This window comes from Rhea pennata, chromosome 19, assembly GCF_028389875.1.
Source record: "Rhea pennata isolate bPtePen1 chromosome 19, bPtePen1.pri, whole genome shotgun sequence".
NCBI classification, from domain to species: Eukaryota; Metazoa; Chordata; class Aves; order Rheiformes; family Rheidae; genus Rhea; species Rhea pennata.
This window is the reverse complement of record NC_084681.1, coordinates 12,549,073-12,615,952: the sequence shown is the minus strand read 5'-3', so window position 1 is coordinate 12,615,952 and position 66,880 is coordinate 12,549,073. Positions and strand designations below refer to the sequence as shown.

General features: G+C 47.2%; 1 protein-coding gene across 1 annotated transcript; it reads left to right on the top strand.

The window, feature by feature from the left end:
* Positions 1-7,352: 7,352 nt before the first annotated feature.
* LOC134148996 (heparan sulfate glucosamine 3-O-sulfotransferase 3B1-like) lies at positions 7,353-35,656 on the top strand. Its single transcript, XM_062591742.1, has 2 exons — positions 7,353-7,882; positions 35,011-35,656. Exons 1-2 carry the CDS (start codon positions 7,353-7,355, stop codon positions 35,627-35,629), a joined length of 1,149 nt encoding a protein of 382 aa, XP_062447726.1. The 3' UTR covers positions 35,630-35,656.
* Positions 35,657-66,880: the final 31,224 nt, after the last annotated feature.

The following is a 66,880-nucleotide window of genomic DNA, read 5'->3' as shown; positions in this document are numbered from 1 at the left end:
ATGGGCTTGGCCTTTCGTGTCCTTGCTGGGTGACATCCTCTAATCATCTCGACTCGAGCGTGTGCTGGGTTCTGTGCTTTCTTCCCTGTTTTAACAAGTGTGCTTTGCAAAGCTGGCCACCCTCCAGGCTCCTCGCAGCAATGCTCCACTCAGTACCACGCTGACCTCTTGTCACGAGCTGCACCTTTCCAGTGCTGTGTGAATAATAAATCAAGAGAGGGGATCCAGCCACCCTACCGAGGCAGCTCAATTAGTTTATTGATGAATCAGCAAGCAAGACATTTATATGCTACTAATATGAATCAGGCGCTCAGAAACAGAGGCTGTTCAAAAGCACAGAGCAAATCCGATCTTGCATTTCTATTTGTGCCCATTTCTTGCCAACACTAGTTTCTTCACAGTGTAGTCCCTGATCCTTCGTTGCTTGCATTAGTGTTGGACGGCACACACGCCTGCTGTGACTGCTGCACATATCACGTTAAACAAATTGCAAGAGCCAGCGAACAAGGGTGCATGCGTTGCTGGAGCCATGCGCTCAAGGGAGGCATGAGTAAGGGGAAGGCTGGTGCCGTGGTGTGCAGAGGTGCAGCTTAGTATCCTGCGGTGCATTAGGAAGAGCATTGCCAGCAAGTCGAGGGAGGTGATCCTTCCCTTCTACTCTGCCTTAGTGAGGCCACATCTGGAGTAGTGTGTCCAGGCCTAGGCTTCCCAGTACAAGAGAGACATGGAGCTACTGGAGAGAGTCCAGCAGAGGGGCCACTAAGATGTTTAAAGGAACTGGAGCATCTGCCCTGTGAGGAAAGGCTGAGAAAGCTGGGACTCTTCATCCTGGAGAAGAGAACACTGCGGGGGAGGGGGGGATCTCATCAATATGTATAAATATCTGAAGGCAGGATGTAAAGAGGATGGGACTAGGCTGTTTTCAGTGGTGCATCATGATAGGAGAGGCAATGGGCACAAACTGAGGCCCAGGAAGTTCCATCTGAACATAAGGAAAAACTCTACTGTGAGGGTGACTGAGCACTGGAACAAGTTGCCCGAAGAGGTTGTGGAGTCTCCTTCCCTGGAGATATTCAGAAGACGTCTGGACATGATCCTGGGCAACATGCTCTAGGTGACCCTACTTGAGCAGAGGGAGTGGATTAAGATGATCTCTAGACATCCCTTCCAACCTCAGCCATTCTGTGATTCTGTGAGCCGGAGGCAGCTGGGTCAGCCTGGATCAGAGTCACAACTGGCTCCCAAAGCACCTGCCAAAACTTGCCTCCCGTGCATCCTCGCCCTGCTCCAGGGATGGCGCAGACAAAGCTGTCTCAGCCCTCATCCTGGTCTACCTTTGCTAGGAAGCTGTTCCTGATAACTTACAAGTTTGTCATTCCTGAGAAAAAATACAGGAGTCCAACCGTTGAAGATACAATTACAGTAAAACCTATCTCGGGGCTATTTTTCTTTAAAAGCCAATCCAAATTTTACAAGCTCCAGCTGACATACATTAAGGGCTTAAACCAAACTCTCTGTGACATTTTGTTGATGTTACCCTGACTGGTGCTGGTTGACATAAGGAACAATAAGAATTATTCTGTCTTAAGGCTTTTCCCTATACCTTGCAGGTGTAACACTGTACAAGGGAGCAGCCTGTCATGGAAGCAGCAGGTTTTATGTTCTGAATTGCACAAAACAGTAAGTAAAGAGGTGAGTAAATCTACACCGAGAGCCAGTCTGTGTCATCTCTTGAACATTGCTACCCGTAATTGTGATTCATGCATTCCCTAGAAGTCTTCTCTTTAATTTTGTTGACAAGTACCAGCCTCTGCCTACTAGCAGATCTTTACCAACATGCAGAGGGAAACTAGGAAGTGATTCCTCCTGCAATTGGATTTCATGACTGCTTGGATTACAAGACCATTTATAGCATATACATAGCCTAACACAATCATCTCCTTTATTACACAGCAGAGAAATGCTTTGAAATATTTTGCAGTTTGACTCCATAGCTGAAGCACATAAGATCTGCTTTGCATGATCTCAGTATTTGTGTTGCAAATACCTGGTCCTGCAAAAAGATTTGCAGGGGTACCTGCAAATACTGAGAAGGGGGGATGCCAGGCGGCTATGATACTGATAAGGTGTTAGGTGACCCAGGCACAATTCTAGCTCTGCTGTTACTCTGTAGGGTACCTCTGGAGAAGTCATACACTTCCCTATGTCTTGTTTCCCCTCTTCTATCTGTGAGTTCTATTTCATTTGTAAAGTCTTTGTGTTAGGGATTATTTTACAAGATGAACACACAATATCCAGTGTGATCAGTACAATTAGCTCTCACAGCACTTTTCATTAAGTGAGGTAAAGCCAATATATGAAGGAGTCAGCATCATGCTATCTCCTCTGACATCCAAGAAAATCAAGGCACTCACAAAAAGATTTGCTCTTTTTTCTGCAGCAACTGGGTTGCAGAAGTTTAAAAAGGGAAACAGATGTTCCAGCAAATCCTAGCCTATTAGCTCTACCTTTAAAGCAACAGTACTCTGAAGTGAAATCAGGCTAATTTACTACAATGTTTTCTGCATCTAATAATAATAGCGTGGCAGGAAAGCTGCACATGTGCATTAAAGCTGCCAAGCTATGTGTGTGTCTGGTGAATGTAGGGTAAGGCCCTTCCCTGGAGTGTGTAGAATTCCCGCAGGCTCCTCCAGGAATGCCTGCATGAGCTGGTCCTCCAAAGGAGGTTCCCAAAGCTCAGTGTCACGCGAAGAGTCTCCTCGTGCTAGTTGTTTCTCAATCTAATGCTCTAACTCTACGTCCAAGAGCTGTTGTATTGTGTTTGATCTCTAACTAATGCTGCCACGTATGTGGCAGATCTCACAAGGCATTTGTGCGATGACAGGATTTTTCTTAAATGCAGCACTAGGAAAGATGCGGCTTGTCAGAAAGCCAACGCAAGTCAAAGGAGTATGTACCTCCAAATATTATGGGCAGGAGGAAATGGAAAATATGGAAATGACCTAGATACCCCAATGTCATCATGTACCAGTACTCCGTCCCCAGTCCGGGCAACAGGTCCTACAGCAGTGTGAAGAAGCAGGAGCTGGAAAACCCAGCTTGAATGAGGACAATGAAGACCTTGCTTCTCTTTCCATCCTTAAGCCTCCAGAGGAGGGAAGCTGGCACAGGCAGTGATCGCAGGGGACAAGGGCTGTGCAGCTGTGGCAACTCTCCCGGGCATGCCTGTAGGGTAGGCAGGTTGGGCTGCTGTTGTCCTAATCTAACTGAGACACTAAGAGAACCAAGGGAAATGTGGATTGACAGCTATAATCCGGAACTGCATTATCTTGTCTTACAGTTCTCTTTTGTGTCTGTAGAGCAAATAGACCTCTGAACCCTTGTCTTTAGTCTCACAATTAAACTTACTATTTTGTCATTAGATCTTGTTTAGGGATAAAGCTGAGTCTGATTAACATTCTTGAGTGAAAGCCCCCAGGGGATGGCCAATGTACAGGGTGCTTCAGCGAGAGGTCTCTGGAGCTGGGGGTACTCCCCACATAAATCCGGGGCTGGGCTGTGGGCCGCTCATCCAGATTAGTGGAGAGAAGTCTCCATTAGTAAAAATTAACCTGAGTCTCTAGTAATGAGTAATGTCCCGGGAGCCCAGCCATGGTCTATAAGCTGAAATCCACTCAAATTTCCCTTTTTGGTGGTTCTACATCATTAGATGATGCTGGACCCCAATTCTGAGACACAACCCAAATAGTAGTGTGGGAGAAACTCCAGTTAGGCAGAATTTACAATTGAGTGAAGTCTATTTAAATATAATGTGTTGTACCTTGATAACGTTCCACTGTCACTTTGGATAGATCTGCTGGTGGGGCCAAGACTCCTAGCAATGATAAAAGCATTAGCACCGCTGCCTCACATCTAGACAGCACCTTTCATCCCAAAGCACTGTCCAATCATTTATAGAGATCGTATCACCCATCCTTGAAATATACCCAACGAGATGGAAATGGAGTAACAAGAACATCTCAGAGGGTTTGGGAGTTTAGGCATCTTATTTTGACAAGTGCACTAGATAGGATAATCTGCAATGATTTTGCAGTCTCTGAAAATAACAGGTGAATTTGCAAAACTGAGTAATTTTGCATGAACATGGGTCTGTACTTGGTGTCATATTAGCCCATGGGGGATTGTCAGTGGGTAGCAAACAAAACTGAACAGAATAGCCTAGAAAATTTCTGACTTCCTACTCAAGCCCATCTGGAGAAAGGGTGTGCTTCACCCATCCATAGATGGGTTCACGGGCTCAAGCCATATCTAAAATTAAAGCTGGGAAATGGGAGAGCTCTAAATACCCTGGTGCTGGAAAAGGCAGCAGCCTATTGGTCTGGGAATCTCCTCTTGTGCAGGACAGGGTGGGAAGCAAAGAGTGAAGTGAGCCTAACTTACAGTTCTGACTTACCAGTGGTAGACCCTCCTCTAGCTTTCTAGAAAAAACAAACTACAACCTTTTACCTTTTTCTGAAGAGGAAGGCTCCTGAGTAGCAGGAGAAGCCCAGGAAGGAGTGAGATCCAAGACACATCCCAGACCTCAGTATTTGCCTTCAAGTAGCTTCTGTTTAGATTCTGATTTGGGTGGGCTCTCCTGGGGTACCTGGGCTAAGCATCACTCACTGCCATGCTGTCTTAACGCTTGGTATCTCAGACACCTGGACCTGCAATGAGACTTCATCTCTAGATCTGAGGTACCACTGAGGTATGACACCTGCCTTCTGGTGGGACCTTTTTGAGCAAGAGACAGTCTGAGAGACAGTGTCCAGTTTAATCTGTCTTAGGCTCCAGCTCCTCACACCCAGCACATTTGATCAGCGAATGGCAGAGCAGGCAGACCAGCCTTAAGCGGTCCAGCAGGAGATGAAGGCCACTGCTCTTGGACTGAGTGTCATGGTGGAAATGCAAATCTCTCAGGATCATGTACAAATCCCAGTGAGGCTCTGGAGAGCAGAGCAGGCACCACACGTCTGATGAGACACAGAGCAGCTTTAGCATCCAAAGTCATTTTTGGACCTGAGTCAAAGAGCCTCACTACAGGCAGCAGAGCGAGCTGCAGGGTCTGAACCTGAGCACTACTGGCATGAGGCCTGTAGCACCAGATCATCCTTCTGGGGAAGGAAAGCAGTTGGTTTGGAGACCTCCAGAATACTCACTAAAACTGAGCGTTGAGGCACTCTTTATAAGCTAGGGAGAAAGGGTGGCACAGAGAAGTGGGGAGGGTCTCCATTCATCTCAAAATCCATGCTTTATCCCACCTGATAATCTACCATTACCAAAGAGCCTTGGCACTTTTTATAGGAGAGTTCTGCGAAAAGCTGGGAAGTGCAGCATTTTAGGGAAGATGTTGCAAATAGCACCTGACTCTCTAGCATGTAGGAAAAAACCTCACAGGATTCAAAACCTGAAACCTGAAACTATCTGAATTTGGCTAGAAATAAAATGTGAATTTGGCTAGAAATAAGGTGCCAGGCTAACTGAAATACATCAGTGAGGGATGCGATGGATCTTACAGAGCTGGAAGGCTTCACATCAGGATTGTAGCTATATTTACAGAAGAGATGTTGTGTGTCCAACAGAAGAGAAGGTCTCGACACAAAAATGATTGCACGTCAATAGTTTAGTGTTACAAGGTCAAATTAGATTATCATAATGATCCTTCCCAGCCTTAAGGTCTATGAATCTGTGAATATTTTTACTGGCAACAATCGTCTGTGTTTGCTGTATTACAGCAAATGAATATTGTAGTGCTTTTTCTTGTTATGTGTATTTGAAAAATACCTGCCACCGTGGGACTTGTTACAGTAATGGTTAAAGTTTCTATGGTTTAATATAATGTGAAATGCCTATTTATGATGCATTTTTTTTTAAGAAAGGCATTGTTTCCTGCTGATGTGTTCAGCAGGGACTCATTCTCGATCTATGGCTTACCCCATTTTGGGACCCCCTCGGTGCTTTCCCGCAGGTTCCTGGGATGGCGGGGAGCCCAGGCCGCAGGGCAGACGGGGACGTGGGCTTGCGCGGCAGCTCAGCGTTGTCCCCTTGCTGAGCTCCGGCCCCACGGAGTGGATGCTGTTCCGAGCTTGGAGGGGGACAGGTAGGCCAGGCTGGCACGCTCCCTCCAGGACAGAGCTTTGCACTAGCACCACGCACACCGGCTGGCCACACACACACGCACGCACAGGGCTGTGTGCGCCCTCAGTGCACATCTGCACGGCCGCTCCGACGGCGGGCGGCGCTGGGGGGCTGCACCGAGTTGGGCCGTGCTGCAGCGGGCCGGGCCGTGCTGCACCGCGTGCGGAGCTGCCGAGTGGGGCCCGCCGCGGCTCCCCCGGCTCGAACCGGCCCCCGGGGGCCGCGGAGCATCGTGCCCCGGCACGCTGCCGCCCCCGACAGGGCGCGGGCAGCCCTCGCCGCTCCCCCGGCTGCTCTTGCTGGCGGGGCGGCAGGCAGGAACCTGCTCCCGCCACGGCCCCGCTCTGTACTAGCCCCGGGGAGCCGCTGCCGCGGGGTGTCGTGCGTGGGAACCGGCAACCGCTGTTTGCCCTAAAAACGCTTCTCCCTCCCCGCCCCGGCTGAGCCGCAGCCCGGGCGCCGCACGGCTGCTACGGGGCGCCGGGAGCGGCTGGACGGGGCCCGCGGCGACGCGCTCGGGCCCGGCCACGGCGGGGGAGCGGCCGGCGGCAGCGGGACGGGGAAGGGAGCGGCGGAGCGGCGGCCGCCGCCGCCCGTCTGCGCGCACCGGGCCGGGAGCAGCGCGCGGCCCCGACGGCGCCCGGGGTGGGGGGGGCGGCGCGGTGCGGTGCAGCGGCGCCGCCCGGGAGGGGCGCGCGGCCCCCGCGCAGGGCCGGGCGGGGCGGGGCGGCGCCGACGGGGCCCCCGGGCGCCGCGCCGGCTCCGCGGCCAATGAGTGCCGCGGGCCGCGGCCGCCGCCCCGCCCCCGCGGGCCGCCCGCGCCGCCCGTTGGCTGCTGCGCCGGCAGCGCGCGGGCGGGGCGGGGCGGGGCGGGCCCGGCCGGGGGGGCCGCGCCGGCCCCGCTCCCCGCCCCTGCCTTTGCCTGCGCTGCCCGCGGCGGCGGCGGCGAGAGCGGCGCTGGGGCGGGCGGCGGCCGCGGCGCCGAGGGGGCGGGCGGGCGGGCGTGCCGGGAGCGCAGCGCGGCCGCTCGCCATGGGGCCGCGCTGAGGCTGCGCCCCGTCCGCCTGCCGCCGCTGCCCCATGCAGCATCCCCGCGTGCAGCGGGGCGGCCGTGCCGTGCCGTGCCGTGCCGGGCGGGCAGCTCCAGCCATGCAGCGCGGCGCGCCCGCGGGCACATGGGGCAGCGCCTGAACCGCTGCCTCGATGTGCCCGGCGCGCTCCCGCCGCCGCCGCCGCTGCTGCCGCTGAGGCGGAGGCTGCTGCTGCTCTTCATCATGCTCTTCCTCTGGCTCTACATGTTCTACTCGTGCGCCGGCTCCTGCGCCGCCCTGCCCGGGCTGGCGCCCCGCGGCTCCCCCGCGCCGCCCCGCGGCTCCCCCGCGCCGCTCCGCGCCGCCGCCCCGCGCCTGCCCGCGCTGCTGCTGCGCGCCCCTCCGGGGAGCCCGGCGGCCGCCGCCGCGCCCGAGCCGGCCGAGGAGAGCAGCCTGGAGGAGCAGCGGGCAGCGCCCGACGCCGCCAGCCCCATCTCCAGCTTCTTCAACGGCTCCGGCACCAAGCGGCTGCCGCAGGCCATCATCATCGGCGTGAAGAAGGGGGGGACGCGGGCGCTGCTGGAGTTCCTGCGGGTGCACCCCGACGTCCGCGCCGTGGGCGCCGAGCCCCACTTCTTCGACCGCAACTACGAGCGGGGCCTCGCCTGGTACAGGTACCGCTCCCTGCCCCCCTGCTCGTCCCGGAGCCGCGACGCGGACACCCGACGGCCGCGGCGACCGCGGGGAAGGCGGGCGGCTCCGTCCCGTGCGCCCCGGCGGGGCAGCCGTCGGCGGGACGGGGCCGTCGGGCTCTGCCCCGGCCCGGGGCCGGGTGTCGCCGCCGCGGAGCGCTTCGCTTTGGGGAGGGAAGGGGGGAGCGGGCGGCCCCTGCTCGACGGGGATGAGACGGCTCCGCGCTGCCCCGCGGTCGCCGCTTTCGAGCAGGTCGAAGGAGCTCCCGAGGCTAAATTTAAATGATCTGAACGAGCCGCTAGAGAAAACAAAACAAAACAAAACAAAATAGAATAAAACCCACCAGCGAAAATCTTACTTCTCCCTGCGCCGGATTCGCTGTCCCCGTTAATGCAGGCGGCAGCTAGCCGTTTGTAGACTTTAAATTAGGTAAACTGCATTTAATCTTTAAATTGACAGTTAAATATTAATTTTCTGAGCACTCTTATTTTGTTCTGCTCCCGGAGCTTCTGCAGGTTTTTAACATAGACGTTCCTTTAACTTTCACTAGCCGGCGTGTCGTTATGGCATGGCTGGCATGCTTTAAGTATCAGTTGGATACTGAACCAGTGCCGTAGAGTACAGTGCTCTCAGCAAAGGCAGATTTTGATTTCCCACCAGTACCCCAAGCACAGTAGTAACATTAGAGATCGGGACTGGCGTGCGGCATGTCTGCGTTAAGGATCAAAAACTTGGTCCTCCTGCAGGCACGGGGATGGGTAGGTAACTCAGCGGGGAGCAGCCCGGGGCTCCCCGGCCCCCGCCACCTCGTTTGCCCACGGCTGGGGTTGAAGGGGACCCAGGGTGGGCAGAAGATGTCCGGTCGGTGGTCCTTCGCCCTGCGCGCGCAGCCACCCTGCCGCTGACTTTGGGTTGCATCTGGTGCTTGGGTCGCTCAGGTTCCGTTATCACAAATCTTCTTAATACGTCTTTGTGCTGAATGTTTGCAGGAATATAAGGCAGGTCTGAAAGTTGAAACTTGGAAGCGAGGTGGTAGCTGCGAAGTTCTGGATTTTAGTGGCTTTGCAGTCTGAAAAACTCCCACCCTCCAAGTGCTGTTAGGATTAAGTCTTTTTATTTGTTTTATTCATTTTTTTATGCTGCTATCCCACAGCAGTTAGTGAAGTGAAGGCAGGATAAGATCTGGCTAGAAGGAGTCTCTTTGAAAGCACTTTCGTTTTATGCAATTGTAGCATTTCAGTGAAGTGTGCAGCCTGTCGTCCCAGGGTGACCAGGACAAAATCTTTATCAGTGCAGTTTGTTTTTTTTAAAAAATATGCATCTAGCATTTTGAAAGGAGAACTGGAGTATTACAAAGCAGAAGACCTGTCAAGATTTATTAGAAAAATGGTGTTGTATGTGTTGAACTCTGTTTTTAATTAGGTACCTAAATTAGACCATAAAATGGTTGATTAATCTTTTACAAGTAAGAGGTAGAAGGGGCGAAGGAGAGAATAATGCTTATGATTACATTAATCTGTTATCCCAGATGCAGTGGGGAAAAATCAATATTTAAAGGAAACATATTATTTTAAAATTTGGAGACGCTGGCTCCCAGGTTGCCCATAAGTTTTGAAACAGTTTCACCTTAGGAACTGCTGAATTTTTAGAAGCACGGGCCCTATCCCTGTTACACGGGGTTACATATTAAAGAGTATCCAGGCAAGTTTTTTTTTTTTTTTTTTTTTTTTTGGCTTAAATGTGACTCCTCTTCATTGGGGAAACTCTCAAGCATCACATTTAAGTGATGCTAAAAGTCTCGAAGTCACTCGGATACGAAGTTGCCTGGAGGTTTGGAGCATATTGTCTATCCGCAGGATTGGGACCCAAATCGATTTTGGGGCAGGGAGGAGAGTTAGGAGGGAAGAAGAATAAATAATGCAGAATATATTAGGGGGAGAGTACTTGCTGAAATCAGCAGGCAAGTTGTTGGGTCATTTTGCAGCATTTTTAACCAGTTTAATCAGTTTGAATTAGATGCAGCAATTTCGGTGGTAGAAATCAGATACTATATGGCTCGAAACTCCCACCGACTTCAATGAATCTTGGCTCCGCGGCGCTTCTCGGGACCAGGCTATTTCCACAAGCCCCAATGAGGTTTTTATTTATTATCGTAACGTCAATAAGGATAAGCGTTTGTATTTTCTTGTTAATGGCCCAATAAAATCAGATTAAAAATGCTGTAAAATATCTGCTGTGCCAGTAGCCGGGCGTTTAGCTGGGCGACGCTCGTCTTTTGTTTTTTCAGGCGCTTTTGCGCAAATTGACCAGCTGAACTTTGGAATCGGGGCAGTTAACTTGTGCCCTCAGCACCCAGTCGTTACACTTTAAATCCGGTTGCCTGCCTTTTAAAGGGGGACGATGCAAGTTTTGACCCTTGCCTCATTTGAGGGATGTTTTATTTGGCTGGCTTCTGACCAAATCTGGCCATATCTGTTAAAGAGTTTCTGTTTGGTTGCTGTTATTATTTTTTTTTAAATTGTCCCTGCCTTACAACGATGTATTTAATGTTTCTGCCCGTTCCCGAGATGCAAATGGCATCAGAAGTTTGCTCCTTTAGCTTGACGAAAGTGTCTATTCAGTAGTATTTGTAATTAATCATATTTATATAGCGACTGGTCTGTGCCTGAAGTTTTCACATATGGCTAAATGAAAAAAAAAACTTTTGAAGGAGGCTGTGCAAACTTTTTTTTTTTCTTGCTTCATTTTCTGCTTGGTGGCAGAGTTGGAGCGAAACGAAAGGTGTTTCTCTTTTGCGCGGCCGGCAAAACAATATCCAATGGTGCCGACCCCTTTTCCTAAACAGCGTTGGGAAAAGGGGAAAAATCAAATGGATTTTTGGTAGCGAGATAGTTGGAGAGCTAATGGAAATAACTCCAGTAAAAATGTTTTCCCCCCCCCCCACCCCAATAATGAGTGCAGCATGTTATCTGCTTCAAGGGAAAATATTTACCATGACAGAAGAGAAATGAGATCCAGGCGCTACTGCAAACTAATTATAAGTAGTGCGTGGAATTTTTGGATAATAAATAAGTTGCCCCTCTGCAGCGGGCGGCCTTGCAGTCTGATACTGAGGCTTTTTTTTTTGCTTTTTTTTTTTGCTGTACAAGATGAGGCAGCGATGGTGGGAAAAACGACTTCTTGCAAGCCCCAGTTGCTTTGGCTATTACTTCTTATTTCTTGCAGCAATGACCCATTTTTAAATGAAACTAGGAACCTGGAAACCTTTTGTCTTGCAATGAATGTGAGGAAAGGAAAAAAAAGGATGAATAATTACAGTTAGGGTTTTGCTTTTTCTTCTTTTTTTATTTATTTGTTTTTAATCTCGTTTCAGGCCCGGTGGGCGGCAGTGCCCGGGCCCTCCTGCCGCGGGCTGCGCCTGCCCCATCCCGCTGAACATCAGTGATTTATATTGCCAGTTTGTAGCCCTCTGCTAGGAAAGCCCGGGCCGTGGAGATGCCTGCTGCAATCTCCACAGCAGAGCTATCCCGAGCTCCTTAGTCTGTGGAAACCCAGGCGGGATAGCTTTTTCCCTTTTTTTTTTCCTTTTTTTTTTCCTTTTATTTATTTTTTTTTTTTTGGTGGGGGTAATGTTTAAAGGCTTCATCCTTTCCTCTAGTGCCACGCTGCATGCCTTCCTCCTCCTCGCTGGTATCCGTGGGCTGGCCGGCTCAGCGCGATCGGGCCCGGCAGTCTGGCAGCGTGCAATAAATCCCTTCAAATTTACGTTCCCTGGGCTCTCCCACTGCCCTTGATGAGGCTTGGGACCTTCACGTGCAAAGTGCCACCTCATGGGAATTCCCAAACCTGGAGAAACTTCCTCAGCTCCCGTCTCGTTTGTTCTTTTGTTTGTTTGTTTTTTGGTTTGTTTTTTTGGTTGTTTTTTTTTTTTAACCCTGGGAACCTCTTTTTTTGCCCTAAGGAGCATGGGAGGGGGTGAGTGGAGCTGCTCCACGCTCACAGCCACTTGACTGGGGGCCGGGCAAGGATACAACTGTTGCCATTAAAAGGAAAACTGCAAATCGTGTGCCGGACAGGGTTTGGCCTGCACGGTCGGCTGGTCTGCTCGACGGCTTGCAAAACCGAGTGGGACATCTCCTTTGGGTTTCGCAAGGTTCGCTGGGCTGGGGAGGTTCAGGAACCTCCCAGCCGGACTTTGCACGCAAAGGGCCGTATCTGCGTGTGGACCGGTGCCTTCCGCAGGTTCCCGTGGGTTGCATTTAACTGCAACGAGCACGTCCCGAAATACGGGTCTGCTCTCCAGCACGGCTTGGCCAATGGCAATGTTTCTTTCCTCAATTAAAAAAAAAAAATCAACAAAAAATCGACCCACGCTTTGCATTGCGCTGTCCTTGAGCAAGCGGGGGCTTTCAGCGGTCACCCCGGATGTGGGCGTGCTTGCGCCCGCTGGAGCGGGCTCGGCGCTGCCCGCCCGGGCGGCATCGCCTCCGTCGCCCTGCAAAGCTCCGAAGCTGGCAGCCCGCGGAAAGGCGGTTTGGGCTGCCGTCATCCGTCAGCAAGGCCCTTGTGTTTGCGTGGGCTCATGCCTTCGGATCTGAGGAGGGTTGAGCTGTTCAAACAGATGGCAAAGATTATTTGTGTCGCTGGGGTTTCGGCGCGCCGCTCCGGTGGCGGCACGCTGCCCGATACGGCACGCGGGACGAGTCCTTCCCAGCGTGGCGCTGGGGGCGGGGGGCGACGCCGTCTGCCGTGCTCGGGTTTCACGGCCTCACCTGTTGAGCCGCTGAGCCTTTCCGAGTTGACCAGGCATTGGGGGGGAACCTGGGCGGTGGCTCTGCCTCGCTAATGGGATTAGCGCGATGCTCTGCAGCGGGCAGGGGAACGCGGAATCCTTCTTGGCATAAAACCCATGGGAAGAAAAACCCACGGGCTCGACTCTGGGTTTGGGGATTTTTTTTCTTCCTTTTTCCCCCCCCTTTTTTTTCTTTTCTTTTAAAGTGGGCAAGGGCAGTGCTCTGTAACACGCTGTGCTCTGGATACCTCAAGGCTCTCTCTGGGAACGCCGTGCTTTCAAGCAGATCCAGCAAGCCCCAGAGGCAGTCTCTATTAAAATTCTACGTAAACGGACACATTCTTGAGCTGTCTTTCTGATCTGGCCCAATACTGAATACGTTTTGCTGTCAGACCTTGCTGGAGCTTGAATTTGGTGCTGTTAATCCATCCCATGTAGGAAGGAGGCCAACGATCTTTCAGCATGCATGTTGACCTCTCGTGGTGGTGTGAATATAGATGATTAGTGGGTTAAGGGGATAATTAATAGGCAGGAACCATGAAGGACAGTTAACATAGGGGCTCAAAGCACAACGAATAGCCAGGAGCGTTGTTTCAGCAGTATAATTAGGGGGTCAGGGGGCTATCTGCTGCTACCTGTCCTCACCACATAGTGGGTGAGGAGTGACAGCAGGAGAGGCCTCTCGGTTCTTTGGGGGAATGGCTAAGTGCTGTGCTGCTAATGACTGCATCGGTGCTGGCCCATGCCGTTACATTTTCAGGTCTTGCAGCAGCTCCCAATGTTTCTCTTAACTAGCTTACTCGAAAAACCATGGGCTTTTTAACGCGGCTCTGCTCATCGGACCTTGCCGACAGCAGCCAAAAGGCAACAGAATGGGTGGACCTCCTCTTGACTTTCCTAATGAGGCACCTGATGATGAAGCGTATTGATTATCAGCACTCTCAAAACGAATGTGAGGTTAATTTAGGGCAATGATTTACTGACAATCTAACTGCTGTTAGGGAGCTCCTATGATTATGATATTAATGATGTCCTATCCCCTGCCATCTCCTGGTCTCCAGTTGGTCTAAAGGTTGTTGTGAGTTGCCTAGAGATGAGTCTTGAAGGCGGTGAGCTGAGGTCTGGGCAGGTGGAGGCAAGGAAGGTTGTTAGCAGAGTAATGTCTGCAGAAGGCTGTCTCAGAGCTGTAGGAGCATCTTTGAGGACTGCAGGAGCTGCTCAGATTTGGTGATACACAGTCAATCTTAGTTTGTTCATAGATGTTAGGGGAAGCAGATCATCTCTTCTGATGCCGTGTTGGGCTTCAAACACTCTTGGTGATGATTTTGCTCATGGTATTAGTTCTGAAGGTGGAGGTGGTCGATGAAGTCGATGACGGTGGTTTCGTACCTGGCATTGTCATGTGCTGGTGGAAACGGGATGTTTGGGGTGAGGAATGGGCAGTGCAGGGATGCTGTGCACTGCCTTCCTTAGCCGTGGCCTTGCAAAATCTGCCCTCCATGGTCTGCAGGCACTTGTGCTCCAATGTCACTGGAGTCTGGAGTCACTCAGGGAGGCTCAGACTTAGGCGGTTGAGGATCTTGATGATACTGATAGGAATGTAAGAGGAAAATACATTTAGACGTGCTACGAGCAGAAGACCTCACGCTCATTTCAAGGAAATGGCTAATTCATGATTTTTTTGTTTTCTTCTATTGAAATCCCTGAGCGTGGCAGTGCCCTGTTACATGGTAGCAGGGGAGGAGAGAATGTTGTTTGAAGAAAAGCAACATCATGTTTCACTATAGTTTTTTTAAATCCTTTCTGTCCGCTTGAACCTCCTCAGTGGTGGTGCTCAAAATCTATTTTATTTTCTCTCTACAGAAAAGAGATAGAGAAGAGAAGGTCTTTATTGAGGGCCCGGGCAAATTAACACCAGTTTCGAGGGAGTTATATCACTTTATGGCAGCTGAGGGTCTGACCCAGACTGTATTTTGCAGCCATCCAATGCTAACCTTTGTCTGCATGTAACTTTGTACAGCAGCATTAGAGGAGGTCAGATCTGCTCCCCCTTGCTCAGAGGAGTAGTCCTCACTGCTAAGGGCAGCCCAGTGCCTTCTTGCAAGCCTTGCGCAGGTAAAATCCGTAAGATCAGAGTTATAATCTGGCTGCTCTGCTCAGCTTGTACTGCAGCGCACTTCTGAAAATCCACCCAAGTGGAGTCTAGTTTATTAGAAAAATGATGAGTTGTAACCTCTCCTCTGAATTGGCATGGTTTGTTCCCTCTGGTGTGAATCCTGGCAGCTTAGTAGTCAGGCCAGAAGCAAGTGAGAATTGTGCATATATATGTGTGTGTGTGTGTGTGTGTGTGTGTGTGTGTGTGTGTATTTTATATGCATTCTCATAATATTATAGATGGATGTATATATTTTATTCATCTCATGCTGAACATGAATATGGAACCAAATCCTGCATTGCTGTAACTGTGGTCCTGTGACCAGCAAGACCAAGCACAGCTGGAGTTAAAACACTGATTCTCTCACAATTGTACTTCTCATGCGTGAAGTTGGCTCTAGTGAAGAGACGTGTCTTCAATAGCACGCTGGTGGCCTGGGCAGTAAGCTGCTGTTTTTCAGTAACTGTATCTGTGCCTGAATTTCTGGCTCTGTTTCATGAAGTCCTAAGCCCTGCCTGAGTGAGGGCTACAGGATCAGGCCCTCGGTGCACGACTGACTTTAGGAAATGTTTCCCCAGAAGCATGCGCATCCTCTTTGGCGAAATCCATAGCACTGATGAAGTTTGATAAAGCAGCTAGGAAAAAGTGTTATGTTAAACCCCTTAGCTTGCAACTAGCTGCCTGTCTCAAGTATTGACTATAAACTTGTCTTAAAATATAAAACTGTACCAAGTACAGAAGTGCAGTGTATGACGGCTTGGGAAATCTTTTGGAAACTGCTGAGAGGGTGAAAGCGATTGAGCACAGAAGAACTGAGAGGACTGACGTTATGCTGACATTAAATTGCCTTAATATTTTGGGTTTTTTTTTGTCATCTTGCACGAAGGTCTGTGTGGTTGCAGTTAGTGGCATGAGCCTGGAAAGACGCTGGTGACTTGGTGCAGCAATTTTCTGGTCACTAGGGGGAGGATGAAACCTCGGAGTTTTATTAATAAAATTTTTTGCTGCTTCATTTAGCTATTAAATATTTGTTTAAAACCTGGCAAGACCTGCAGTGTTGGAATACCTTCAGTTTATTTATTTATTTATTTTAAAGATGGGTCGGACTTGAAGCCAAACTAAAGGGTGCTGGAGTAAATCGCAGGTGCGCCGCAGCCCTTGGACGCGAGCGGCGTTTGCATGCAGACGGTGACTAGCGTGCGCGTGCAAGGATGAAAAGCAGCCACTGAAGGGACCCGGGGGCCTTGGTACGGATGGGGCTCCGGCTCGGCACAGCAGAGGGGCTGAACGAGGGCGCTCGGGGAATTGCTTCAGCGCCCGTGTGCACTCCTGGAGTCGGGCTGTTGCTGCTTGCTGGGGCATCCCGGAGCTGCTGCGCGCACCGGCTCCTTGGCAGGCTGCCGGTCCTATGCTGGGGCTATTGGCTCCCCCCAGAGACAATTTCAAGGTCACACTGCTAAATGCAGTGTAATAATTAATTAAGCTATATATAAACAGCAAGCTCAGGCGGTCCTAAAGCAGATTAAGAGCCTGTGAGTTTTCTCCCTCTCCCCGGGTTCCTTTCCTTCCTCCCGTCCTCTGCAGGTCAGCTCTGTGGTTGTTGCACATTCAGCTGTCCCAGGAAGGGTTATCATGGTTCCCCCATCAGACCCCATTTTCCTCCAGCCGCAGTGGAGGAAGGGGCACATGCAGCGTTCCCAGCTGGGAATCGCTTCCCCTGGGATCCAGTACCTAATGCTGGGAAACTACCAGGGATTCACCTTCAGTTACAGGAGTTTTGAGATGCCCAGTGCTGGCAGACTCGGTGTAGCAAGAACTGAGCTTCTTAATTTTTGTTTGATACCTAGGTGGTGGGAAAATTTCAGTGTGGGTTAAAAAAAACATAAAAGCCATCTGTGCAGGTGGAACTGGGGATGGAAAAAGAAGCAGGGCCGAGTTTCCTGGAAGATCGACAGTGAACTTTGAGATTGTAATGAGGCACAAAAAGCCAAACAAATACTTGCTGTGTGACTCTGCAGAGTTGTCAGGTGTCTATAGTATCAAAAACAATGCTTCATTTTGACACTCTCAAAGCTACCCAAAACTGGTTAAAGCTCACCCTTTGCAAACCCCTAAAGTAAGAATTGGGGGTTCAGGTTTGGTTTAAACTTCAAGTTACTTCTAATGTACCTACAGTAACAGCACAGGAGAAGAATCAGCTGTCTCTTCTGTGCAAGCAAAGGTAATACAAGCTGTCTGATGTTGAGGCTGCTGCAGAAGAGCAAAGCACCTTCCAGCGTGTCCATGTCAGTCTGGGCTTTGCAGTGCGCTCAAGTGCTTGCGGTCTCCACACCCCCTCTGGCAATGTCTGGTTCTTGGTTATGTACAGTGAAACTTTTGGAAAATCTAACAAACCCTGCCGCCGGCTCTGGGGAGCAGTTGGGGAGTGCACACTTGCTGCACAGACTTGCTTTCCAGTGACTGTATTGCACCTCTGAGTGCCTCTCCAAGGGGAGCCGCGTGCAGAAGGCCATGCAGGAGAGGCTGAGGATGGCACGGGCTGGTGGGGAGAGTGCCCTGGGATCGTGGGGCTCCCAGGTGAGAAGTCGCGTGGGGTCACTCAAGTCGAGTTCTTCTGCTCCGTCACCCTCTCTAAGACGGGAGCTGGCTTGTCTGAGTTGCTGAATGCCAGGATATGTCTACATCCAGGAGATGGAAGCAGAGAGAATAGGCTTTGTGAGGGCTCTCAATGGAGGCCCCAATCAGTTCAGCACCAGCGGAGGGGGACGTGGCTGTCTCTTTGGGAACCCAAGAGTATAGAGATCAAAGGTGTGGGTGAGTCAATTACAATTCACATTTGGTTCATCCATATGTTTGGGCATTTGAAAGGCTTCAATGGTAACCCATTTTATATCTCTTATGCCCATTGATTTGTTAATCTGACACTTGGTTTCATCTGAATAACAATAGCTCTTATTCAGGCTCCTCGGTGTTCAGGGAAAAGTCATTTCACTTGGGTTGTGCTCCAAGGCCTCAGCACACAGCCCACTGTGCTCTTTATGTAGAGGGGCTTGAGGGACGACGGGATGATTTGTCCCTGTAGTAGGCTTTGGAAGGAATATGAGCTCTCCGCAAGGGGGGACTGTGCTGGTTTGTGTGCCCATTTCGCAGCATGGCCAGGAGCTGGTTAGCAAGATGGACCTACTTGTGACAGAAAACTGTCAGAGTTTGGCCTACTTGATTCAACTCCACAAGGTTCTTTCTGCTTCTCAGTGTGGCCATGGACCTACTTGTCCCAGCCACCAGGATGGGTTACAGCCTAGTGGAGAAGTGGGCACGGTTAAAGGAAAGATGACCCAGGTAGTCAGAAACAAAAGGCAGGCATGAGGAGCCCTCTTAAATACAGCCTGAGCGAGTGTGCTGGGCTAGATCAAGTCATTGGTATGGCGATGTAAAGTCTCTAATTACATGAATACCTTTTTAATTAGAAGCAGTGCTTTGCATCTGTTGTACCTACAGCAGTGCATCTTCACTAGCTGGGTCTGCTCTTTAAAGAGCTCTTGACTGCATTTAGCTGACTTTATGACCAAGTCATGATCCCATGTAATGACTGGAGGAGAAGGGAACTTTGTGGACAGACCTGCTCCTTCATGTGTCTTTAATTGGTGCCTGTCTCACTCCCTTGCTGGGAATTTCACTCTTTCTCAAGACTGTTTTTGTTTCCTCCTGCTCTGTCCTTAATTTGGCAACCTTGTGGAGCTGAGTACCAACATTGGGATATAGTAGCATGGCTAATCCATAGCTTGCTTTCATCAATCAGACCTGGTACACTATTCCTTTCTTCTGGAATTTAAGTTTATTTTCTGTTCTTGATGTTTGGTTTGGGGGGTGAAAAGGGTGGAGAGAGGCTAAGGAAGCCACAGTGGTCTGATAGGTGTTGTTAGGGGGAAAAAATCTTAATCTGGGTAAATGTGTTCTCACTTATTAACCTGATCTGTTTACAATGGAGCTGCCTTAATTTCCAGTGCACTGGCCACTTCTTTGTGACTGTAAATCGCAAATCCATTAATGAATGGGTCGAGACAGCAATCCCATTTGTATTAAAATGCATTTAGGGATCAGTACTGAGAGGATCAACAGTGTATTAATTTGCTAGACCTTTTGTTCCATGAGGTGGCAAATATAGTTCATCCTCATACGGTCCATGCTGGCCAGGCCAGTTTCCAGATTACTGCAGGCTTGTGTCCTGCTCGGCACGGCCTCTTCCTTGCACCCAGAGGAGGCTCCAGCCTTCTTTAGCAAGGAATATCTGCTTATGCTAGGAAGGAGACAGGAGACCTGGGTAAATGAATTAGATAGATCAGCCTGGAATAAAGTCTAAACCAATTTTAAAATCTTGAACCACCCTGTTGGCTGGTCAAGGTAATGAAAAGCCAGCTGGCGAGTCGTGGGGGCCAAACCCTCCCTAACGTCTCTGCCTAGATCCTGCACTGAGGCAGAAATTCTGGTTTCATGGTAGTTCTAAGTCTTTCATGTGAGGTTCTCAAAGCACTTTATTGATGTTAATTCTTGTGCTCACCTGCTTCCTGTGGTACAGCAAGAGCTGGGCCATGCAAGGGCAGGGTGCGCTTGCCAGGTCAGTCCCTTCCCACGTAGCAGGTCTTCTTCTGGCAGCTTGTTCATCACTGGAAGTCTTGGCCACCTCTTGGGTTACTTGTGCTCTGTCAGTTATAGAGAGCATCTCATTATCTTTAAAACTCGAGGAAGCCTGGTGTGAAAAAGTTAGATGTCTGCTTTGGATGTTGCTGGAAAGCCATTTGGAGCAATACAGTTGGGATTTGGCAGAAACCTGCCAGTGTCTTTAGACCTGTGCTAGGAATATGCATATATATATATCTGTGAGCAAAAAGGACAGAAAAAAGTTGTTATTTTTTTTTGGGGGGGGGTGATGCTGAAAATAGGAAGCTAGCCACTTTCTGAGCTGTCATTCAGAGGACTCCGTTGTTCAGATTCGGCTGTTCAGGAAATGATGCTGGCTTACCTTTAGTCAATGGTATCCCTTCAGAGGCAGAAGATGGGTTCCTAGAGATCATGCTTGGCTTTTTAAAGCTATTATTAGACCTTCAGATCTTAAATATATATATATATATGTATCTATCTCAGCCTTTTTTCAAGTCTGCCCTGACCTCACTGCCAGGAGCTGCCTTGCTGTGGAGGGACTGAGCCACTTCTGTGTGGGTCAGCAAACCTGCTTCTGCTCAGCAGCCGAGCTGAAGATGCTTTCAGGGCTCTCTGTGCGGGGGGGGGGGAGGGGGGAAGTGCTGAGGCATAAAATAAAGGAGTGCGGATAAAAACTTTGCTCCTTGCCATATCCAGCAAGGGAGGAGATGAACTCTCCTCCCTCCTTTGCTATCTCTCAGTGAGGAAGAGGAGCAGGAGTGGGGCTCTCAGGTGGCCACCTCAGCAACAGACCCTTATGGGGCTCCTAACTTTGCATGATGGTTTAATACCGCCTCCCCAGTGGTGGGTCTGCTTCTCTGGTGGGGAAAAGGAGGGGATTGCTTTCACTGGGAATTACAGAGCATGACTGTGAGAGGAAGAGGAGGGAGAAAGGAGGAAGGGCTGGGCGAGTGAAAGATAGCTTGGCCTCGGCTGAATGCAATCCCCGACGCTTGAAATGCCAGGGCCGATTGCCAACCGAAGCGCTCGAGGTGGGGCTCCTTTCTACCCAGGGCTTATCGGGGAGCACTTGTCTAATCGCAGCTGTAAAGCCCCAGCATGGGAAGGCTGGGCTCGAGGAGGAGGAATGTGTGTCAAGGTGGTGAAGAAGGCCCTCCCTGTGCAAACCTTGGGCCGCTTGCGCGGGTGCCTAACAAAAGGCCATGTTATCTAGGTGACTTGTTACCTGTCCGTACAGGCACACCGATTAGGGCGTTAATTTATGTGCTTGGGGAGGGGGGCGGGAGGGAAACACAAAAGACCTCTCAGCATGGCGATGATTTATGGACGGGGCAACAGAGGAACCAAGGTCCTACCCATATCTTGCTGGCTCTGTTTTGTTTGGCAGCTGTTGACTTGGGCAACATCTAGGTAAGGACTCTGGTGTAGGGGATTTCTTTTTCTTTCCCCTCCCTTCCAGCAAAATTAGCACAGGTGAAATGTAGTGTTGTAGCTGCTCTGGTGGGGAGGGAAGGTGTGCAGAAGCACCGGCTGCATCCCTGTGCTGTGAAGCTGAGGGCATCACAGGAGCAGCTTGCTCTCCCCTGCTGAGGGAATTAATCCTCTGATGGAGCCAGCCAACCTGTCAGTGCAAGCGTGTCCCACATATCTCCACTCTTGCCTGGTAGGTGAGAAAGCAGCTCACTTTGCGTGCCTTGGTGGCACTGCTGGTGGTTAGAGAGGGGCAACATAGTAGTCACTGATGCACCTGTACTTAACCATGAAGTTGATTTGTAAGTTTATGGTGTAAAAACTCCACATCTGTATAATCTCTGCAGGCTGCCACCCTGGAACCTTCTGGGAAACTGCTGGCTAATGCAGCATTGACTACACAAATGCAGCTCTGGTGCTTTGTCACAGTATGGGCGGTTGGTGGATGCATAAAGAGATGTCTCTCCTCTGCATTAGATGAACAAGACATGCCCATTGGGTCCAAAATGAGATACTGTCTTCTCGCTGGGTATTGGGCCACCAGTATACCACATAAAAATTCTATACTATCTCCAGGGACCTTCCAGGGGCCTTGTAAAAGGCCTTGAACAGCAGGGACTTTAGGGATGAGGCTGATGGGATAAACTCCCACAGGTTTCCTGGATTAGAAATATCTCCTAATGTCCTAATGGGAGGTGTGAGACATCAGACTTGCTGGGTCTACTCAGTTCTCCAGACAGGATGCAGTGGGGGCTCCCTGCACAGTGTGCAGTGGATAAGTCAGCCAGCCCAGCCTCCTTACATGTCCCTGCAGGAGAGCTCTGTGATGTGGCCAAGGGAGCTCTGCTCTGTGGGCAGTGACAGGCAAAGTTCCCTGAGCTTCTCTCATGGGAGAGGCAATAGGCTTGAATTAGTGGCCATGTTACTCATTTCATGCATTAAAGCTGTGTGCTGCTTCTTGAAGTTCCTGGTGCTTCAGGGCCACCAGGTATAAGCCAGCAGGTTGTAGCTGGTCTGTGATGATGCTTGCAGAGCTGCTCTCTGCACACCTGAACACTTGCTACAACTTCCCCTGGTACTCCAAATGCCTGTGTCCATGGGGTCCTTTGTGGACAGTTTACCATCTAAACCTTCTAGGAGACTGATCCCTTTGCAGCAAGGAGACACCTTTCTAAGCACTATGATGAGAAGAGATCTCCAAAAGACAGATGAATGGCAGTGCTGGTGGTTTTCCAACATCTCCAAATTAAGGGAGCAAGTCAGTGGATGTGGCAGCAGTTTGGGGCTAAGGGCTCTGCTCTGTACTTGTTTTGTGTGTGTGCTGCTGAAGAATGAATACCACCAGAGCCCACGGCAGGGTGCTGCCCAATGCTTCCCTCTTGACATTAAGCTGAGCCTTGGGAGCATCCCTGCCTTCTGCTGGGCTCCTTGACGGTGTATGTGAGAGGCTGTCCCATGAAGAGATGTAGCTCTTTCTACTCACACCCTCCATAACCTGCGATCTTTTTGAGTAACTCAGACCATCTCCTGGTAGCTGTTACTTCCACTGCAGGCTCTGAGGAAGAGTATGGAGGAGCTGTGATTACATGTGAAGGCTGCCTCTTTTGTGGGGGGCTTCAGCTTTGTGCAAACTTTGTCCGGTTTGGTCCATCATGAGGGAGAAGGGAACGGGCAGGAGGGAAGAGTCTCTGGGAGAAGTCTGCAGTATGGATATTGCTTGGGCCCCTCCAAGGTGCCGGTATTGCTTGGACATGGGTGACTTTATATAACTGTCTGCTGCATGACCTCTTACTGCAATGGGGCTACAAGGACCCTCAAAGAAGTATCAAGTCCTTTACTGCTGCATGAGGGGTCCCAGGCAGCACGTCCCTGCCTTCGCAAGAGTGCTGTGAGGGTACCAGCCCGAGATCATGGCTTTCCTCTTTGAGTTAGGGTACTCCTGTGGTGTAGCTGCGTAACATAGCCAACCCCCTTGGAGATCAGAGAGGTCTAGAGATGGCTGAACCCAAGTGACAGCAATACTGGCCCTCTGTCCTCCTCTGCAGGGGCCACTTCTATTGCCTTCACGTACCAGTACTGTGGTTTGGATTTTGCACCAGCTCTGATTTGCTGATCTGTTTTTAAAGCTCTTCCAAGCTGAGTTTCTTTTGCCTAAGTTGAGCTAGCAAAAGCCTGCAATAGCCCCACTTTGGTTTTTGCCTTTTTTCCTGTTACTGCAGTTTAGCTGATAACTCAAGACATTGACTCTCTTCCACTGCCTTTTTTGGATGGGGATATGTGTGTGCTCTGGAAGTAGTGATATATTCAAGAAATAATGTCCCTGGTGTCAAGGGAATGCTGTCTTCATGCTGGGCTACAAGAGCAGAACTCCTTGTAACTATGAATGCATAAGCAGATCTACCAAATCTTTGCTTAGCAAAGCTTAGAAACATAACATTAAATTAAGGCTATAAATTTATGAGGGAGGAGAAATGGCCAATTCATCTAGTTATGATAGTGTAAGAGCCAGAAGCCAGGTAGAGGCAATCCTGAGAATTTATCTTTACCTCCGAGTGAGCCGGGAGCTCTCAATCTCTGCAGATGCCTAAAATTCTTCTCGCTGTCCCCTTTTCAGGCTGTTTTTCCATTTAATTTACAGGGAAAAGTGTTTCTACTGCTTTGTGATAAACTCGGACATCATGATGGTGATCTTTTGTCCCAGATCTGCAGCAGTGTAACTCCTAAGTCACCTGTGGTCTTCTATCCATAGAAGAGCTGAGCAGAAGTCAGCTAGCTATGTTTTGAGGTGAAAAGCTTTTCGGTGGAGGTGTTGAGGGCTAATTTTGGTATCCTTTAGGTGCCATAAGAGAGAGAAGGAGATTATGCTGGTGCAGCTGGGGCATGGGTGCAGGGACAAACTGTTAAACGCTTCAACAGGCTGAACAAGAGGTGACATCAGGCAGGAAGACACAGATCAGCTGAGACAGTTGTGCCTGGGATCTGCTGGAAAAAAGTCCTGGTTTGCTAGTTAGCTCAGTCCTATTGGGCTTAGGATTTTCCCCCTGCCCCAAATTATGAGTTTCACCAAGCTACCCCCTCCCCACTCTTCTTTTAAACAAGAAATGCCTTTATTTATTTATTTATTTATTGGAAATGGAGACAGATCAGTGTAATCTCACATGACTTGACCAGTGGGCGATAAAAGGCCGGTAAGGCCGAGCGATATTCTGAAGAACTCATGCAGAAACAGCAATTAGCTTTTAATCGAAGTGTTGCTGCTAGCCACCCCTCGGGCCCGCCAGGAACGGGACCTCACGCTCTTTGTTGCCTGTGAGGGTCCCTGGCGAGGGGGATCTCTCAGGGCATGAAAGGAAACGGGGTGGGGGGGAGGGATGCTGACCGATAGGAATAAGATGCTCCTTTTGGCTGCACCCTGGTACTGCCCTCAAAAGCTCTTAGTTTCACAGCGAAGCACAATTGAAGCAGTAGGACAATAGAGATCAAATCCTTCGTGGGGGAAGGGAGGTGCTGGTCCTTGCGTCTTTTGTTGCTCCTATTTCTTTACTTGCTTATGCTCCCTGCCACCCCCTTCCCCCCCCCCCAAAGAAAAAAATCCACAGAGATGTTCACTGGATGATAATGCAATCACTTTCTTGGGACCTTGCTAATAGGATTATAATTACTACTGACGAGGAACCAAAGTGAATAGAGTATTTACCACTTCATCTGAAATTATTGTAAATCCCTCCAAAGCAGCCCTTTGATATGTAAAGCGCTGTCCCTCTTTCTCCCTCCCTCCCTCTTCCCCCTGCCCTGATTGAAGATCATTATTTAGTGGAAGTTCAGAGGTTTTAAGTAGGATGGGGGACAGAAAGAGGCTTCAGTGTTTACATAAAGATGAGGGCCTGTATAATGAACTGGCGGTGCTGATGAACCTCTCGCCTGGCTCCAGCAAAGGAGGAGGGAACGCTCACTGAGCAGTTTTAGCTTCTCAGACTGTTGTTGGGGGAGGAGAGGAAGAAATAATCGGGAATTCCCCCTCCTGAGCCAGAGGAAAGCCCCACATCTCTGCAGCACATGTTCGGGTAGGTGCACAAGCGCCATCTGATCACAGTGGCCTCATTTTGAGTTGCTCTGTAGGGCTGCAGTAGCTTCTGTGAGAGGAGTCCTCAGCCTAGCAAAGAGCTGTCTCGGCAGCAGATGCAGTAGTCAGCAAAATGGGAGTTAGGCTGGGATAGTGGGCAAGAATGGGCTGATTGGTGTCTCTTGGTGCAAGAATGGGTGCATGAAGCTGGGAGCTGGTGCACAGCGCACAAGGAGAAGAATGAGGGCAGGGTATGCCTGCAGAAAGTTTAGGTGGATCTAAGAGAAACCTGGACAAAAGGTTGGTAGAGAGATCTCTTGAGGGTTACTGAGTAGATAAATTGCATCAGGCCCAGGAAAGTCCCTGAGATGAATTTAATTGAAGGCTGGGAGAGTGGAGGGGGAAGGAGAAGCATTGCTTGCCTAGTAGTTGCGTTGCCCTGGTCCTCTTATGGCCCGGAGCAGAGACATGGATCTGGGATAGAGGAAGGCTTAGCCTGACCCAGGAGCAGCTCTGGCCTCTGCTCCAGTGCAAGTACCTGATGTAGAAGGCAGTTGTGAATGGTGACCCCAGCCAACAAAAAGGGTTTCTGTTTATTTATTTTTTTAAGGTTACATATGTTTCCTGCTGAGAGAAGTCTGCAAAGCACAGTTCTGAACTGTCTGCCACAAGAGCTTGTTCTTGTCAAACTTGAAGTAGCTGGTTAGCTGGCCACCAGGAAGAAGGGAAGGGTTGCCAGCTGCAGTTGTGTTCTTAGTAGCATCTGCAAGTGGGGTATGTTTCTCCCAAGCTTTTCAGGCTGGTCACCAACCCTTTTAAGATCTTCCTCCCAAAGGTTCCCAACAAAAGCTCAAAGAATGGCTTTGTGACTTTTCTTCAACCATGTCTCGGAAATGACGGCTGCATATGTTGTCTGTTGGCCACAAGGGAGACGTTGTTAAGTTTTATTTGTGCTTTCTAGTGTTTCAGCTGTTTCTACTGCTCTAAGTTGTTCCTTACCCTATAGGCCATAGTTATACAATGCACCATATATGACACTTAGGTATACTAGGTTGCAGCCCTATGGGGGATAACATGTCATTATCTTGGTTCTGCACTTCTAATTATGATACTTAAAGCTGTGAGGTGGGGGAGGTGTTTGGGAGGGAAGTGTTTTTGGCTTTCATCTAGGTCAGCCCTGAAATTAATGTGGCTTGGTGCCTCAGCCTGTGGAGGTGGGAGCAGGTGTCTGGAGGAAACCTTTGCGGTGGAAACCGGTTCTGCACATAAAACCAATTCGCGTTCCTAAGATGGAACCAACTACCAGGAGAAAGCTGCACCTGATTCAATGGCTATAAGCTTTTCTCCTTCCCATCTCTTGCTGGCCCTAGAGGCAGGCAATGTTCCAACTGTGTTGCTTCTCCTCTTTTTTTTTTTGAAAGCCCATTTTTTACCAGTGCCATTCTCTTCCTTCCCATCTCATCCAACCAGCACTGGTGTCCCCTTCACAGCAGGAAGCTATGGACGGATTGTCTCCCTCAGGAAGGGGAAGGTGGACATGTAACTGAGGCCTGCTTAGGTACCAGCCTTTGATCAAACTGCCCTTGTTTGTGTATGGCCCAAGTTCTGCAGCCTATGTTCACATCCAATGTGGTCCATGTCCGGAGCTCAGACAGCTATCAATGCTGTAAGTCTTGTGATCACACACAGCCCTCGTGGTGTGCTTAGATGGTTGGATATGAGCCTGAGATGGTGTCTGGGTCTTCTCAGTTCCATTATTGTGCCTGGGCAAATTGCCTCTGTTCACTTCGCCTGCAAAGTGGGGAGGATGAGCTTGCTGGAGCAGTGCTTAGGTCTGATCTCACCAAATTTTGGGGACTGGACAAAGTCTTTCCAAATAGCTAATGACTACAGCGGTACATTGTGTCCAGCTTGGGGCACTGCTCTGCGTTGATTTGCCTGGGCCGTTTGGTGCGAGCTGGATTTGTGTGCACGGATTGGGTCTTAGCAGGGAGGCCGCATGAGACGAAAGGACCATCTGCCAGGGCCCCATATCTCCCCTCACTCCCCAGCCTTTGATGGGATTTTTTTCATCCACTTCAAAGGAATTTAGATCAGACCCTGCTGCCCATCCCCGGACAAGGAGCGAGCCCTGTTCCCGTGGGGCACTGGGTGGTATGGGACTGTGCCTCCCATGAAGACTTAGGCACCAGCTCTCCAGCTGCATCAACGCCCTTGTGCAGCTTCATGATGGGGGGCCTTCACACGTTATTACCATCCTCTCTCTCCACCCCCCTGCTAATCCCAAACTCACCAACAGGTGAAGGAGAGCTGGCAGCGATCTGGGGGCAGGGGGGAGGTGGGTGAGGAGGAGGTGACTTGCAAGCCCAATTATTTTTCCCCTTTTCCCTCCTCCTTTCTATCTCCCCCTTCCTCACCCCTGAAGTTCATTAATTCCCATCATCTGGTTTGTGTAAATGTCATGGCAAGTGTTTGACGGCACTGGATAGAGTTACACCCGTTTCAAAAAGGCCGAGGCTGGTTCACAGCCGTTCTGTTTTATTGTTGTATAGTTTGCCAGCCCAAATGACGGGTTCCCACTTGAGACGAAGGCACACATGTTGCCCTTGCCACCAGCTAGTAAAACAAGGAGAGGCCGTGGTGCTACCATACAGGTCCTTGATGTGACATCAAGAGATGAGGGCAGCGCAAGCAAGGCGAGATTATGGAAAGAAAAATCTGAGGTGTGAAATAATAAACCTGTGAGTGCTCCTACCCCAGAATAGGAATTTGGTATTGCCTCCTTTCTCTCCGTTTCTTCCTCCTTTGTTTTTCTCCTGCCTTCACCCAGATCTGCTGCCATGAGAAAGCAGAATCAGAGCCAAGTGGTAATTTCAAAGCCCATTGACCTTGATGCTGATGGCAGACTCTAGGATGTAATTAAAAAGCTTTATTACTTCAACATTCTTCCCTGGACTTGTCAGAGTCTTGGTTTAAAATAGTATTTCTGGGATTTGATCATTTTATTATCAAGCTGGAAGGAAGTGCCGCCATTAAAAGTCCAGCTTTTGAGCTGCTGGCTAAGCCATGCTGTATTTCTAACAGAGACCCCCTTCTGCCTGTGGATGCTGGGACTCCTTTTGGTGATTTTAAAGTCTTTTGCAAAATTTGCCATGGATTTTAAAGGCCTTTGTAGTAATCTAGCTTATTTTGGCTTTTGGCTTCTGGTAACAAAGATGAAGGAGTTCTGCTCGCTAGTGATAATGGAGATAACAGTGCATAATTTAAGCTCTATAAAGCCAGTTGAAAGCTGGTGGTAAATTCCAGTGAATGTGGTCTGGGTATGGTAATACCCTGCAGAAAGGAGACGGGGGCGGAAGCCCTTCAAAATCCTCTCTAAGACCCCTGCATCCCAGCAAAGCTGGGAATATGCTCGTTCTCCGGTTGTTGAGCACGTTGGGACTGGTGCAAGAGGCCAGCCCCGCGTTAAGGAGGGCCAACTGGAGTTAGAGCGGATTGAGCGCCGCAGCTTCTATTTGACTCCAGGCTTTTCTGCCGGATGCCGCTGCACTGGGCTGGTGACGGAGGCTGGCATCCTGCGAGGTGCTGAGCACTGTCGGTGCTCGCGGAAGCGAGTGTGAATTTGGGAGGCGCCTTGCACCGGGAACCATCTGCTTGCAGCCGGTGTGAGAGCCGAGTGCCTGATGCTGAGCTCTTGAGGGAACTCTGTGTGCAGAAAAGGTGCTTCAAATGGGGCTCTAATGCAGTATTTTCAAGACAAAAAATGGTATAAAACTGTTGTCCTGGACTGCACTTTTCCTTCCCAGACCTTATTTCTTTTGGAGCTCTCACTTACTATCAGGCTCTGCTGCAAGGTGGCGTTTTTAATCTGGCCCTTGGCTGCTTTGATAGCTGCTGTAAATTTTTCCTGCTTGCTGTTAGCAACATGCTGTCTCAGAGAGTGGGAACAAGTGGTTATCGCCCTGGCAGGGTGGATGAGGTGGAAGACAAAGCTGCTTAGTGGCAGTGATGGAGATATCACCTCCCTAAATGTGCCCTTTTCTCAGTGTCTACAGCTCTTTTTCAAGATCAGTAGAATTAGATTACTCGATCTAAATTTATTTATTTAGCTTTTTTCATTTCTATTCAACTTCTTGCTATAAGCTTTGAATCTAGTCTGCATGGTTTGTTAGACTGGCCATTGTTAGGGTTTTGGGGTGCTTTCCCCAGGAACTGCCAGGTTTCCAAATATCAGTTTTATGGAAGGAGACCACTTTTTGTCTTCCTGAAACACCAGTCAGGAATCTGGGTAGAAAGTGGCTCGAAGTTAGTTGGATGCTCTGAATGTGCACTGCTGCACGGAAAAGCAACTGGTTCTGGATTACAGGCCTGAACTTGGCATGAATGTGGCTCAAATCCAAAACAGTTTGACCTGCTTTTTCTCCCTTTCTGCTATATTCCTTGCTTCTAGGGAGAGAACTGGGCTATACCTCCAAGCTGGTAGGCTGTGAGGAGGTTGATGGACACTGAGGTGTTTCACCCTAGCAATAATGACGCTTCTCTTGTTTGCAGAATACCCCATACACCATCAGCCCTACCTCATCCTTCTCCCTCTAGGAGCAAAGTTTTGTCATCCTTGTGGAGGAAATTGAGGCAGCTCATGTGCAATGGCCGGAGGGCGAATCCAGCCACTGGGTAGCGGCTCTGGGAGCAGGACCTGCTGGAGCACCTGGTGCCTGGGCTTTCCTGCAGCTGCAGTTCACAGCCTCATGGTAACATTGGGGCTGGTGGTGGCTGGGTCTGCAGCCACCCTAGGATGAGTCAGCGCTGTGGTAGAGGCTTTAGGCACCTTAAATCCCCAGCTGGATTTAGCCCCATGGCTGACTGGTGTTTATGAATAACAGGAAGCAAGGAGGGGCACGTAAGGGGAGCAAAAGCTCTACCCAGGCATCCCTGGAGATAAAATGGTCACAACTGCCATGATAAATGTGAAGGGAGTTTTGCTATGGGGTTACCGGAGTGTTTCCCAGTTGGTCTCTTGGCAGGCAGATCCATCAGGGCTTCGGTATCGGATGTGATTTGCTGGGCTGTGGGGGCAGTCAATGCCCAGCAATGCACCCACGTTGGGTGCAGCGCAGCAGAGCGGCCGAGTGCACGTCCTGGCCCTCGGCCGTCCTCCCAGTTGGGTTTCCCCACCGATCTTGCCAAGCTCTAGCTGTGTGGCTGGTTAGCCGGGCTGTTGTACCGGTCTCTCCTACCTGCCAACTTGCTACAAATGAGTAACAGCTCACCGGTTTGCAAGGCCCCTCTGGCCCCCCCGCCTCCCGGCCCTGGCAATAGCCCCGCTCCGTATTCTTTATTGCAAAGTGTCAGCAGATTAGCTGCGAGTCCCTCTGTGCAGACAAAAGCTGCCACAAAGGGCATTAGGCTGCAGGATTAGATTACCGTGTGGCCACCTGTCATTCTGACTTTGTAAATTTATCTCGTGCCGGGTCCATTTTTCGCATTAGAGAAGTTTGTGATTAAAAAAGAAAAAAAAAAGAAAAAAAAGAAAAATCCCCTCCCGGTGCCCCTCCAAGGAGCAGCCTGGTGAGGTTCATTTTAGCATCCCTTCTTATTCCAGCACTGGGCTGGGGATTAGGGCTGTTTGAATAAAGAGAGTCTTTATTACATTAGTCTGAGTGGTTAATAGGTAAAGTAGGCCAATCCATCTTTAGGCTAAGCCTATCACTTCGCCTACGAAGGATGCAGGCTTCACTGAGGAAATATTCATTAAAGAAAAAGCTTTTCCTCTGTCTCTCTTGACATGTTAATAGCTCAGAGTTAGGGGCTCTGCTCTCCGCTTGGAGAAAATTCATAGCTGTGCTCATGCAGCAGCTCCCTCATTCTGCTGAGACTTGTCCTCGGGCACTTTCGGGGGCAGGTCCCCCACTGACATAAGGCTGCAGCCCCACTGGGGTTGGCAGAGCTGCGCTGAGCTCCACCAGCGCTTTGCCCACTGAGCTCAGTGGGGAACGAGGGATGCCAGAGTCTGCTGGCATTCATCCTCTTGGCTTTTTCTCTTCAGTGCTCCTAAAGCAGGTGCCTTAACCCTTCCCCAAGCAATGGCAGCAGGAGAGGGGTTCAAAGGGTGGGTAAAAGCAGTGCTTCAGTGCTGGGACTCTCTGTAGTGGGATGTCCTCAAGGCCAAGAGTATTCAGAGTATTCATAGGTTTGAAAAGATTAGGCACTTCATAGTCAATATTAAATACGACAGTTTGGATGCGACTTCTGGCTCCCAGAGGTCTTTGAATTCCAGGTTGCCAGGAGGCAGAGAGATAACAAGATGATGGATTGCCTGCCAAGCTTTTCGTACTATCTTTATTTTCCACCGTAGTATCCACTGCAGCCCTCCGTTGTGTCTCCATCTAGCTCCTATCCTGACTGGTGTGGCTGCTTTCATGTGAAGGCTCAACTGAATTCTCTTTCCCACAGGCTAGTTCCCCTTCTGTTCTCCCTTTCTACTCCTGTACCGCCAACAGTGGTGGATGCACCTCTGCAGTTCTTACTTGCACCAGAGTTCGCAGAAGTTGCTCAGGTCTGCAGAGCGTCTCTGAAGCCACCATGGAAATAAAGGACAGCATAACTGTCATGAACTGCCCCATTGCTGAACTGTATAGAATATTAGCAGCTCCATCCACCTGCTACTGGGCTGTGGTTCACGTGGATTTCTGCTGAACCTCTCTCCATTCACCCAGAGGGGTCAACTCTTGCCAGCACAAGCTGTATGGCTACAGCTTCTCTGGCCGTTATGACTCCTTTTTCCAGTGCTTTGCAATGTCTGTGGTTTAGTGCAGCTTTTGCTATCTTGAAGCCTCAGGACCAGATGCTTTCAGTGCAGAGGCTGGTCCTGCTTCCACCAACACTTCCATCTAGGGTATTGTATTGAAGCTGTAGTGCTATATGTGGGTCAGTTTGCCCTTTTCCAATTGTGGTTTGAATGGGATTAAACTGTTCTCTGTGGCATCTCCACCTATATGAGCTCAGAGCAGCACGCTTAACCAGTTACTCCTGTCCCTGAGGGTCTGTTGTCTCCAGCTGCCAGCATGATGGATGAAGCCTCTGTTGGAGATTATGGAAACTATGGGAAAGATCCTTGCTGTGCGCAGGCCTCTGCAATGAAACTCTGCTTTCCTGTGATGTGATGTGATGTCAGGGATTCAAGCCTTATCCACGGACTGCAATAGTCTTAGTCTTAGGCAGTGCCTGGCTTCTGTCTGGGTGCAATGAAGGAAGTAGAGTATTGGAGCAAGGGTCTGGAGGGCAAGCTTTGATTGATTCAGTTCTTGTTCTTGGGTTGGAGACTCCAGTTCTATCTCTGCTCATTTTAGCCTCTGCTGACCAAGGCAGACTGTGGCAGCAGTGTCAATGTCCTTTGCCTTTATCAGCAGGAAAGTTCCTAGTTACAGAAAACCCGTCTGCAAAATGCCAAGGATGGTGCAGTGGAGGGTGTGTGCCACAGAGGACCCATTTCCAAATTGAGTGTCTAAACCTGCACAGAACTGAGTGCCTTCAGCTTGTATTGAAAACAAAGCAGGTTGGTTGTACTCAGCACCAAGTCAAGAGCGTAGATTCAGATGCTGAGTAGACCACAAGGGCACTGAGATCAGGGTGGTAGATCTTCATTCAAAGAGGTGAACACAAAGTTGTTCCTTGTTTTTTTCTCTACTTCCAGGGGAGTGGACTGGTGCACTCACCTATGTTTGTTGAAATGGTAATTAAGAGCCACTGTTTCCCAAACCAGATCGACTGACTCAGCACCTCCACCCCAGCAATTTCCTCCTGCATTTCACACGGTTCTTTCACAGGGCTTGATGGCCCAGCCCTATTCAATGTTTCTCTTGTGCAAGGAGGAAAAAAATAAGTCTTGCTTCATTCCCTGGAGACTAATAAATACTGGCTTTGGTAGCCCTTGAGGAGAAAATGGTCTCAAGGTCTGGCGCCTCATACCTGACAGACTGACTGCTATGGAGGGCTTCAGTGTGACTGTCTGCCAGCACTGCCATGCTGAGCACATCTTGGAAAGCAGTCTTCTCTCTAGGCAGGTCCCAGGCCATTAAGGACTTCATGGGTTAAAACTGACCTCTTAAATCAAGCTAGAAACCGGTCGGTGGCCAATGCAGGATGTAGAACTCAGATTTAATGTGACCATAAAAAGAGACACCACTTAATGAGTAGTCTGTCGAAATCCACATCAGCTCACATTAGATTTAAGAGTCACTCTCTGAATATTATTGACTGGCTCTGTTCTGTGCTGCCATTAGGGGTTTGCAGAGGTAGCCAGGGAGGCAAAAGATTAATTGAAGTTTTATTTTGCTTACTATTTTTTGGCAAAAACTGGCTTCTGACTTCCAGAAGGTTACTTATCCTACGAATCTGGTAGACCGTTTTATCTCACATTGTGGACAACATGTGAAACTTGGCATGCCCGACCTTGAAACTGGCCAGAGGGGTAGCTCCCTCTTGGAGGTTTCCAGAAGCTGATATCCCATCAGCCAAGGTCGAGCATTCCTGTCGATGGGCTGCCTGCCGCCTCTCCCAGTGACCTGCACAGATTTGCCGTGGGGACCCAGTGGGTTGGTGCAGAAGGGCTTGCCTCACCATGGTGCAGAGGATAGAGATGTTGGTGCCAGCAGACCCACTGCATTAAGGTGAATGCCAGGAGATGATGGAGTAAAATACCATTATAGTGGGTGCATAAATAGCTACTGACCAAATTGCATAGGTACACTATGATTTTTGATTCAATCAGGCCATTTGTTCCTGGTTTTCCTGTTATTTGGCCTTAGATCGGATGGGTCATTTTTTTCCTCTTTGAATTCTTCATTGGGGCAACCATTGGATTTAATAAAAGTCATTGGTGGCTTTGGGGGTTGCAAAGGGCCCACTGTGAGCAGTGCTGTAGAAGCATAAAAACAGTAAGGGAAGAGAACAGCCTCTAGGAACTAATAGCTTCTCTGTGTGCAGTATAATATGTCCGAGGTAAATGCTGTTTAAAGCTTGCAGATCACACACTAGTTGGTCATTTCTCTCTGCTGTTTTGAAAACTTAATCAAGTTTTATAGCTTTAATTTTGCAGCAGACTCCCCTTTCATCTCTCTTTTAACTGTCTTGCAGCCTGGCGCAAACGAGTCCCATTGGATTATAAAGGGAAAATATTGGCAAATGGTCTAAAATATTTAGGCTTGCTTAGTGAATGTCAAGAAAAAGAAAGTCATTCTTCCTCCTTCAGACCACTTCCATCATTCCTGTGATCTCTCTAGTTTTCACCCATGAGCCAGAGGAATAAGATGGAATTGCTCAAGTATTTAGGTTTCAAGGGTGCATTTTTAAGGGTAAGCCCCGCTCTCAAGCTGATACTGTGTTCTGCATGGAGATAAGTTGTCCTAGCTGGCTGCTGGGTCATGCGAAGATGCGCACAAGCTTGATGAACGCCAGCCTTTGCATTACACGGGTCCTCTTGTTACTTTGGGGAAAATGAACCTCTGGGTGATACGGGAGGGTGGGCTGGAGCTGAGGGAGCTCTGCTCTCCCACGTTGGTGTTGGGCTGAACCTGGAAAGCTGCCTGGCCCAGGTCCACGTGAAATGCAGCTCTGGACTCATCCTGATTCATACAGGGCTGGTGCGGTACAGCTAGCCATGCTACAGGTGCAGTGTACAGCCCAGATAATCCACTGATGGATAACCAGGGGATTACTGAGCTGGATTTCTAATGCAATGGCCTTTAATAATAATCTCCCCTAATCCCTAAATCATTGGGAAATGGATTTATCTGTATGGGCTAAAAGACCTGTGTAGGCATTTTAGGGAGGAAAATTCTTGTGCATTTGTGTCTGGGTATATATAAATATATACTGATAAATATATTAATAAATGTATATATGTATATTTGTGTTTTTCCTTCCCCCTTCCTTGCCCTTCTAACCAATGTGTGTGTGTTTTGTCTGGCAGGGACCTCATGCCCAGGACCCTCGAGGGGCAGATCACGATGGAGAAGACTCCCAGCTACTTTGTCACCAAGGAAGCTCCAGCCCGCATCTCCTCCATGTCTAAGGGCACAAAGCTCATCGTGGTCGTGCGGGACCCTGTGACCAGAGCTATATCGGACTACACCCAGACACTCTCCAAGAAGCCCGATATCCCCACCTTTGAGAGCCTGACCTTCAAAAACAGGACTACAGGCCTGATTGACACCTCGTGGAGCGCTATCCAGATTGGCATCTATGCCAAGCACCTGGAGAACTGGCTCCTGCACTTCCCTATCAGGCAGATCCTCTTTGTCAGCGGGGAGAGGCTGATCAGCGACCCTGCGGGGGAGCTGGGCAGGGTCCAGGACTTTCTGGGCCTCAAGAGGATCATCACGGACAAACACTTCTACTTCAACAAAACCAAGGGTTTCCCATGCCTGAAGAAGGCGGAAGGCAGCAGCAAACCCCACTGCCTGGGGAAGACGAAAGGCAGGACCCACCCCGACATAGATCAAGAGGTGGTACAAAGACTGCGGGACTTCTACCGGCCTTTCAACATGAAGTTCTACCAGATGACGGGGCAGGACTTCGGCTGGGACTGAGGCTGGTGTGGGAAAGCCCTCTGTAATTACTTGCCCAGCACGGTTTGCGTATATAAAGAGATATATATGTATGTAAAATGTACAGAAATCTATTTTATAATAATTTATTTTTAATTCCTAAGCAATTAATTCACTAAGCTGCCTAACCGCACTGGCTAGAACGGTAGCCCATAACCTGTTTAACATTCCACAGTGTTTAATTCTAATATGTCTCTCCTTGTTTTTATTTTTTTCCCTGTTTTCTCCTCTTTTTGGTTTGGTTTGTAACAGATGGTGCTTCCATTTTTTCCTAAACAAAAATTTGTATTTAAAAAACAAAAAAAGGTGGGGGTGGGGCAGGAGGGAAAGCACAAATTTATTTTTGTTACGGGTATCTGGCCTTTATAAACACTTGCTTTCCCTATTACGGTGTCCCAGTCTCTACTCGGGTGTTGTGCTCCCTCATCCTGCAGCTTTGCTGGCAGATCCCATTGGCCCCGGGGGCAGTTGCAGGTTACGGAGGAGCTGGGGTGGATGGGAAGGGAGGTTGTGCGTCTCCATCCAACCTTTGCTGGACAACCGCTTGTTTTACCAGTGCATGTAAAGCATAGGGACCCCCAAGCCATAAAGCTCCTACTGCCCTGGCTGTCTTCTGCTGGCTGCCATATCCCAAGCCTCTGCTGTACGGATAATGTGCTTTTTTTCTAAAGGAGAAGAAGCGGGGAGGTTGAGAGACTGTTGCATGGGAAGAGTTGTCTTCTCCTTCTTGCCTTTCACCAAGAAAGCTCTTTCCCACTATCCCTCTATGCATTTTAAATCTTTACTGCAGGACAAATGTAAAAAAAAAAATAGAATTATATATATATATAATGTGTGGCATTTTCAGTGCTGGTCTGAATGACTCTTAAGTGTCACCTCTAGGAGCACTCACACACAAGGGCCCTGCTGAGAAGAGGCTAAACCTGCAATGCAGGGAGAGGAACCTGTTTGCATGCACCAAAGACACCACCAGAGCCATGGAGCTGTTTATAAAAGCTGATGTGGCTGCTCGGGGCTGTCCCCATCAGTAGAAGATTGCAGAGGACACAGTTGGCTGCACCTTGGGAGGTGAAGCGGGTGAAAGAAGAACAGGGCACCTCAGCCTTGTCCCTGTTAGTGGTCTTGACTTCAATCACATTTTGGCTGGACATCTTGTCTGTGGTCTCTCCCTGGAGCACTGTTTGTTCAGAGCCAGGAGATGCTGCTTTTCCAACAGAGATGGATCTGTAGGAAAGCAGGGGTAAGTGGAGGCTGCACTTGGGCTCAGGAGTGGCATGTGAGAGCACTGGGGTGGCAGCTGGGTGGCCCAGGAACCTGAGCCTTCAGAGACAGGAACAGGCCGACCATGGTACAGAAACCTAAAAACCCATCCCTCAGGTGAGGCCTAATGCTCAGGGATGTCAGAACATGCTGGGTTGATTTTCACTTGCTACATCTCATGCCCCATTTGAGATTTTGACCCCTCTTCCTACCCTGAAAAAGGCACATCCTATAGCAGTTCCACCTCTGAGAGGTGGAGAGTGAGGTAATATCAGAAACGATTTGCTCCTTGAGTTTGTAACAGAAGCAGAGCTGTGTTGTCATTGTGCAACTATGGCACGAATGTGGGCTTTTAAACTCTTTAATCCAACTCGGAGTTCGGATGCAACACACTATAGGCATGCACCTGACTTAGAGCGTGTAGGGACACCTGAGAGGATGCATTGGCACCAGCTTGGAGCGTCCTAAGTAAATCTCATGATGTTACTGTCTGAGCCCTTGCGTAAGGTGTGCAATGTAGTAAAACTTGAAACAGCAAATGCACAACAGGTGTTGATACTCTAGCTTTACATGTGTTGCCTGGATAAATGAGAGCCCTGCACCTCTCCCTGCAGTAGCCCATAGAAAAAGCCTTTGAAGAGCGTGTTACTGAGCTATGCCCAGCTGCGGCAGGGTGTAGTCAGTGGTATTTCCCAGCTGTTTCATTTACTTTAACAGCCTCCTTGCTCTTGCCTGCCCCTTACAGCTGTCTGCATTGGCTATTTCATGATGAAGAGGCTCTTTGGGGCCATTTCAGCTAAGGAAAGGGAGGATGCATTGTGTTAAGACTGAGCCCTGTAGCAAAGCTGGTGGGGGCAAGATGCAAATTCCTCCTGGGGAGTTGCCTCCAAACATCTCCTGCTCCAACACAAAGGCAAGTTCTGCAAATCCTCTCTTTTTTTGCCCCAAATCATTTCTAGCAACAAAAATGCCACTTCGGATCAACATAGTCCCCCTTTCGGAGGTCACAAAAGTGACTACACAAAAAAAAATGGAAGTGTAGCAAAAGGGCTACACAGGGTGGTAGACAGCTTACGGGAGCCCTGTGCTGCCCTGGTCAGATAACAACCTTTAGTGGTGCTGGATCTATGCATTTCTGGAGTCTCTGGTTTTTGCTTAAGCCAGGGTGCCCGCTCTGTTCCCCACTGCCAGGACAAGGTGATAAGTGTGCAGGTGTGTCTGTTTTATCACAGGCACCTTGCTAGCATTGAATGGTTGAGGGGAATGGGTTGGGGGTGCAGGGGTTAGAAGGAAAATACTTCCTTGGGGAAACCAGAGCCTGATGGAAAAGAGTGATTTTGGGGTCTCAGATCCTCTGTCTTCCTACTATCTGGTTTATGCAATGGACAGAACGAAGCCTGTCTCTGTGTGCTCCAGGGCAAGCTACTGAACTTGACTACGCCACTTCCCCGAAGCTGCTTCGCTGGCCAAGTGGCAAGAGCCTCTGGGATTTATTGCTTTGCCATGGCTTCATTTCCGTTGTGTTTCCTTTGGAGTGTGTGTGCGTGTGCCTGCCTATTTTTTAATGCTGGAAGATTTAGCATCCCATATCTCTTCCCTCTTGCTTTCTTGGAAACAACTTTTTAATATCCTGATGCCTTCCTCAGCTCCATGAAATGCAGCAGGCTGGGGGCTTGATTTGTGTAATCAAGCCTCCCTGCAAAGTGCCCTCATGAAGCAATCTTAGTTGGAGAGTAGAAATCCTGAGAGTGAATAATAACTCTTCTAACCTTAAGCAAATTGTTAGCTCTGGCTCAATATCCTTTGTGATGAAGTCTGTACTAGACTACTAGACTTCATTTAATAGAAAGGCCTTACCTAACCAATGCGACAATAAAGGTGAATACCCCGTGGTGTACATCTGACTTGCAAATGCTGGAGTCAATGCTATTGTCATAATTTAAAAAAGAAAACTTGAAGTTTAAGCTTGGGAATGTGATTAGAAGTTCTTTTTTTCACATTGTAACATTAATTTATGGCTGAGTTTCATTCAGTCATGTATTCTGAAGTGCAGTACGGATATTAGTGATGTGTCGTCTGTAACATGGTACTAGAGAATAGCTAATTCATTAAAAAAAAAAAAAAGCCTCCCCAAAATAAAATAAAACCTAAAAGCAAAAATCCCCACAACCTCCCCACCCAAAATCTGAAAAAAAAAAATGTAAATCAAGTATTTTGTGGTATGTACAACACAAATTAATTTTACACCAAGAAAGATGATTCTGATAATTCATACTATTTGTATGAACAAATAAAAATATATTTTACCAAGAGATGGCCACAATTGCGTTCATTGACAGCCACAGAGGCCAGTTGGGTTCGGTAGCACTTAGGGCTGCATTTGGCATCCAGCCACCGCTTGGGCATCCCGTGAACGTCTATTCAACATTTGCCAGCCTTGCAGCAAAGCCTGGAAGTGCCTGCTGAAGGTGGTGGGATTTAATCATGCTCATGAGCTCCTCTGAAGCCCAGGGCTGTGTTTGGGAGCTGGTGGCCCTGCTGGATGGTTAACACGTGCGTTGGGGCTTTGCTGCACCGCCCATGGGATGGTCCACCTTGCTGAACGCTTCTTCCCCTGGCACGGTCCTGGCGAAGCAGACCCGTGGACTGGCCTTCAGCCCCTCCAAGAAAAGCAGGTGGTCTTGGTGGCTGGTGAAAGGGCTCTGCACCTTCCTGTGTTAGGGATGGTGCAGGACAGGTCTGGTCCCTCCTGGCCAGCGCCATGGAATGCTCCTCATACCAAGTTTCTTTCTGAAAGCATTGCACTTAACTGCTAGGGATGCTGGGCCAATCCCCCTGGGGCCAGTAGTTGCTACTGCTCCCTACGTGCTCAGCACTTCAAGGTGTAAAAATACATTATCGTTAAATTCAGAAGAGTCCCAGGCCAGTGCTATACAAAACAGCATCTAAAGAGCATTATGGATTTGTGTAATGTGGCAATTGCCACTTAACTGAACTGAATTAAAATAATTTGATTGTTCTTAGTGAGTTTTGCATGTGCTGCATGGATGCAAACTGATGGATGGGAGTCTCAGACTCATCCAGTTTTTGGAGGCTTTCTGTAAAAGGATCAAAACTAAATGTTCACTATAAAGATCTAGGAAGAATTAGGTGCTGAAGCACTTTTGAGGACTGAAATTAGTGGCTCCCACACTCTGGCAGTGTTTAAATTCTGTAGATACCTCACATTTTAAATACCTGCCCATAAGTTTTACTTTAAAGTGCCTAAAGTAGCATATGAGTTGGTTGTGCTACTGGTTGTGCTGAGAACTGACTCCATCATGTCAGAATGGAGCAGCTTGTTACCTCATTGAAGCTGCCCCCTTGGTTGGGATTTAAAGGCAGGTGTGCCCTGGTTACTATCAGATATTAGCTCTGCAGGCACCCTGAGAACCAGTTCAGCCTGATGCTATCACCTTAGGGATCCTTCCTACATAGGAGACCATCAGTTGAGGCAGTCTAGGTGAAAGCACCTGACTTGTGTTCCTAGATAAGTCTCTATGAAATGAAGTTTCACATCTGACCTGTCTTCTGCATTTCCCTGCTGGTGACTCCCAGGTGCACCTAGGCTTGGATCCCATTCTGAGATGCTGTTTTGGGTGGGTAATGGCAAGAACGTCCAGAAGGTAAAAGTCAGGATGTCCATGTTCTTTGTGGGATCAGGTCCTGAATACAAAGAAGGGCTTTCTTCAAAGGAAATGGGCTGAAGGGTTTTTCCTAATGGCTCTGAGGGGTGGAGACAACTGCTAAAGAAGAAAGCTCTTGAAGAATTGTTTGATGGAGAAATACGTAAAACTGAGGCAACCACTGAAATGTTGCTGATGATAATGGTGATAACAAAGGTGAATTTATTTTTCTCTGGATGAGAAGAGGTTGATGGGAGAAAGGTGATGAGCTACTGCTTAAAACTAAAAGGTTGCCTCCAGGTTGTACAAACTGTGTTTCTAGTGCAGGAGACATTTGGGGTCAGTGCTGAGAAAAAGTCCCAGAAGAGTGTCGCTTTGCAAAGGTGCAGATGTGGGTGATGGGTAAACACCGAGTGGAGAAAAAGTAGGTTGTAAGGGAATGGGCTACTTTTGTGAGCACCTCCTTGTTGCACCTGGAGACATCTCTGAGGAGGATGAAGGAAGGTAAAAGGAGGGAGAAGGGTGGGGTGGGGTGGCCTGCCTGCACTAGAAAGCCAGCTGGGCAGAACTTGAGAGGGTAAAAAATGCTGGCAAACTGTGAGCAATTGAATCCACTCTAAAAGTCACTGAAATGGTGGGTTTTGTAGATGGCTCTATGTTTATTGGGTAGTGGATTGAAATGATGAACCTGAAAGAACCCTGAAGCTTGAGAAAACTTTCACCTGGACTTGGCTTCAGGAAGAAGTTCTGTTTTCCTGAATGCTATTTGCTGGGGACTGGGGTGTACTGCATATCTCTTTTATCTAGGTGGCTGTGAGTTCGTGCTGCTGGCTGTCCATTTGTCTTAACTCCAGTTCCCTAGCTGCCAGACTCCTGCAATAAGAATTGCTCTGCTGCTTTTCCTAATTTGTGTTATTTTTTCCATTTGAAAAATCTGTCTTAGCTACCAGATCTGTCCATTAATAGCTTTATTTAAAGCTAAACTTTATTATCCTCCAATTTCTCTCTGTGGTTAAGAGCTATGGTGTTAACTCTTTTCCTAACGCATATATCCAAGAAGGTAATAATACTGACTAATTTGTCATAAATCATTCAAACATTTCTACACGAGGTAAGCGTTCAGCACCTTGTTTAATGGCCTCTTTATTAGAGAAAAGAATTCCTATGTCAAACGTTAGTGTGAGTACCTTCAGCTGGGATAAAACCTCGTGGCCACTGGGAGTCTGTTAGAGCTTCCTGCCAGTCAGGATTTGCCTTGTTTGCAGACCACAGTTAATTTCACCGAAACACCTATTTCAGATCATTGCAGGGCCCTACGTACCACTTTGCGGGGAGTGGTACAAAAGACATGGTGGGTGAGTTGATCTCTCAGCTTTTGACTTCTTTGTACTTAACCACTCGCTTGGTTTACTGCTGCTCTCCCTTATTTTTCCAACAGGTTATAATTCAGTCCTGCAGGTTTTTTAGGCTTCTTGCCTCAGCAACTCTCCCCTCCCTCTGAGTCAGGGCTTACAAACCAAATTGTAGCAATTGGTCACTGTGGCTATAACTATTCAGTTAAAATTTACTGGCATCCTCAAGGAATATTATTTGCAACTATTTATGCAGGCAGTTGTAACTGTGAAGTGTAATTTGTGCTCATTAAGGCATCTGAGCTGCTCAAATGAGAGCAGCAGTAGCACAAAATGTTACCAGTTATCAAAACTGCTTTGAGCACGAGGCAAATGATGGCATTTTCATTGCTCTATCTCCTCTCTATCCCACTACAAGTTGACTGGGAGGACATTGGTACTAGCCATCCTCGGGAGCAAAGTCAGAGCTGGACATTGGGCTCCCACTGCAAATTATGTGCCATACTCTGGAAGCAACCAAAAACCTGAGCAATGGAATCAAATTTTAACACAATATGATCAAAAAAGACTTTGCAGAGGAGCTACAACTGGCTGCTTTGGCATATAGGATGGAATAGCTGGGAATTTATGTGTCAAAAGCTTAAAAGCTTCACCGAAGCAAATTTAAAAAAGCACCATGTTTCCAACTAATTAAGTAATGTCAGCCAAATATAATTTATTTCTCACCATCACTCATGTCTACAGCAGAATTATCTCATTTCTTGATTTCTAATGACTTTCTCTCTCTCTCATTAATCTAACCATGAATTTTTTTTTATATATATAACTCTTTGGCACTGAAGCAAAGAAAACTCCCTCCCCCCCCCCCACTCCCTTGGATAATTCTTCATCACCCTTCAAGGGGGGCACGGAACCCAGCTCGGGTTTCCTGATGTGACTGGAGCTGCCTTCCCCAGCAGACCTGATAGGCTTTGCCGCTGTGCCTTCCTCAGGACCTCAGGGGCTCCAATGTCCCTTCTTCTAGTATAGTGTTAAGTAAACAAGGTCTGTTTAAAAAACAACATCAAAACCCTCTTAACTTCCTCTTCCACCAAGCACTTTCCTGTGCTTTTCAGGGAAAAACATCAGGTGCCTTTCATAACTCTTCTGCAGCAGATCTCTGGTTCTTCTGTTCTTCATAGCTTCTCCAGTTTCTCTTACACATACAGGCCTCTGCAGAGGTTACAGCTGCTTTCAGCTATATTGGGCTTGGTTGTTCCACCTAGCACATTTGGGTCTCTTTCAGGCATGTGTGGCCTGGTTATTGGAAGTCTCAGGCTTTCTGCTTTACTGCTTTGGCTGGCAGCTTGTTTTTTGGTAAAAATTTGTTATCTGAAGCTCAGCTTAGTTTCCAAGTCTCTGGATCAACCTCCTAGGATGATCTGCAACAGGACTTGCTTAGACTGGATAAGACATGTAGCTTGCATCCAGTACCCCATCTCTGACCCCCAGATAGTTCCAAGAGCAAGGAAACGGAGATGAAGTGCTTTTCTGTCTTTCTGTCTTTCTGTCTTTCTGTCTTTCTGTCTTTCTCTGCTGGTAGCTGAACAGTGGCAAGTCTGTAATTTAGAGGTGCGCTTTCTGTCTGGGCTTTCTCTAGAGTGCACCTGTGTCCTTTCTCTGGTCAAGGCAGACTTTGAACATAATGTAAAGAGATTAGCAAATCTCTGATAGCCTAGTAGGCAAGTGATCCAGGCAGACAGCTAGTGCTCTTCAAACACCTCCTTGGGAAAGCAGACGGGAGCACACACCCAGAAATGCCAGAAGGGAAATGCCAGCCAGGCAGATCCCCGGCTGGCAGAATTTCACTGCCTTCAAAGAGTGAGTCAGGGAGGAAACTAAGGCAGTAAACAGACGGCTGAAGGGTGATATGGAAAACAAGTAAGAGGACCACAATGGATGCTTCAAATGCTGTTTTCTGCATCCTTTGCATAGACTGGAGTTGCTTAGAGGCACCTTATACATCAGAATATTTATGAAATCTAGTGGATCATGCCTATTGAGGTTAAAAAGTACATAACTAAAGCTGGATACGGCTCACTTGAGAGTTTCAAGAGCTCTTGCTAGAGTGAAATTGCACTTCTGTCTGGTTTGGTTTAAGAGGAGTCGCATGTGGGCTGGCATATTCCTAGCATTTTCCCAACAGCCTTCAAGGGGGATTTGGTTACAGCTGGCTTGGATTTACCATAGTCTTCCTTTCTCACTCACGTCTTCTTGCAGCCTGGCTGGCTGTCCAACGCTGAACTTCTCAAAGCTGAGCTCAGGGAGGGACTAGGTAAAGTGAGCAAGTTCCACATGTCCATGTGGTTTCAGCCCACAAAGCTGGAGGACTCTGGTCTGTAAATGGCATGTCACCACTAAGGACCAGGAAAGAATCTAGCCAATCTGCTCCAAATTAAGTATTGCACAGCTTAGTGGGCAGAGGAAAGACCATGTTATGAACAACTGCTGCTGGAGATGCGGTGCTGCTTTAGTGTGCACCTTATCCTCCCCCTCCACTGAAAGCAAAGCAAAACTTAAAAATCTGACAAGCAAAACTCCTTTAAAGCCAAAGGACTTTGACTCACTTCCCCTCCCCAGATTTTCATCACTTCCTATGGAAAATCTGCTGCTTCTGTGGAAAACTGCTTTGCAGAAATTTCCATGTTTTTAAAAGCTAAGAGAACAACTTTCTGTAAAATGAGGTGGCACTAACACTTTGGCTAACTGCACAGGGCAGCCAGATGGGGCAACAGGAATCACAGTAAGCACCTATATTGCTAGATGTGTCTCTGCAGTAGAAAGGGAGATGAAAACCCAATGTCCGTGTTGATGGCTATGACAGACTTACTTCCTTCATCTATCTGGCAGATATAGATATACAGATACAGCATAACCCATATCTGATGTATCAAGGATCTCACTACTTTTCTTCTGTGTGTATTTGCTTTATACTGCTTTATTTGAGAGAATTCTTGGAAGCTCAGTTGTTAAAGTATTGTGCTGGATAACATACACTATTTATATATCAACAGTGAACAACAGTCTCCAGACAATTGGGGGGTGCAATTCAAAAGGTAGAGGCGGATTGGAAAAGGCAGGGCGAGGGGTCTTGCAGGGGATCTCTCAGTGCAATGGGCTGATACACTGCATCTCAAAGGCATAAGGGCTGGACTGGATGTGGAAGGGAGGTGTGTGAAACGCTGGACGAATGACTGTGTTGCCGTATGTGGCAGAGCCCTACAGATAGCCGTGGGCAGAAGGGGTTAACCTCTGGCTTGAGTGTAGCTCTTTAAAGATGGATCCAACAGTCCCCATTTGGGTCTGCACAGATGACCTAACCAAGGTCACTGCAGGTGGAACAGGTCCCATACAGAAGTCATGACTGTTCTGAGGGATCAACTTTATTTTCCACCCTTCTCAAGGAAGGGTAGCTTTTAGGGGAGCTCTTCATCTTCTGAATGTTTCTTGAAGTCTTACAGGCACTCTCAAAGGGTTCATAACGAAGCTTTTTTTTTCTTTTTTTTTTCTAATTGTGCACAATCCCATTTTCAAAAGCAGCTTGTGCACTTTGCACTTGTATTCTACGGAAAATTAATGGGAACTAGGTTTCTAAGGCCTCTACCTTCAAAACATAAAACCAACTTGCTCCAGCTGGAAATGTTGGCAGTTAGACACCTAACTGGGACATTGGCCCCAGGGCCAATCACTTCTGAAAATGTTATCTCCAGCATCTAACTTCCAGGCACTTGAGCAGTTTCACTGTTTCACCCTGGGCTTGCAAACTTGTTCGGAGGTCATGTAAAAAGAGGAAATGAGCTTGCATTTAGGGGGCTTTAGTGCTTGTTTCTGGATTGTTTTGGATGTTTTGGGGGAATGTTACTTACCCTGACTGCATTCCTCTGTTTTGTTTGCATCCTGAAAGTGGAGCTTATGATACTGCCTTAGCTTGCCCCAATGGAGCTGTTAATTCTGATGCTGCCTTCAGATATTGTGGTTGAATGTCTGTATATATCTCTTTTGCTGTTCACCAGTTTCACTTTCCTATTTAAAAGTGTAAATAATGATGTGTCTTGGGAATAAACAATATTCAGGAAAAGCTTCTAGGTTAAAAAATATTGACTAATTCTTGGCAAGAATGAGTTGGCATGGCTGTGTTGACTTCAAGGGAGCTGCACTGATTAATGTTAGCAACATAGCTGACCCTGCTTCTCCAGATGTTCTGGTAAACGCTTGTAGATAATGAATCCTGTCTGGAAATCAGGACAAACTTATGAATATTTGTGGGACAAAGATGTTAGAGATGGCATTACATGAGTTACTGTGATCAGCTCCAGGGGCTGCCTAATGCAGGACAATAAACAGTTTCACTCCAGTTAGCGATACACTGAATGCTGCTAGAAGACTCTAATTCAGCTGTGGACTAAGCCATTGCAGCTGCTGTTGAAGCTGAATTTATCAAGTGAATGATTGTAGTTTGCTGCTTCTCATTGTGTGTGTGACACAAACATCTATTATCTTCATTTGTAGAATTTCTCTGTGGCTCACCTCAGGGCAGATACTTCTGAGAACTCAATTACAGGCAGTTAGTTGCTTGATGATACTTTTGGCAATGCTAGCAGAGTGCAGGCTCTGTATCCCTGTAGGATATTACAGCTCTTTGCTTGTTAATGTATCACCATCAGGTGATGCCTACAGTCACCTGGGAAGCTGATGAGTTTCTCAAGGGAACAGGAAGGATGGAGAGGGATGCAGGCTCTACCTGAGGCTCTTAGGAGGCCCCCAAGAGGTCTCTAGCCCTATCAAGCCCCATCAAGAAGGAAAGGCAGGATCCCAGCATGTCAGTCCTTATCCTCAAAGACTGTGCAATCCAGACAAAATAAACTTCATCCCCACTCCACTAGTGTGAAAAGGTGACATGATTCACCCAAGGGCATGCAGAAAATATGTGGCAGAGCCTGAAAACAAAGACAAGTTCCTGTTTCCTCAGCCCCTGTTCATTGTTTGCAGTATTAATGTGCATTTAAGTCCTATTTGAGAACTAGACCTCTGCTGTCCTGATAGCAGAAAGTCTGTAGCTGTGCTAGAGCCACTAGCCAAAGCAGTCCCTCTAGTGTCTGAGGGGACAGTCCCCATTGTCCTCCTTAGATTGGTGGATGAATATGGGAAGCAAGAGTCTCTGTGGTGTTATAACACCAGAAGGATGCCTTCTGGGGCAGCTATTTGGCAACCTCCTGCTCTGCTGACTGATGCAGTCAGGGTAGAGAGGTGGTAAGCGTCTCCTGATTGTGATCTGGGATCTTTTAAATTTTAAATTTATTTATTTTATTTAAGAGACTTTGATTTCCCCTTTGAAAAGGCAGTGGAAGGGCTCTGCATGGCCAAATGGCAGCTCCAGTGATCAATCAGTTCCTCCTAATGACCAAAATCCTGCAGCGGTGAGGAGCCACGATCAATCATTACCTATTATTATTACATGATGAAATTCTAATTATGGGAGGGAAACACAACATTACACTTTCACGTCTCTCATCCCAGTGCTACATGCTTAGGTGGCACCTTTCAATCATGCTGAGCAAAGTACTTAACAAATGTCTGCTAACCCTCTCTTCCCTCTCTGCCAGGAAGCATACCTGGCACCTGGTTCATCAAAGGTTGGAACCGGGGCAGAGACAAGGTAAGGAAAAATTGTGCAAAAGAGAGGTTATTGCACTAGATGCTTCCAGACAAAATCCTCAGTTATCCTTATTACTTCCTGGGAGACAGATCTGGGTGTTGTGCCACAATGTATATCCTAACCAACTTGTGTCTTTGACCCAAAATGGATGATCCTTATATCTGTTCAAATGAGACTTTTTTATTTTTCTTCTGTTGGCATTTGTAAAGCAAATCTTAAAATGAAAACAGTCTGAAGTTCTTGGCAGATCCCAAAGCTTAAAAAACAAAATAAAACAACCCTGCCGCACAAGTTCTAGAGCTTTTGGTTGCCCCCAAGATGAATTATTTTGGTAGAAACAATCTAGAAGTTCAGAAATACTTCTTTTGAGGGACACATTAAAACAAGTTTGGTTCTGTTTTGAAAATAACTGAGAAAGTGTCTTTAGAGCTTTTTCTATGTCTGAAAACTTGGTAAGACCAAGCAAAATTAATAAATCATTTTGCGGCCAGACAAAGAAAATTTTTGTTTAAAATATTGGTCAGAAGATTCCCACTTATTTCAAAGGGGTCAAATATCTGTCATGAACGAGCCTTTTGTGGGGTAGTTGGATGGATTTAGATGACCTAAGGTCCCTTCTACAGTACCTTCTGTGACCCCATGACATTAATCTGTGTTCTAATGGCCTGATCATCAATTATCACTGGATAAAGGAAAATGTCATTTGATAATACCTCCCTGGCTGCTCTAGTACAGGCTACTCCCTAGCCCTCACCTCTGCAGTGCAGTGTAGGAAGTGGATTTTGGGTGCACCTTTACCACAACTGATTTTGGTTTCTACTGAGCATGGCTGGGGAGCTGCTGTAAATCATGCTGGGGCTGGATAGGCACCTGTATAGCCCTAGAGCACAAGGAGAATAAAATGACCACCCTCTCCTCGAGCCTAGATTTCCCCGATAGATCGAATGGGAGGAGATGAGTCCAGGTGCCTAGATTCATACAGTGATAGTGGAGGGGGCCCAAGTCAGTTATTTCTGCATTAGGCATCTCACAGGACTGTGGTGAGTCTGGACCAAAATAGCCCTAAGGTCGCTCTCTCCTCCCAGGGTAGATCTGACAAATCAGGCGAGGGAATCAGCAGCAGAGCCTCTCCAGAGATGCTGCTGTTCTGGTTACGCATGCACCAGTGTTTCTCTCTTGGTCACAACACCAAAGCCAGTTTGATATCTCCCTCTCTTTAGGCAAATTTGGTCTCCAGCTCTGCCTCTCCCCATGAAGAGAGGTCACAGCAATGCCAGAGATGTTCTCTGCTCCCACAAGATGATATTTTCTCTTTCTGTCCCCAGTTGCTTTTGTATTTATGTGTTATTTTTTGTGCAGTCCTGTTAGCCGCTTCTGTGGTCTTAAGGGTACAATCATTTTTTGCCATCTTCTCTTGCATTCCTCCTCTCTCCCCAGTCTACTCCTTGTCCCACTTTACCATTTCCTTCTGCTTGTAAAAATCCTCAGCATAAAGAGGTAAGGCTGGGTTAGAAATAGTTGTTGTCTGCTGTGAAACATGGGAAGTATCTCACAGCTGATTCCATTCAGGGTAACCAGGGTGATGTACTGGGAAAGCTAATATTTGGGTGCATATTATCAACTTCTCTTAATCCTGAAGACCAAACTGATTCAGGACTCGCACTGAGGTTCTGGGGATCCTTGCCCTGGCAAGGATGTCATCAGGTTAGAGAAGGTCTTGAGCTGCTGGTCCAGGAGACTTCTCCAAAGTGTTTTCTTCTTGCCTGAGAATCTTCCAAGGATTTCATACTGTCATGAGTTTCCTGACAATGAGAGTGACTGCTAGTGCTCTGTGTTTTACGATAGGGAAGGTGAGGCAGAGAAACTGTGTTAGCAGTCCTTAACTACAGAAATGAATGGAAGTTGGGCTGCTGGCCTCCAGGCTACTAATACAAGTTGTTTCGCTGCTGCCTGTGTGTGTGGTGTTCCCCCCCCCCCCTCCCAACTTCAGTCATCACCAAGATGCTCTTCATTCTGTGGCAAATGAGTTATGTCTCCTGGTAAGGGTGTTTCTCCATGTCTTGAGTGGTTATTAGACAGACCTTGTTTATAAAATTGTTGGTAAAAAGTTCACAATAACAGAATCCTAATTGCCCTAGAGTGTGTATTAGATAAATAATAAATGGGAATAAAGTATCAATGAGTGGTGTCTATAGCAGACATCTGTTTTTCTACTGGCCTGCAGCCATACCTCTGTGGGCTGTGATCTCATAAGCCAAATGAGGTCAGGCAGGTTCAGCTCTTGGATGGATATAAGTATGCAGACAGTAATGCTAATAGCAGTTGTGCACTGGCGCGGGAAGCATATGGGCTTGCTCTTCACAGGTACCTGCCCCCCTGAATGCAGAGGGAATGATAGGTAGGTCATGAACCTCCCAAAGGTTAATCTTGAAATCCTAGAACCCACTGACAAAAATATGTTTGTGTGTATGTTCAGCTATGTGGATTAGTAAGAACTTCTGTCTAGAGATTGCTCCTGGAAGTTATGACATATTCCAATTTTTTTATGGGGTGCTGAATGGCAGAAAGGTGCCAAAGTTACTTCTTGGCAGGCCAACAGCATGAACACACAAATGTAGATCTGTGCTACTCTTTGGAAAGAGCCAAAGGTACAGATTTTGGAAGTTTTTTATTAAAAAGGAAGGCAGAAGAGCATGTTCACGCAGATAAAGCAATTTCAGATGTAGCTGACTGGCTTCAGTGGGACTTGCCTCTGGCAAAGAGTGAGAGAAGAATCAGCCTATAACAAGGCCAAATGGGGGCTCTGAATCTACTACATCTACAGCAAGAGAGTATTTGGCTTGGATAACTAGATTCACTTAGCTAGGGTACAGAGATGAATAGATACAGAGGTGTTTTCTGAGGCAAAACAGCAGTGTTTCAGTTACAGTCCCTTATAACTAAAAGTAGCCTTAGCTGTACCTTTAGGGCCCTTCAGGTGGTCTGACTGCCCATTGTACGAGGCCATATCCATCACTTTAAAATCCCTGTTCTGTGCATACAGAGGTGAAACCATCTTGCAATGCAAAACCAGTGTCTGTCTGGGTTGCAGTAGGAGGGAGAAAGCCCTCCGAAGTGAAATACCCTCTTTATGGTAGAATTTCCCTTGCTGGGTGGAGACTTCAGTGCCTCAACTGTCACCACAGGTGGAATGATGGCCGTGGAGGCTTCTCAGCTGGGTCAGTGAGACAGAAGTTGGCCCAAGGATGGAACTTTTCCAGGACTCTTGGAGGTTGCCCACTGACTGCTGTTTGGCTTGGAGCTTTTTTGGGGCTGAGCAGTAGTATTTGTGCTATTTAGATGCTACACAAAGTGCCTCTCCCTCCTGTGTCTGTTGTTCACAATTGATAAAACACCTGACATAATCATGCTCACTGAGTATTCTTGGAGGAATGCTTTAGTTTCATGAAGTAAAGTGCTTGTCTTATCCAGCCAAGCTTGGTCTCTTAGGCTGTCACAGCATGCAGAGGGGTATGGAAGATGGCACAAGGTTCCTCCGTGCCTTTGAGGTTTTGGTGCTTCTTTCAGTGGAATTAGCTGGAGCCAGAGCCTTGCTCCTGATATACCACTTGGGTTGGGCAGTATCATAAGTGATTATGAGTCTAGCTTTGCTACTGTAAATAAGGACATGATGGCAGAGGGAGATTTATGGTTTATTTTGAATTAACTTCTGCTTCTGAGGCCTCAATTACACTCAGGTCATAATTTCTAGATTTTTTTTTTTGTTGTTTTTTCTTCTTGTAAGCATTAATGCTAGAAATGGAATTAAATTAGACATTGGAGAGTTGCATATGTAATTGTGTGACTGCCAGGGATTTAAGAGACATGTCAAATATAATGGATTTAATGATTAAGGCTGCAAAAAAATTGTAGTTGTGTGTGCTGCTGACAGTTCCTGGAGTGGAGTAGAAGTTGTTTTGATGTTATCATCTACCTAATTAGATGTTTTGAACTCAAAAGTTTTCACACTGGAGTTAGAGTTGTCATTGGCTGAACGTAGTTATAAGGGAGGGCTGATAAGTAGTATTTGTCCTCTGAAAAAGGCCAATTAGTCTCAATGACACTTTAGCCAAAATGACAAAACTTGAGCAATTGCCTAGGTGATGGGTTGCTAATGGAGGACTTTCAGTTCCCTGTCTACTTGCCTAAAAGCTGTCAGAAATCTTATTTCAAGACAAGCACTTTCTTGTTTCCATCTCATCAGTGTATTGAGGAGAAATAGCCATTCTTATCTGGTAAGTGTGAAAAGATGCAAGCATGCACCTGCCTAGAAGGAGTGGTCACATAGATGTAGCCCTTTGCCTGCAGGTCCATAAAGCTTCGAAGCAAGCTCAGAGAAGAACAGGGCAGAGAAGAGTTACCCAAGTCTCCTTCAAAACCATAGTCTACCCAATATCGCCATGATAAAACCTTCCCCTTCTCCTTCATAGCTTCCATCTTCACCAGGGTCCCCACAGTCCAAGCGGTCCCAACTCCACAGCCCCTAACGAAGGCTTCAGGAACTGGCACCATGGGTTGTTCCTCATTGAGCACAGTGAGCAGTGCCCAGCCTCAAACTCCTCCTCAGGTGCTGAATTCCAACTAGTTTCTCCTTGGAAGAGGTCAAAATAAGGCACCTTCATACATGGAAGGATCCTAACCCAGGTCATCCCATGTATAGGATGGGAGGCTTTCTGGAGAGCTGGTTTCTCCTAGTTCTGTAGACAGGTTGCTCTGGAAGCTAAGGTGTTTGAGATGTGTATCAGAGACAATGCAGGTCTTGGTTTCCCCAGACTGGTTACACCTGAGAGGAGGAACAGGGCCCCTGCAAACCAGAGTGAGAGATATTTTGCATACACTGCACTTGGAGGTTTGAGTTTAGGCTGGGGAGGTGTACCCATGCTAAGTTTCATAGAATCGGAAAGGTTGGAAGGGACCTCTGGAGATCATCTAGTCCAACCTCTCTGCTCAAGCAGGGTCACCTACAGCATGTTAGACAGGGTTGCATCCAGGTGGGCCTTGAATATCTCCAGAGAAGGAGACTCCACAACCTCCCTGGGCAATCTCTTCCAGTGTTCTGTCACTCTCACAGTGAAGAAATTCTCCCTCATGTTCAGACAGAACTTCCTGTGGTTCAGTTTCTGCCCATTGCCCCTTGTCCTGTCACATGGGACAACTGGAAAGAGTTTGGCCCCACCCCCTTGACACCCTCCCTTCAGGTACTTATTCACATTGATGAGATCCCCTCCTCAGTCTTCTCTTCTCCAGGCTAAACATTGAACATGAGGGGGAATTTCTTCACTGTGAGAGTGACTGAGCACTGGAACAAGTTGCCCAGAGAGGTTGTGGAGTCTCCTTCTCTGGAGATATTCAAAGCCTGCCTGGATGCAACCCTGTCTAACATGCTCTAGGTGACCCTGCTCCTCATAGGGCAGATGCTCCAGTCCTCTGATCATCTTCGTAGCCCTATACTGGACTCTCTCCAGTAGCTCCATGTCTCTCTTGTCCTGGGGAGCCCAGAACTGGACGCACTACTTGAGATGAGGCGTCCCCAGGGCTGAGGAGAGGGGCAGCATCACTTCCCTCAACCTGCTGGCAACACTCTTCCTAACGCACCCCAGGAGACCATTGGTCTTCCTGGCCACAAGGGCACATTGCTGCCTCATAGTCAATTTGTCATCCACCAGCACTCCCAGGTCCTTCTCTGCGGAGCTGCTCTCCAGCAGGTCAGCCCCCAGCCTGTGCTGGTGCCTAGGGTTATTCCTCCCTAGGTGCAGGACTCTGCACTTGCCCTTGTTGAACCTCATGAAGTTCCTCTCCACCCAACGCTCCAGCCTGTCCAGGTCTCTTTGGACGGCAGCACAGCCCTCTGGTGCATCAACCACTCCTCCCAGCTTGGTATCATCAGCAAACTTGCTGAGGAGGCACTCTGTCCCCTCATCCAGGTCATTGATGAAAAAGTTGAACAGGATGGGACCCAGGACTGAGCCCTGGGGGACACCACTAGCCACAGGCCTCCAACTAGACTCCACGCCACTGATGACAACCCTCTGAGCTCTACCTTTCAGCTGGTTCTCAATCCACCTCACTGTCCATTTGTCTAACCCACACTTCCAGAGCTTATCTAGGAGGATGTTATGGGAGACAGTGTCAAAAGCCTTGCTGAAGTCGAGGTACACAATGTCCACTGCTCTCCCCTCATCTACCCAGCCAGTCATTCCATCATAGAAGGCTATCAGATTGGTTAAGCAGGATTTCCCCTTGGTGAATCCATGCTAACTACTGCCGATCACCTTCTTTTCCTCCATATGCCTGGAGATGACATCCAGGATGAGCTGTTCCATCACCTTTGCAGGGATGGAGGTGAGGCTGACCGGCCTATAGTTGCCTGGGTCCTCCTTCTTGCCCTTCTTGAAGACTGGAGTGACACTGGCTTTCTTCCAGTCCTCAGGCACCTCTCCAGTTTTCCAGGACCTTTCAAAGATGATGGAGAGTGGCCTGGCGACAACATCCGCCAGCTCCCTCAGTACCCGTGGGTGCATCCCATCAGGGCCCATGGATTTGTGGATGACAGGCTTCCCCAGAAGGTCTCTAATCCTGTCCTCCTCAACCAAAGCAAAATCTTCCTTTCTCCAGACTTTCTCCCTCACGTCCAGGCTCTGGGATTCTTGAGGGCTGCCCTTTGCAGTGAAGACTGAAGCAAAGAAGGCATTCAGTAACTCTGCCTTCTCTGTATCCCTTGTCACCAGGGCCCCCGCCCCACTCGGTAGCAGACCCACATTTTCCCTAGTCCTCCTCTTGCTGCTAATGTATTTGAAGAAGCCCTTCCTATTGTCCTTGACATCCCTTGCCAGACTCACTTCCAGCTGGGCCTTAGCCTTCCTCGCCGCATCTCTACATACTCTGACTGCATTCCTGTAATTCTCCCAAGTAGCCTGTCCCCTCTTCCACATTCTGTGTACTTTCCTCTTCTGTCTGGATTTGGCCAAGAGCTCCTTGCTCATCCATGCAGGTCTCCGGCCCCTTTTGCCTGACTTATTACTCATGGGGATGCACCACTCTTGAGCTTGGAGGAAGTGATGTTTGAATACTAGCCAGCTCTTCTGGACCCCCCTTCCTTCTAGGGCCTTAACCCATGAGATTCATCCAATTAGGTCTCTGAAGAGCCCAAAGTCCACTCTCCTGAAGTCCAGGGTTGCAATCCTGCTTGTTGCCTTACTTCTTTCCTGCAGGATCCTGAACTCCACCATCTTGTGATCACTGCAGCCAAGGCTACCCCCAACCTTCACATCTCCAACCAGTCCCTCTCTGTTGGTTAGGACAAGGTCCAATAGAAAACCCTTCCTCATAGGCTCCTCCACACCCATGACATGAAGTTACCATCAATGCATTGCAGGAGCCTCCTGGACTTTGTGCCTTGCTTTAAAGAGCTATGAATATTCACCAGTCTATGAGGGATGTGAATGCTCTTTTAGGATGTTCACCCACAGCACAGTCACTGCTCTTGCAGGATTCATGCTACCCCATTACAACATCAGTGTTATGCTCAGGGTTGTTACATGCTGTGCCACCTTGGTGGAAATCAGAGCCATCAACACCATGGAACTCATAGCAAGGACTGTGCTTTGGATCCCAGCTCCCAAGCACTGAAGAAATAAACTATGCTGAAGTGGAAAAATTATTACTAATAGAGGACTTACAAAACTGTTCTCCCCCTTGTGAAGCTGATAACCTAGCAGCAAGCAACAGCACCAAAGCCAGAGAGGGGAAATGGAGATGACATTCTTCTGGGTGGACAAGAGCAAGTATAGGTCAAGTGGGTCCTTTTCCTTTGTATTTGCTTATACTTAGCTCCATAATCTCTAACCTTTCCAGAAACTTGCATTCAGACCTAATCTTCCTTTAAACTTATCTTAATAATTAATTCAACACACTTGTTAGGAACAGTATAGGTTTAGATGGGGGGAGAATAGGATAAGATTTCAGATACATTTAAACTACCCACTGTATTTCGTGTTTCTAGTACTGACATATTTAAATGAACAGAGGCTGTTTAAGGGCCCAGGGTCACCAGCTCATTATTGAATTTAAGGTACAGTATTACTAATTTAGATTTGAGAGATTGCATTGCATTATGTATGTAAGTGCTCTTCACACACTTGCATGTATGAAGATATGTGACACTAGAACACCTGCACGGACTTTGTCTGTCTTGGACACGCTGTGCTGTTTCTGTACGACCTACAGCAGTGATTTCTGGCTGGAGTGTGCCATACTGTGACACTGATCTTATAGTATTTTTCTTATCTACTTGTGCTTGTTCAGGCAGCCATACAATCTGCAGAACAACTCTGAGCCAGGATTGCGTATAAACCCCAAGGGTGTAGGTCCATACACAAACATTTCGGCCAGGCTGGCAGCCCCAGGGAGTGAGGCTCAGCCCTGGTTTTGCCCTGGCCTTGACCATTTTCAGTGCTTCCCATTTTAGAGCAAGTAAAATAGTGATCATTTTTCAGCCTATGACAGAGTTTTTTAAAGCCTCTTGCTATTTGTTAGTGAAAAGGGTTCCAGCGTGAGAGTGGACAGCTCACACAAAGAGAAATTATACTGCCAAAATGCTAAGGCCAGAATTAATTCTATGTAACTGTGGGATCCTAAACCCATGTGTAGTAAATCCTCTGCAGTCAGTGAAAAACTGGAGATGCTTCCAAAAAGTGGCTGAAGTTAGCTGTCTGTGGATGTGTGAATCCCAAATATTAGGTATAATGCATCTAGGCCAAAGTTAGTTATCTTGAAAAGAATATTTCTTTTGAATGCGAGTAGAATACTGTCTGCCTTGCATTTATATGTTGTCTGAAATCATTTGTCAACAATCTTTTATAATTAGATCTTGATTTAAGCTAATGATTATGTCTTGTTAACACAAAGTGTGCATTTAAATCCCTGTTGAATGTAATGGGACACAACCATGGTCTGAAAACATGTGAAATACTTTTAATGGCTTAAAAAAAAAAAAAAAAAAAGGTAAACTGAAATATTCTGCCTCTTCGCTGTTTCTAACATCAACCATTCTTTCCGCTTGAAAAAAAGGCACTAATCAAGTATCATGAGCTTTCTCCAATTATTTTGTCAGTCTGGGAAATTACAGAAAATATTGCTCTGGAAATCTGAAAGCAAAGTATGCCTGTACATAAAAGAGTTTTAAAGCCACTGTTGAAAAAGTGGTGACATAGTGGCTTGGTTCCAATTTTCTATCTATGCTTTTTACCTTTTGTCACTCTAGAAATTTCAGTACTGAGTCATTTTGCAAAAGTCACTTAGATTCCACCAGGACTGAATTTTCAGCCTTGCTAATGTAATTAACATCTATTAAGCGAGTGTATGCCCTGAGCAGCTTAATAGGAAAATCTAATAATGTTTCCTATTGGAATGTTCCCTGTTAAATTGTCAAAGTACTTGAGCGTATGTTTTCTGTAGGCAGCATTGTTTAATGGAAACGTTACACAAATTAGTACTAGGCCTTTGGTGAAGGGGGATCTTTAATTTAATTTGATTTTACAGCCAGGATGCAGAATGGTTGCTACTTTGGCCTTGCCAGCATGCAGCCAAGCAGAATTAGGTTTTTGCTCTGATCACCTTTGTAATGACTCTTCCATGGCTCCTGCCTATGGAGAGGCAGAGGGGCTCGGTTATTAGGCGAGCTGTAAATGGCATTAATAACGTCCTTGTGGAGCAATAGCATGGCAGGATGGCCTCCATAAAAAAAGGAATCCTGGGGCTGACCAATGTTTTGTTTTATTTTTGAAGGTGGGTAATAAAAGAAGAAAATGGAAAGCTTGTGCCTTTATTTTTGTTTGGCCTAACGAGGGATGCGAGTGAAGGTGCAGATGTTGGCATAAAGCACCGCTTGTTCCGTGCGCGCTGCCGCCTACTCTGCTTTCCATTTGCTGAAGCCCCCGTTGAGTTTGCTTGGTGTTTCTGAAATGGCATTTAATGGTGCAGGGCCCCGGCCGGGGCTCCCCGGGGAGGTCTGTGGCCCCGCCAGAGAACTATGTCTCTGACCTCGTCCACGTCCTGAGGTTGCAGTAAACATGCGGGCCTCCTGCCGAGGAGCAACATGAGAGATGAGAGAATACAGCCACTGTCTGCATGCTCCGTGCGGTTCCCAATACCGGCTATTAATGCACGTACCCTTATAATGTCATTATTGTCTCTCTTTTACCTGTGGGGAAAATTAACTATGAGAAGAATGATGTTCCATCACCTCGAACCATTGGAAAGAACTGAAATCCCAATTATTTCTTCAAATGATGCAGGCTCCTTGGTCAGACTCTGCTGGTTTACTGGGAATGGCAATAACTCCCCAAATTTAACTGCTTTCCTAGAAAATCAGACTAGCAAATGCCCACATTGTGTCCAAGAGAGAGATTGCAATTAGCTTGGGCTGGGGTGGTGCAGCTCTGTGAGTTCAGTCTCAGCAAAATATTCACTGAGAAGGCAGGTATTCTCCTCTTTTAATTGCTTCTCTTATGGAAAGAGGAAAGGATGAACATCCACCTGGATTTGTGGAGGGTAAAAAGGGGGATTTGTCTCACAAATTCACTGAGATGCAGCAGGAAACCTGCTGTCTATGTGTAAAGGGAAAAGTCTGTCTCTCTCTTCAGGCTGCTGTTTAACTCTCCCCAAGAGAAAACAGCTAGGCCAGGCATTCTTAAATTTTTCATCATGTAGGAAAAGCTGTTTTCTTCACTAGAAAGGAGAATTTCTTCTTCAGAGTAAACTGATTAATTCTTTCCTGTGCACCACCTTGCATTTTGGGATTTGGAGACCAGTTCCTGGAGACCCTTTTGCAGTATAGGGTCCTTCACTGACGTGCCAGAGGTCAAGGTCCCTTCCAGGATGGGCTCCTGGTGTAAACCAGGCCAGTCTTACTGCAGGAGTAGCAAATTACTGAACACTTTGCTGAGCAGCCTTCTTCAGCTCCGGTTCCCTTTAAGCACCAATGTGCCTGCAAGCAACTAAACAATCTGCATCATTCAGCCAATGCTCAAACCAACTCTGGGCTAAGAATAGCCAGGCTTGTTGTGGATTTAATTACAATTTTCCCCAAGCCGGTGGCCCAGAAGTCCATTCCTATGTGCTAAAGTGTTTGAGGGTCCTTAGGACCCTCTTTCTCCCAGGAAAGCCCCATAAGCAAGGCTTTATCTGTCCCTTTCTGAGTGCTGGGATGCTAAAGAGAAGGTGACACCTTTGGAGTGGCTATGGGGTCCCCAGCTTTGTGAGTGAGGGTGCTGTAAACTGTCCTGAATGGAGGTGGGGTGTGTGCCATGTGTGCAGTCTCCCCATTCCAGCATCTCCTGCCAGGGCAGCTCAGTGTAGCTGGGGGCACAGTATTAAGGCCCCCACTCTTGGGAACAGCAGGGATGCTCCGTTGTACCAGGTGCATCTCAGGGTTAGAGCTGGTTGGGTAACAAATATTTTCCCCAGGGCCCCAAAAAATCCTGTCATTTCTTCCCCCTTTGCCAATAGATACAAATTTAAGATAAAAATGCAACAATTTGAGAAAAGAAAGGAAATAAAATCTCCCTTCTACTTCCCTTAGAATGATATTTGGTTTGCATGAACTCAGCTGTGCCATCCTTGTTTTTAGGTCTCCATCTATCTTCAATAAAATAAAATACTCTGCAAGCCTAAAAAACAGCTTTCAGGAAAAAATGAAATAAAATTGGATTGCCCTTTCTAAAAATGTTGATAGCCAAGAGAATTCTGGTACAAAAAAATCTTGTTTTCTCCATGGCTCTCAATAGCATTTAAACAGACTAAAACCAAATCAGTAGTGCTGACATGTGAGGGCAGGAAAATGGGAAAGGGGTAGAGAATATGAATGGGTATTTTCTTCAATGGAAAATATTTTTAACAACAACAAACCATTCTGTCTGATTGTAGGCAATAAGCATTAAATGCAGCATCCTCTGAGAGAAAAATGCTTGAGCAGTGGGTCATTTTGATCAAAAGTCATTGAGTAGGGAAATGAATAGGTTTCTGGTATTGCAAATGAAATAAAATTAGCTGTTGATACCTGAAACTGTTGAGTCCTAAGACCCTTACTTTTTTTTTAAAAATGAAACTGTTGAGTCCTAAGACCTTTGCTTTTTTTTTTACCATAGATATTAAAGCTATCCCACAGATACTAAATTTTATATTATGTATTATATAAATTATATATTTATAAAAATATAAATTTATAAAATTATATATTTATTAAAAATATTAAATTTATATATTATATAAATTTTACATTATATATATGTATATATTTACCCACAGATATTAAAGGGCTCCCTTCTACTTTTAAGCTGGAGAAACTGAGGCCCAAAGATGGGAAATACCTTGCCCCAGATCATAGAATGACAGAGCTTGGGGGCAGAACTCAAATTCTGCTTGCTTCAAGATTCTGCTTGCTTCAAGCCTGGGGTTATGTGGGACTCGAGAAGAGGCTAATGGTTTCTCTGGGAAGCACAGGCTCCAGACCATTCTTCTTCCCTTTGAACAAAGTCATCTTCCAGCAGCAAGCCCATACCTCCCATATGGTTTAACTCAACGGCCTATATGCCTGCTGGAAACTTGTACACAGAGATGTATTTGGCAGTAATGGTACTTGAGTAAAATCCTTCCGTTTGCTTGATTGGTAATTGATGTTAACAGTTTAATGACTGCATGGAGTAAGTTTTGATACTATCAGCAGATGGAAACAATCAATGAGATGTTGGGTCATTGGCAGAAGTAGGGGCAAGTGAAGACATTGCATTTCTCCTAAATTATTTTGCTCTTATTTACTACCTGCAAATGCAAAGAATTACTCTGGGACTCCACTGGTCATGTAACCTGTCACTCTGGCAGCAGCATGGAAAGAGCATTGGCCTTGCAAGGCCATTAGTCCTTGACTTTTGCTTGCTTGCTGTGTTGCTGTCTGAAGTCCTCATCTGAGTTATTTGTTTTGGTGTTATATGAATGTAACGTATTGTGTTTTTGGAGAGTTTCCCTAGATGGAGCACATGCTGGGAGCCACAGACTCTGCCACTTTCTATCTGTCACGCTGGTGGTGTTACACATCATCTTTCTCTTTGCCAGCTACTCCTCTCCGACACAACCTTTCACTTACAGCAGCTATAGGCACTCCTAACGGAGGCAGTGCCACTGAAACCTTCCAAGTAAATGAAGAAAATAAAAACACCAGGCCTACAATCTCTCAAGCTGAATGTTTGTGTATTTGCCTTTGCCACGCAGTCAAAGGTGCAAAGGCTTGAGGTTGTTAATCATAGTGAATAGTTGAATTTTAGCATCCAACTAAATTTTAAATTGATTCTTATCTTATGGAGATTGTTTTGTCTGAGAGAAAGTATTTGTGAGTGGGGGCAGGGAAGGGAAGCTGGGGTGATGGCTCAGAAGTGTTACGGCAGTCTGTATACATCATTGCTGGTATCAGCTGGATGTACTTCTCCTGGGCATCTCTTGAAGACACAGGACAGTTACAAAAACCCTGCCTCTGTCAGGACTGCTGAGTCACTTCCATAAATACAGAGATAAAAAAGCTGCTTCTCAGGAAGAAAAGTAATAGCTGTTGTTTGGGGTAATGGGAGACCATGCACCAACCAGATCCTGGCCATGGCACGTGGATGGGCTGTGGCTGTGAGTCCTCCAAGGAGATGTCTTCATCACTTGCCCCTTGTTGGGGTGCAGCAGCGTGTTAGCTCTCCCAAGAAACAGCAACAGCCCCTTTAGGATGTGTGCCTGCTGAATGGGCTTGGAAGCTGCCAGCTTTTGAATGTCTCCATCATCTGGGGCAGTGAAACTGGAAATAGAGAAGTGGGAAAGGGAAATGAAAGGTAGAGAAGAAGAGATGGAGAGGATTATTTTGTTAGGTAGCAAAATCCTAGCTTGTTTGTTTGTGTGCTCCTTGAACTCCTCAGAGATGCCTCTGTCATAAAGACCTTTTTCGCAGGGACAGTATCTGAGTGAGGCAGATATGAGCTGGAGTTTTGGATTTGTGATGGGCTATCTGGTTTAAATCAAAGACCCACTCTGAACCACTGCCCAAAACACAAATGAAGCCTACAGCATGTTAGTAAGATGAGAAAGTCTGGCCAATTCATTTAATCTGTTCCAGGCTCCTCTTTGCTTCCAGGTGTTCATCTAGGATCACAAGCCAAACAGCCTGGGAGGGGCTGTTGATGTCGTATTTCCAGCCCATCTGATAAGGCTAGTGCCTCTGAGAAGGCATGCTTCTGCAGGATTTCTGCCCTGGCTTTGCTGGCCAAAGATGGTAGGTTCGGGCTTCAAGGCCAGATCCAAAGTGTAAATGTAAAAGTACAAGTTATGTCGACTGTTGGTATGCACCAACTCTAATGCATTCAACCTCATAGCTCTCCTCTGGGACATGTGCTTTGTTCTATGGCTGAACAACTAACTTTCTTGCCCAAAAGCCTTTTTGAAGGGATGTAGTGGGCTGTGCAGGCAAGTGGGCTACTCCATCAGACCATGCTAAGAGAGGACCAATAGCTCCTCTGTCCCCAGGTATGTCTATGTGACTTTAATTACAGTTGTCTTGCAGACAGAGCCCCATTAGAGCTGTTCAGGCATATCCAGTCTCTCAGATGGACTTAATGAAGAAGGGAGAACCCTGTGCTAACACGAGGAAGTCTTTTGGGACTGGAGAGAGTTGTGCTCTTCAGCACAAGAGCATGGCTTTTCTTGTAGCAGAGTTGAAGAAGCTTCAGACTGATTTTTCCATGTTTCTCTAAATTATCTGTGTATTCTACCAGCACTTTGAGTACTTGCAATTTTTTTTCCCAAAGAGCTGAATGTAGTCACTTTTTTCTTCAAGAGTTCAGAGGAAATGGAAAGGTTCTTATCTTATGTTTTATTCATTGTAGTCACTATCTCTTGTTAATTTACTTACATTATTTACAGAATTTTAAAGTATTTTGTGTGTCAGGCCCTATAAAATGCTAATTTTCAAACTGTATCAGAGGCAAACATCTTTCCAAGGCCTCTAGGTAGATAAAGGGTCATCCCCATTCTTAATTTATTTTTCATGATTCTATATATAAATGCAATAAAGCCTGGTTGAATGGCAGATCTCAGGCAATCTAGTTCTCCATGTGGTTAAATTTTATGAAGATCCACTGTGGTTATGTTACCGGTACAATAAATTTCATTTTTGATCTAGTACCCTTAATTACTAAGGTTGACTGAATGTAGTTTAAGCACAGGAATAACTATCTTGGATCTTTGCCCTAAATGGGAATGAAAAGTAAAGTTTGAAAAGTTCAAGTAACTTTCTGAAAAGAAACTATTTTTTTTCACAGTTGCTTCTTTGCACTCTCTGATTCCAATGAGAAAGGAAGTGTGTGTGGGGAAATTCAAACCTCAGAAGACTCTTAATGTCTTAGATTTTATCTTGTGCCTGTGGAGCTCTTGGAGAACTGGTCCTGTTCCCAGCTTTGGGACGTTTGAATCTTTCAAAGTGGTGGGACAGTTGTCACCATAAAATTAGACAATATATGAAGATTTAGGGACATATTTAGATAGTTTAAATCACAATGATGTGCCTGAACCATATATTTCCTGCTGGCCAGTTGTATCTAAATGTTGAAGGCCAGTCAATAGGAAACAGTGATAAATTTCAATGGAATTTAGGCTGGCAGAAGATGGCCACATGTGTGTAATGCTTAAAGGTAATCACTCCTCCCTATGAATCTACCTCTGCTGGTCACAGAGGTTATTGTCACTGGTGTTTGCTGTACTTCTCTCCAATGTTCCTTAGGTGCTTCCAAGCTCCTCTGTGCAGCTAATAGGACATTGGTGGTCACACTGCTAACAGAGAGTGTGGCTTATTCTGAGTGTGCTTGTTGCTCTGGAGAATATTATGGAAAAACGAGGTATTTTAATGTTAGACAAAGAGTAATGTGGTGTAACTTGCCTCTGGGGCTAGAGGAAGGAGCAGGCTGGATGGTACTGACAAGGAACGATAGGGTTGTGCTTGGAGCAAGTTAGCTGAGGTGACCTGTGGTCCCTCCCACCCTGAATAATTCTACAGTGGGATTTCTGTCCTTGGGAATCTGCAGTGCCATGCTCTAATTTGGCCAGGTCCAGGAGCACATCCTGGGTTACAGGAGAGCTGATTGTGGAGCTCACCCACAAGGATTAACCATGTGAATGGGCCTAGGTCTCAGTACAGGAGGCACTGGGAGCTGTGAGAAGCTAAGCAGCAGATTCCTACTTGCCAGACGCAGGAGCAAATAACCCTGCAATTGCTTCAGAAGGGGAAGGAGAACCAAGACAAGAGAGACACATTGAAGCTGTGGGGTGTCACAAAGGTAAGACGCAGTTTGGTGCAAAAGCAGAGTCAGGACAGGCCAGTGTTTGGGAGTTACCAGGGCTGGATGTGTCAGACAGTGCCAGGACATTATAGCCTCAGCCACCAGCAAGCTTTCCTTTGCACAGAAAACCCAAACTCATTCAGTTGCTCACAAAGCAGAGTTTTTTTTCCTGCTCCTACTGAGCTCTGTTTGAGTTAGGGTGCCTCTTCTCAATCTGTTCAGTCTCCAGCAATGCTTCACTGAGGGGGTCTCTGCTGGGTGGATTCTGTGCTCCATTTAATTCTGACAGATCTTGTCACTGTGCAGACTTGTCTCTGTTACAGTCCTGGGGGAAAACTCCTCCAGCAGCTACATTGCATCTGGATGCTTGATTCGACCCACCTGATTTACTTTATGGAAAATTTTTACTCCTCAGTTTGAAGGTAGTGGCTCCAGCATTTCTCTGTGGGTTTCACTTCAAGGAAAGGTCAGATTGGACTATACACAATGGCTTGATTTCAAACTTAATTTAAAAGTGGCACTGTTCTGGGTTCTCCTAGCAGAGGGGGATGCTCTGATGTAATGTGGCTGATCAAAAGATGTTGACAGACTTGAAGACTTCATTTGAATTTTGTGGCCACTTTGACGAGCAAGCAAGGGTATCAAGTTGACCTTCTCATTGCAAACACATGGCCTGGATTATTTTTTAGTGCTTGGAGCTTCATGAAAATTTTAAAATTTTTCCAGTAAATGCATGATGGTACGTAGTGTATACTAGCTGCATAATCTGCCTCCTCACTTAGTTAAGCACAAAGTACAGGACTTTATTTGAAACACAAATCTGCATGAGGTATACTGATGCTAAACCTTCAAGCTGAGCATGGCCTGCTTATGGTGCAACTTAGATTTACAGTGACATTTCTGGACCCTTTCTCCTCGGAGGCTAGAAGCCAAGCTCTCTGCTCCTCACAATACATGTGTCTATTGTTTCAACTAAAAAAAATTTAGCTCCTTTAGTGCAGGAACAGTTGCAGGCTCAACAGCCAGTGTGTATAATGGTGTCAGCAGAGGGAGACATGGCCCTGCATGCGACAGTCGTGCTGTGAAAGAAGGCTCAGCCCTGAAGTGTGTCTGGGGAAATGTAGTGGGTGGGCAGTTGCTCCTGGTGGTCCCAGTGACACAGATCCACCAGCAGCTGGGCAGTGATCACTGTAACTGGGACAGGATAGACCAGATCTTCAAGGCCTAGCTTCATCCCTTAATTCCATCCCATTTTTGCCATTCCTGAGGCTGTTTTGGGTGTATCTGGTAAAGCTGGTTATGGTTTTTGGATGGAGTAGCTGTAAGGCTTCCTAATGTGATGACACTCTCTGGAAAATGACACATGCTCTGTGTTGAAAGTCAGGCAGATTTTATGATGGGGCTTTTGCATTCTTCCAGCCATCACTTTGTAAAGAAGTGCCTGCACCACTTCTGCAATATTGACCACTGCAGCCACAAGAGCACAGCTAACTCAGAATTAGACCCTGTGTTCCCCCAGAGAGGCGTGCTTCTGATGAATATGAAGACAACAAGTGGTTCCACTATGTTCGGTGCTTGTAGAATTGAGAAGTGCAAGCCTTGCAAGCCTAAGGAATCACTTAATGATAACGAGCTCAGAGTTAGGTGTCTGCTTTTCATGTCAGCCTTTGTTTTGGATTTTCCTGTTCAAGTTAGCAAATATGCAGGTATGTGGCATTACTTTACTCAGAAATTCTTTGCATGTGCATGGTAGCTAGAATAAATACACTTAGTATATTAAAGCTGTCATTCTAGTAAGGGGAAAAAAATCCTATTTGCAAGGTTATTTAGAACATTCCCCCCATCTTAAACAACAAACTGACATGTTAATAACTGCAAGTCCCAAGGATCTGTATGCACCTCAGCCACCTGAGAATGGGTTTCTCTGCAACTGGTGCAAACATCCCTGAACATTTGGTTACTGCTCATAGAATACTTGGTGCCCAGGTGTGCACCCTGCTTCTGGGCTAGTTCTGGGCTAGCTTGGGCCACTGTAGCAGTATGCTGCCTGTCCCCAAGGGACTAAGCTCCAAATTACTTCAGCAAATCTCTATGAACAACAGGGACTGCAGAGCAGCAGTACCGTGAAAACTTTCTGTTTTCCAGCCAGCAGGAGTGAAATTATATTGACAGAGTGGCATGCTGTCAGATCACTTTTGTGAAGCAGACTGTTCATAAACCCAATAACCCCTGTATTAACACTCAAAGCAAGTTGTTCTGAATGCCTGTTTGGTCTCTATCCTTTAAATAGGGGATGCTAGTTCAGCTCCATCCTGGTTTTTATTTACAAAACCAGAATTGGTTGGATCTGAACTTTGCTCGCAATTAAGAATATGATAATATTACAAGTCAGCCTGTGTGAGATCATTATGAAATGGGGAAAGGCATCAGGAACTGACCCATGGGAAATTTCTGGCCCACTGCAGATAAAATTTAAATTCCATCTATAGTCTTGTTATCTCCTCTGTCGGCTTCCCTGACAATGATTTGGTACCTTGATCCAGTGGGCCCATGGCTCTCCATCTCTACCCACCACCCAGGCCTCTTCTACATACACCACCACCATCTTCTTCGAACATTGGAGCTGACCTGCACATGCATTGCCAGAAGTTATCCCTTTCCTCAATTCTACTTTGTCTCTTCATCCACTCAGAGGTGAGAGACTCCTTCTTGATGTCTTGGTGAATACCTAGCACATAGCATCTGACATGAGTAAAATTTGAATAAATAAATCCATCTGCTCCTGAAAAGGGCCTGCTCACTAAGTGATGTCAGAGTCTGGCCTTTGGGCCACCTGTTAATCGCCACAGGAATTGCTGCAA

Coding starts and splice junctions, on each gene's coding strand:
- LOC134148996 (XM_062591742.1), top strand. CDS start 7,353: ATGGGGCAGCGCCTGAACCGCTGCCTCGATGTGCCCGGCGCGCTCCCG. Junction 7,883..35,010: donor CGGGGCCTCGCCTGGTACAG/GTACCGCTCCCT, acceptor TTTGTCTGGCAG/GGACCTCATGCCCAGGACCC.